At 42.8% G+C, this 55,634-nt stretch overlaps 1 protein-coding gene, 2 long non-coding RNA genes and 8 other non-coding genes across 15 annotated transcripts; 5 read left to right on the top strand and 6 right to left on the bottom strand.

Moving 5' to 3' along the window:
* Window positions 1–4,481: 4,481 nt before the first annotated feature.
* On the bottom strand, window positions 4,482–12,243 carry LOC139077446 (uncharacterized). Its single transcript, XR_011529987.1, has 2 exons — window positions 12,108–12,243; window positions 4,482–6,843 (listed from the first exon to the last, which is right to left on the bottom strand). It is a non-coding gene; the product is annotated as an uncharacterized lncRNA (long non-coding RNA).
* Window positions 6,917–6,989, top strand: TRNAM-CAU (transfer RNA methionine (anticodon CAU)). Its single transcript has one exon. It is a non-coding gene; the product is annotated as a tRNA-Met (tRNA).
* TRNAK-UUU (transfer RNA lysine (anticodon UUU)) lies at window positions 9,489–9,561 on the bottom strand. Its single transcript has one exon. It is a non-coding gene; the product is annotated as a tRNA-Lys (tRNA).
* Window positions 11,561–11,633, bottom strand: TRNAM-CAU (transfer RNA methionine (anticodon CAU)). The gene has a single exon. It is a non-coding gene; the product is annotated as a tRNA-Met (tRNA).
* Window positions 12,244–12,412: 169 nt separating the features above from the next.
* TRNAL-AAG (transfer RNA leucine (anticodon AAG)) lies at window positions 12,413–12,494 on the top strand. The gene has a single exon. It is a non-coding gene; the product is annotated as a tRNA-Leu (tRNA).
* A 3,572-nt stretch (window positions 12,495–16,066) lies between these two features.
* Window positions 16,067–16,138, top strand: TRNAQ-CUG (transfer RNA glutamine (anticodon CUG)). Its single transcript has one exon. It is a non-coding gene; the product is annotated as a tRNA-Gln (tRNA).
* Window positions 16,139–16,604: 466 nt separating this feature from the next.
* Window positions 16,605–16,710, bottom strand: TRNAL-CAA (transfer RNA leucine (anticodon CAA)). Its single transcript has 2 exons — window positions 16,673–16,710; window positions 16,605–16,650 (listed from the first exon to the last, which is right to left on the bottom strand). It is a non-coding gene; the product is annotated as a tRNA-Leu (tRNA).
* Window positions 16,711–29,826: 13,116 nt separating this feature from the next.
* Window positions 29,827–48,327, top strand: TRIM27 (tripartite motif containing 27). Of its 2 annotated transcripts, XM_070585157.1 has the most exons (9): window positions 29,842–30,610; window positions 30,850–30,918; window positions 31,804–31,899; window positions 34,907–35,137; window positions 41,417–41,439; window positions 43,326–43,441; window positions 43,570–43,602; window positions 44,567–44,593; window positions 46,662–48,327. In XM_070585157.1, exons 1-9 carry the CDS (start codon window positions 30,191–30,193, stop codon window positions 47,255–47,257), a joined length of 1,611 nt encoding a protein of 536 aa, XP_070441258.1. In that variant the 5' UTR covers window positions 29,842–30,190; the 3' UTR covers window positions 47,258–48,327. The 2 variants fall into 2 exon arrangements, with proteins under 2 accessions (XP_070441260.1, XP_070441258.1); XM_070585159.1 differs by lacking the exon at window positions 30,850–30,918 and having other exon boundaries at window positions 29,827–30,610.
* On the bottom strand, window positions 37,641–37,747 carry LOC139077556 (U6 spliceosomal RNA). Its single transcript, XR_011530178.1, has one exon. It is a non-coding gene; the product is annotated as a U6 spliceosomal RNA (small nuclear RNA).
* Window positions 41,060–54,622, bottom strand: LOC139077442 (uncharacterized). Of its 4 annotated transcripts, XR_011529983.1 has the most exons (5): window positions 53,324–54,622; window positions 53,061–53,108; window positions 50,204–50,441; window positions 42,547–42,683; window positions 41,060–41,353 (listed from the first exon to the last, which is right to left on the bottom strand). It is a non-coding gene; the product is annotated as an uncharacterized lncRNA (long non-coding RNA). The 4 variants fall into 4 exon arrangements; XR_011529982.1 differs by having other exon boundaries at window positions 41,060–42,683; XR_011529981.1 differs by lacking the exon at window positions 53,061–53,108 and having other exon boundaries at window positions 53,324–54,621.
* TRNAL-CAA (transfer RNA leucine (anticodon CAA)) lies at window positions 54,265–54,370 on the top strand. Its single transcript has 2 exons — window positions 54,265–54,302; window positions 54,325–54,370. It is a non-coding gene; the product is annotated as a tRNA-Leu (tRNA).
* Window positions 54,623–55,634: the final 1,012 nt, after the last annotated feature.

Raw genomic sequence — 55,634 nt, 5'->3', positions numbered from 1 at the left:
TCCTGGGACAGACCTCATACAACACTTGGAATTTCCTTAGTGTAGAGAACCAGAAAGGTGACTTTTGTTATGTTAATGAGGCAACTTTTGGAAAGCCCCCTAGGTCACCTAAGGATGGGACCTGGTTGCCAGAGGAACCAACCACATGATTAAAGGGTTGGAACTTTTGGTCCCACCCCAACCTCCCAGGGAAGGGAGAGGGGTTGGAGATGGAGTTCAATCACCAATGGCCTACGATTTAATCAATCATGCCTATATAATGAAGCCTCCATAAAAACCCAAAAAGGATAGGACTTGGAGAGCTTCCAGGTCTGTGAACATGTGGGGCTTTGAGAAGAGTGATGTACTCTGAAAGGACGTGGAGGCTTTGTGCTGTTTCCTCATACCTTGTCCTTTGCATCTTTTCCATCTGGCTATTCCTGAGTTATATCTTTGTATAATAAACTGGTAATCTAGTAAGTAAACTCTTTCTCTGAGTTCTGTGAGCCACTCTAGCAAATTAATCTAACCCAAAGAGGAGGGTCTTTCATTCAGAAGCACAGGTATCAACTTGGATTTTCAATTAACGTCTGAAGTGGAGGGCAGTCTTGTGGGACTGAGCCCTTCTCCTGTGGAATCTGATGCTATCTCTGGGTAGGTGAGTGTCAGAATTGAGTTGACTTGTAGGACACCCAACTGGTGTCAGAGAACTGCTTGGTGGTATGGGGGGTGGGAGGGAGGGGACGCATACATTGGAATTGAGTGTCAGAATTATAGAAGGCCATAGAAAGATTCTTTCCATGAAGCATCAGCAGGTGTGAAGCTGAAAAGGTGTGAGTGTCTGAGAAAATCACTAGTTCCTAGTTTTCAATTACACCTGATCAGAGAGAATCAAAAGTACATGGGCCAAGAGGAATAAGATGAAGATGAGGCTGCAAGGTAAAAGAGTTACCTTGTATGGTAGTTAGTCTCCAAAACTGACCACAAGGTAGCATGTCCCTCAGTAATCACACCCTTGCATAGCCCATTCCCACAGTGAATCTTGGCTGACCTAATAGAATTTCATCGAAGTGACACTGTGCCAGTTCCAAGCCTGAGTCATAAGAACCTCTGTAGCTTCTGACTTGGTTTCTTGGAATGCTCAGCCTTGGGAAGATTTCTCTCAGAACCCAGTCACTATAATGTGAGAAGTCCAAGCCATGGAAAGGCCATGGCTAGACACTCTGGACAACAGCCTCAAATGAGCTCCTAGCGTATCACAAACATCAACTGCTACTGCCAATCACATGAGTGAGCCATCTTGGACATTCCAGCCCAATCGAATCCTCAGAGAACTGGAGTTCTCGCTGACATCACATGGAGCAGAATTGCCCGGATGAGCCCAGTCAACCCAACAGAATCGAGAGGGATAATAAAATGGTTTTATTTATCTACTCTTCTGCTTTCCCTGCCACTTTTCAGAATTCTTGTGACTTGGATCATCTTTCCATCTCAAGGGCCTTAACCTTAACCACATCTGCAAAGTCCCTTTTACCACATAAGATAGCATTCACAGGTCCCAGAGATTAGTGAATATCTCTAGGGGACCCAAACCATGAGCCACTATGTTTTGGAATTCTTTGTTACATATTAGTAGATAATGAGAACACGTTGTGAGCTGTACCTTGACAATGCTAAGGACTTTGGACTTTACCTCAAAGGCTATGGGGAGACAGAGAAGTATCCTTCTGAACATAGAGGTCAGTGTAACTGGTATTTTTGCAAGCTTGTCCTGCCAGTACTGTGGAAGTGGGGCCGCAGCTAGCACACAGAGTGCCTTTGTGCAAATTATGTAATAATGACCACTTTGGTGAATGACTGACTAAAAAGCAACCCTTAGGGCTGATGAAGTACAGAAAATGGAAAGTGCTACCTCTCTCCAAGGACTCATGGCTTGGTTTTCAGAGCTCAGGTCATGCTTCAGCCCCATTCACCTTCTCCAAACATGTATTTTGCAGGGCACCTGTGTGTGACAGCTCTGCGTAGAGAAACAATGGGAAACAAGCAATGCTAGAAGTAAAGAAACTGGATTGTAGGCTGTTGCAGAAATAAAGGAAAGACACAGAGGGAGGAGCAGGAGGGGAAAGGTCTCAAGTAAAACAGTGGTAGAATCTGGCAGAGGAATGAAGGAGCCAGATTCAAGAAGTACTGAGGAGGTAGAATTCACAGGATTTGGTCAGTGGTAGAACGTTTGAAGTAAAACAGAGGAAGGGACTGAAAAGGATGCAAATGTGATGACGCCATTCTCCTGCCATCGGAGGAGGAGCAGGGCTTCTCCAAGATAATATTTTCCATACAGAGAAGCGAGATTTGAAAACCAGGGAGAAGACAATGACAATGACAGCCCTTGAGTCTGGTGCCTTAATGCAATTGTCCCTGCAGATGAAGAAATACCATTGCATGCTAGAATGTTTTGAAGTCAGCAAGACTGGATTTGGAGGTGAATGAAAGGAAAGCTACAGAGATGATGAAAATGCTTTGATGGGAATCATCTCCAAGAAAATTGACTCTGAATTTAGGGATCTCAGAAACTGAGGAGGCTGGAGATAGGAGAATGAGGAGAAAATGGAGGAGAAAAAAAGAAGGATAAGAATATAGTAACAGGAAAATATTTCAGGATAAAATCTAAGACAGTTTTCTAGTCAAAGAGAGAAAGAAAGATGAATATTTTTCTTAATTTGAGAACTGTGGTTTCTTCCTAGAATTAGAATATTGAAATTATAATTTCAAATATTTTTGTACCGGGATCCATAATGAGAAAGATAATTTACATCACAACCCTTACTTACTTGCAATGCACTCTGACATTTTACATTCTATTCTCTTTCATTAAAATCAAAATTCTAGTCATGACTCACTGAATTGATTTCATGACCCACAAAGGCATCACAACCTGAAATTTGAAAAACACACTACCCTTGACCTTAAAATTAAGCTAAACTGCAAGCACCAACCCAAGATGTAAATTTCAATTATATCTTATGCTAACCACCACTTCTTGTGTTTTTAGATCTTTTTTTCTTGCCCACTGGCAAATTATTTAATGCATCACCCTCCTCCTCAGGTCTTTACTTCCTTCTTTATACAGCATGTATTTTATGATTAATTACCAGTATTACTAGCCTGTATAACCTTCATCTCCTTTGCCCTGATCCCAACCCTTGGTCAAACCAAACACTGATACATACCTAAGGCTAGATTGACTTCAGGGGAGCCACGTTGCAACTTAGAATAACCTCTGACTAACTCACCAAAGCTGTGTATGTTTTGCCTTCCATGTAGCCTAGGAAATAAATAGCTACCCTCTGGGAAACAATCCTGGCTGACACATGTACCTCCCAATAGCAATAGATGATAACTTTGTTCTTTTGAGTTTCTTAGGAACATGGCAGCCTTCTCAGAGAAGAACACGTATGTTGGCATCCATCATCAATGACAACTGAAAGACCTGGTGTGGCGACCCCATCACCGATACCAGATGGTCAATGTTCCTGAGCCCCTCCTTCATAGCCCACTAGTCCCTGTATAACTACCTCGAGATTATGTGCTTGCTTACGATGGGTTTTTTGAGACATCAGCCTGCCATCTTCTGGTTATGCTGGCTAATCAAAATAAAAGCTTCCTTTCTTGATCTCTAAGTCATGATTAATTGGCTCATTTCTTGGCGAGCAGAGTGAGCCCATTGCTTGGTATCAACACCACCACTTTCTCCAAACATGAACATGAATGACTAAATGAATAGAGAATACTCTTAACTGTGTTCTTCTCTTTAACCCACTCCAAACAAAACTTTTATCCCCTCCACTCCACTGAAGCTCCCTTGTCAAGTCCCCAGGAACCTCCCTCTTGCAAAATCCAATGGTCACTTCTCAGTCTACAATTTGCTCAGCCTCTCAGCAGCATTTGGCCCAGTTGATATCCCCTCTTTATGGAAACTCATTCTTCACTGGCCTTCTGGAATACCATACCCCCTTGGTTTTCTTCTTTATTTCCTCCTCTTCCCAATCTCTAAATCTGGGAGTGTTCTAGGGCCCTAATCTGAGTCCTCATATGTTCTCTATATACTCCCCTTCCCTAAATGAGCTCACCTGATCACCTGACTTTAAATACCATCTATACCCTGATGATTCCCAAATGTAAACCATCAGACTTAATGCAAATCTCTGCATTAAGCGTATCCAACCAATGACCGACATGTCCACTGAACGTTTAAAAGGTGTCTCAAACTTAACAAGCTCAAGATCTCTTGATTTTCTCCCCACCCTCTAAACCTGCTCCTTCTCCAGTTCTCATCTTGAGAAAAGCACAGCAGTAATTTGAACTTGAGAAATAAAACTTGGATTCCAAATAAGTTATGCTTTTAGTAAAGAAATTGAGAAAGTCTTGTTTAATTTGACTATTTAGCTGTCCTTTCCCGGTAACCTTTCTTTTTTTCTTTCGCCATTCATTCTGAAGCAGTCTTATTTCTCAAAAAATTGAATCATTTATTTGGTGTATGAAGTTTGTCACACTCTACATAACATAACATCAGACAATGTTGGAGAAAGAGCATATAAATTTCTGTTTTACTGTAGTCCTTTTCTCCATTCCTATCCTCAAAGTATTTCCAAATTAGAGAAGGACATTCTTCTTATGCCACACTTTGAAAAGAAAATAAAATTTTACTTAGGTCAATATTTTAACATTGTTTTCTATGGCCAGCAACAATGACAGCCATCTTGTAGGTAGCCACATGCCTGAGGAGGCTACCTCCTTCCATTTCTGTAAAGTCAAAAATCTCACTAAACGCTTCTGCACACTTTGAAGACACTAAAAAGTGATGATAAAATTCAATAAACCATGAAAACTTCAATATCATGAGTACATAAACCACAATCTTTTTTAGCAATGTTGTGTATAGGGTGTGCAGGACATTTAGCAGACAAGATCTTTTCATTTTCTTTGGTAAGAAGTTTGTAGGCTAAATGGAATTTGCCAAAATTTACATTTGCACTATCTGCCAAATACATAGATAGTGAGCTAGGTTTACTTTGTATTTGAACAAGATATCAACAATTGGTTGATATTTCTGGTGGTTTCCTAAATCTTCATACAAATCAAGAAAACAACTTTCCAAAGCTGTGTTTCAAATTAAAGTACGTAAGAGCTAGGGGAAACATTGTTTTGTTGCCACAATTTGACACATGAATTTGATACATTGTAGAGAGCAAGGCTATCTGAGACAACAAGCTCCATACAGCAAGGGGCCAATACATGGTATTGAAATTTCCCCTTTTGCGTGCCCTCGGGTTGCAACCTCTGAATCAGGAAACAGAGTAACCAAAAAAATAACGCGTGTTCTTTTCTAGTATTACGCCCAATGCTTTCTCGACTGAAGGTCGGGGTCACTTTGAAAGACGACAACCTTTACTTAAGAAGTTCTTGCCTGTCTCACCCCGGACTTGAGAGATTCAGTCTCCCTATGCACTTTCACATCTTCTTTTCCACCAAGCCCAATTCCAAATCTTTTTCTAAGCATTGTGGAGTAGTCCCTGTTTGGGTTGTTTACCTCCTAATCCATTAGTATGTGTCCTTCCACCTGTCATTAAAATAACAGTCATTTAAACTTTTTCAGTAATGTCTAGGTTATGCTGGCGTTTACACAGTAGTAACGGTTCTCATTTTCATTGTCTAAACTCTTAGAGAATATGGTCATAATATTCACAATGTTAAAAGTTAAACTAGCACCGTTTCGATACAAAGCACAATCGTTAATCCGCAGTCAGAGCCGAACTGTTAACGCTCACGACCACAAAGCACTTCGCATGTTTAGGACACATCACTCAAGTGTGATGCAACACCGGATGGCCCGTTAGTGGGAGCCGATATCCTTTTCTACATAAATCATGGTTGTCATCATGAGAGGCCAGGGGAAAAACAGCGACTGCAACTACAGAAGTCGAAAATATATGCTGCATCCGTTTGACAAAATCAGTATTGCTTTCAGGCCCCCAGGGGCTGGGGGCGTAGGGGTAAAGCTGTCTGTCACATGGTTTTTTGTACTTTTCCCAACCTTCCGCGCCCATCGTTTACTCGCCGAAAACCGGGACTTTTTGCACCCCAGGAAGGGGTTTCCCGGGAGGTGGGACTTTCAGGGCTAAAACCAGGACATTCCCTGGGCGAAGCGAGACAGTAGGGAAACCAGGCTTTTCGCCTCTTCCTGTTCCTGTAACTACGGCTCTCACATACTAGCAGATTCCCAAGAGTTTGCACCAAGGATACTTTATTCTTTAAATCATCTGGTCCCCTATGTCCAAGAACCCCCTTTGGACTTCCTCCGGACGGAGGAGCGGTCAGGAAAGATTGCAGTCTGTTGAAAAACCAGTGGCACTTGGGCAGGTGTTTTCTTAAAACGAAGAGAGACGGTTTTATGAGAAATTTCTCTGTGAGGGAGCAAATGAGACAGAGCGGTGGCTGGAGACCGAGGAGCCGAATCAAGGGAAGTTTTTGTTGTTTAAGATAGTAGACACTTGAATGTGTTTAAATACTGATGAGAAAGATCCAGTATGGAAGGAGAGAGGCATAGTAAGAGAGGAAGCGGACCAGTTTCTTCTTGCATCGAGACAAAACGGATGCAAGACGGCGCGGGTAAGTGGGCACGATTCTGGGCATTAGGAATTTTTTCCTTCCGATGTGAGAGATAGGGATCATCAGTTCAGACTGAGGGGAGTGAACACAGCAGAATCAACAGCGGCTTTCTTCATCCGATTCTGGCTTTAGAAGCTGTTGCATTTTTAAGACGTTGCAGGAGAGCATTTCATTTTCAAAATTTTAAGTGAAATTAATCTGGAATGTAAACAAAGTTTAAGCAAAGTAAAATCCAGTGCTAAAAATATGTGATGAGAAATCCCCACCACCTGCCTCCTTAGCGCAGTAGGCAGCGCGTCAGTCTCATAATCTGAAGGTCCTGAGTTCGAACCTCAGAGGGGGCAGTCACGTTTTTCTGCCCACGCCAAAAATTCAACCCCGTTGTTCAGCTTTAATCTACCTCCTGGCCATTGGGCAGGATGCATGTTGTCCAAAAGATTTAAGTCTACACTTTCTTCCTCCTGATTGGTAGATATATAGATGTAGATATTCTTTGGTTCTTCTTTACACGTATTGACTTGTTCTCTTCATCTCTTTCCAATAGATGAACTCTTTTCTCCAAGTTCCTCTGATTTCTGTTCCTTCTTGGGACAGTATCCTACCGGTGCAACTTAATTTATTGAAAAAAATGAATGGACAGATAGAGGAAAACGTGGTATTCAATTTTCCCAGTAAGTCTTGCTGTTCCCTTTTCATGTATATATATATAATCTCCTTGTCTTGGCCTCCCTGTATAATCTGATCCTAATTGTTTTTCTGTCTGTACTGCACTGAATAGTGTTCCACAAAAAAACGCATGTCTGCTGGGAACCTCAGAATATGAGCTTATTTGCAGATGTAATTAGTTAAATTAAGATGGGGTCATACTGGATTAGGGTGGACCCTAAATCCAGTGACTAGTGTTCTTCTAAGAAGGCCATGTGAAGACATAGAGAAGCACACAGAGGAAAGAAGGCCACGTGAAAATGGAGGCAGAGACTGAAGTTACACTGTCACAAGTCAGGGAATACCAAAGATTGCTGGCAACCACCAGAAGCTGGGCAGAGACAATGAAGCACTCTTCCCCAGAGCCTTCAGAGGGAGCAGAGCCCTGTAAATACCTTGGTTTTGGACTTTTGGCCTCCAAAACTGTGAGAAAATTAATTTCTCTTGTTTTAAGCCACCCAGATTGTGGTAATTTGTTATGGCTGCTCCAGGAAACTAATACACCCATTCTCTCTCTCATTCACCAACCTCCCATCACATCGCCTCAACTGGTTTTATTTTCTTCATAGCACTTATTACTATATGAAGTTGCCTTACCCTTTTATCTGTTTAACACCGGTATTATCTATCCCCACCCACCCCTTAGATTGTAAATTCCATGAGAGTCATCACTGGTCTGTGTTTCCAGCACCTAGAACAGTCTCTGACAAACAACAAACACTTGTCGAATCAATCAATTAATTAATTAGCATGTTAAATGTTATTCTTTTCCTTCCATATTTCCAATCACTATCTTACTCTGGGCAATAGACATCTCAAATTTGGATTTTTGCAATAATCCTCTCAGGAAACACAACTACTGAAATTCATCCTGCAGACCATACCTCTCTGACACAGTTTGTGCTGGCAAAAGAGAGGGCAATACTTGGGGTGCTCCTGCAAAATGTCTGGACCACAGAGAGTCTGTATTTCAGGACAGCCCTCCCTACTGTTCATTCTAGTTCAGACTTAAGAAGGCATATAATAGAAAACATCTTAACAGTTTCTTCTGGATCATCAGCCTCTGATCCCAGGAGCCTGCATCTGCCACAGTTCAAGAGATGTGGTTAAGGATTTGGGAGAGACCAAAGAGCTGGATTGCCTGGCTTTTCAGCCAATTCCTTAGAAAATACTTGATCTTCGTTGGAGCCATCACTATTCAGAATCTATTCTCTCCTTTGTAGAATCAGAAACTATTTTTAAATTCACCCAGAGTTTTTCATGCTTGCAGGACTGACTCACAATAACCAAATGTCAGAGACATTTCAAGCCAGAGTCTGAACATATTGTAGCCATATTGGTGGTTGATCAACATATTCTCTCCTTTGTAAAATAAACTCTATAGTGGAAAGCAAATAACATTAGAAGTTTCCTCTGTGCACCTGTAATTGGACTAATGGAAGTCATAAAGTATTAATGTCTATATGATATCAAGCAATGATGGTGTGGTACATTCACCATCAAAAAGCTGTGCTAAGCTAAGCCAAGCAAAGCTGACTTAAACTTGTGTTGGCTTATGTGGTTGCCTCGGGGCAGAGGTGGAAACATGGATTTCTGATCATAGCATGCTATTTTCCTAAGCAAGATTACAAGACCATTGGTTAGATGAGAGTTCTTAGTTCTATTTGTTATCTTTGTTACCGTTATTGAACTTGGATGTCCAGAAAAGCCTCCTCGGCACTCATTTACAAATCAGCTCCTGAGTAGGTCACTTCTATTTCACTCAGGGAATTCTACAAATGGCCAACCACATCCTTTACAAAGGAAGGTAGTAGCTTCAATCTGACTTTGTTTTTTCAGTTAAATGGGATTAACAGGCAAAGAATATGGTTCGGGCACAAAACCATGTACTCTAAGGTACCCCTGAAATGTTAGTTATTTTCACAAAACTTGGGGCCATCTTAATGTAGAGGTCCTCTGCATTCACCTATCTTTCTGTAGTTTGCATGAGTCATTTACCCATTTGTGGGCTGAAATACTTGACCCTAAAGGTTTTTCAGTCCTTTATACAACCTATGTAATCTGTCCCTGTTCTGTATAAAGTGAGCTGTGTTTTGCAAATGTGGACTTCAGAGTAAGATTCTAAAAACTGGAATTGTCGCCCGAACAGGGACTTGAACCCTGGACCCTCAGATTAAAAGTCTGATGCTCTACCGACTGAGCTATCCGGGCCCTCTGAAGGGGGCTATTTCCTTGTATGGTCTAGCATTAAGATAAGTACATGAACAAAGTTCAGATGTCTTTCCTTTTTAATTCTGTCTGTGTTCCTTTTCCCCATTCGTATTTCTATCCTTGCCCCTTTAAATACGGCTCATGACTATTTCTTCCCCCTGCTCATGGAAAAAAAGTAACTCCCATCCTTGTCTAATGTAACCTAAACAATTAATTCTAAAACTTGCACATAACTAGAGTCATAATTACTTGGGCAGTCTTGTCCTTCATCTTCAAAATGTATGCTCTAGTCTCTCCCCAGACTTTAAGAATGGCTAGCACAAGAGAGAGTAACCCTAGGAATAAGAATAGTTGAAGCAGTGCACAGTGTGAGGGTTTCTGTGTGGAGTGCGGGAGATCCAAGCAGAGAGTGGAGCTCAGTAGAACCTTCTGGACTAAAGGGGTAAATCGGAATAGACAAAGCCATTGATTTTAATGAGGTCACTCAAAAATCTTTCAGGGAAGAAAACAGAGGATGGAGGAGGGAGCCCTGAGAAATCCTGATAGGTAAACAGAGAGAGGAAGAGGCATTCTCTGAGGAGATGGAGATGACCCAGTCAGAGGGGTAGGAGGACAGTGTGGAGAGAGTAATGCCTCAGCAGTTCGGGAAGAGAGTGATTCAGGAAGGGTGCGGCCAATAATGTCAAATGATATTGAGAGCTATCTTCTATATTTGGTTAAGAGTTCATTGTCTGTCATTTCCCACTAAAATATAGTAAACTCCATGAGAGCAGGAGCATTTTCTGTTGTGCATAGTGCTGTACCTCTAGCCCCTATGTATCAGTCAAAGTCTAGTTAAGAAATAACACTAGGTATTTCAACTGGAAACACTGTGGTAACCCAGAGATAATAACTATGGAAAATAGCTACCATCTTCTAGGGCTGGGGCAACAAAAGGGAAGAGGTTGTGACCTCTGAGGAAGGGCATAAAGAGAATAAAGGAATCAACAGCCGTCGTTGAAGCAATCCTGACTTGAATGGCAAAAATCAGAAAACCAGTTCCTCGCCTTCTGCCTTCTAGCTCCCTATGGTTCCTCTTATTGACAGAACCTAAGAGAAAGCAAAGGTTTAGGAAATGTAATGCACAGATGCCCAGCTCCAACATCACACAAGAGCATTCAAGGGTGGACATGAGGCTGAGAGAGAAAGGGTTAACAGGGAGGGATACAGCTTTGAACGGTGCTCAGCACATAGTAGGTGCTCAGTAAATATCTGTTGCCTACTTCCCACTCAACAAGCTGAGATGTTAAGAGCAGGGTATCAAATATCAATCTTGTTCATTTTTATTGGATAGGTGCTTATCTTGACTCTCTAAATATCACTTCTTCCTGTTTCTCTTTTTACTCCGTCCTGTATCTTGTAATTTGGATGACCTAGAGATCCAGTCAAGAGCCCTGGAAGCAGGAAATGCAATGAGACTGAGGGGGGAAAATTTTTTTTCTTTTTCATGTAGAATGTCATTGTTGATCTGGTGGTAAGCAGTTCCAGAAGAATGACAAAAGATAACCAATCAATAATTAATTTAAAAATGTATTGCACACCATCCTACACCTTCCACATCCCTGGTACAACCTTCCATCCCCTGCTCCCTCTCAGTCAGAAAGTTTCTTGACCCTGATGTTTTTGTAACAAAGACAATTGCCATGCATATCTGAAAGGCATTTGAAAAATCTCTTAGCTCCATCTACTACAATTGGTACAAAAAACACGAAGAATTTTGGAGTATTTAATTCTTAGAGAAAATCACTATTTTGTGTCTGAACTAATATTACATGGTTCCGTTAAACAGCAAATTAGCCGTTCAGTTTCATCAAAGCAATTTCCTCAGATTTTTTTAAAAGACATAGTGTACCCTTTCGACGGAAAAAAAAGTAGATGAAGAACAAAGATTTGTGAACTTGCAGCACGTCACTGTCTTGCCTCTTTTTGTTATTATGGGAGGGAAAAAGAAAAGATCTGCTGCCCCCTCTGAGGTTCGAACTCAGGACCTTCAGATTATGAGACTGACGCGCTGCCTACTGCGCTAAGGAGGCAACTGTCCCTCCCACCTCCATAAAATATGTAGCAACTTCACTGTAAGAAAGAATCATTTTTAAATTGTCTGAATTACAGTGTTTCAAAACAAGGCGAAACTGTGATTTCATTCGTGTCTAAAGCATGCGAGGTTCGGATAACAAAGCCACGCAGAACGAGCTAAGTGCCCACGACCAGCCCATCCCCGTGTCCCCTGCGGACTTTTCTGCGAAGACTTTAGGGGCTGTGAGGGCAAGTGAGTCGGGACTTGCGGAAGTTTTGCTCCGACACAACCGAGGCCCGCGGAGACGTGCCTCCTTCTGAAAGGCAAACAAGACTTAAGTAACAAGGACGGCCTCCCCCATGAGGTCCCGTCGAGGAGCTCGGTCCCCTTAGATGGATGAAGGAGGGTGGGGGAGAGGCCCTCAAGATTCTTTCCTTGTTTCTCCTTAGCAGCTCCCGGGCTCAAACCCAACGCGGGGACTTTCTCACACCTGAGGTCCAGGGGCTTACTCTCTGGAGTCCAGGAGAATGTGGAGCCCACAGCGTCCTGTGTTGGTGACAAACGGGACAGGAGCCTCCTTCCGCGCCACCTGCGGCGTCCCTGTTCAGGGTCAACCTGGAAGCCGTGAGAAAGCGGTGTCGGAGGTCAGGCGGGTCACGGGGTTCTGGGGCTGTGCTGGGAGTGGGGAGGGGAACGCTAGGGGGAGGGCGTGGAGCAGTGGGAAACGGGAAGAAAGGACTAGAAACTGGCGATGTTCAGCGGAGGGAAGTACATGAGAAAGACTACATCGCAGACGGTAGCGTGGCCGAGCGGTCTAAGGCGCTGGATTAAGGCTCCAGTCTCTTCGGGGGCGTGGGTTCGAATCCCACCGCTGCCAGGGTGAATTTTTTTTCTATTTTTCTTTTTTTAAACTTGCCTGCTTAGTCAAGTCGACCTTTTTCATGCCCAGTGTAGATACTTCTCACAAACTTCAAGTTGAGGCAGGCTCCTCTCCTCCTACCACTTCTGTTTTCCCAGAGGCCAGAGATAACACCCATATGTACTGTCCACAAAAGTGTCCACCACATGATAGGCCTTCAATTAACAAAAAGTTGAGCATCTACTGTGTGTGTGATATTTACTCCCTTCTTGTATTTTCACCATCCAGAAGTATCCAACATATAACAGACCTTTATTTAATTCATTCGTTTATTTTAAAAAATTATTCTGCACCTACTATGTGCCAGGGTACTTACTTAGACCCCGTAGATATAGCAATACTTAACTTATTACGTTATTCAATAAATGATGGACGAATGAATGGCTATGAGTCTTCCTGAATCTGCTTGCAACTGGAGACAGGTCCCGCCAGGCTGGTTTTTTTCTCGGCATCCCCGCAGCCTTCTCATTTCACATCTTGGACCCTCATTATGCTGATCTGAGCTGTGGCAACTCCTCTCAAAGCTCCTCACCTTGCCACTCAACTGTCCCTCAACTCGCATCAACTAGAGGTGCTCTCGCACCTCTGGGCACGTCTCTGTCTTCCCCTGGGCACTCTCTGTCTCTGCTCCAAGCAGTTAGCTCTGCCGTCAAGTCTTCTTATCCTCCAGGCCTCAGTTTCTAAGTTGCTTTCTCCTGGAAGCCTCTCTTGATCTCTCCCTCCAGAATTACAATTAGACACTAGGATATGGAGGGGAACAAGGCAGAGGGTTTCTGCGCTAGTGCCTAGTAGGAAAGATAAGCATTAGAGCATAATGGCCCCAAGATGACATTATTTCCACTGTAGAGAATGAGATTGAAGTATGAATGACATCTTAGATATATTGTTACGAAAATAAAGAATGTTACCCAATAGTACAACGTATAGAAGGACACACTTCAAATCGTTCCCAGTGACGACAGTGTCAGAGGATAGGAAAGGGGGAAGATTATAAATTTTACTTTAGACACTTCTGTTTGAGTTGTTACAATGAGTGGATATTTACTTCATAAGTTGAATGAATGAATTCACAAATTCATAAATGAATTTTTAAAAATCCCAATCTGATAAATACAGCAGAGGAGAAATGCAGTGTGCTAGGGAGTATGCAGCAGGCCTCAGCTCAGCCATCCCTTCCCCTGGCAGGCTGTCCTCATTGCTAGCTGTCCTTAATTGAGTATTCCTGCTGGTTAGCATTGGGTATGGTCTGTTATCATTCAATCCATGACTTATTTTAGCATTTACCATAACTTTTGGAAATTTCTGTGTAATTGTCTGCTTTTCCCCATGCATCATAAGCTTTGTGAGATGCAGAACCATATTTCTCTTGCTTCCCCACGTCACAAAAACTAAATCAATATTTGTCATAAGTTTCAATGAATAAATAAATATGTGAAAGAATATCTTTCTAATTTGTGAAGTGAGCATGGTATACAGAGCTGATAAGCCAGGAAGACTCTAACTGAGAGCTTCAGTTTTAGATAGGGTCACTTTCTGAAGCCCCATTTCTACAGGACACTCCAGCTGAACTTGGTTCTGGACTGCTGATTAGGCCACATTGACTTGCTTTTTCTGGGTTTAGGTCTGATACCAGGTGACTGCAAACCATCCTTGCTTAGATTCCCAGGGGACTGATTGCTTCTGGATCGTGGGGCCCAGACATTTCTCCCCCTAGTCATTCCCCTCAGCAGTCTTCATTTGTTTGCATTCACCTTGCAGTATGCGTGAACCAACCATGGGCGATTCCAAGGAAATAGTGCAGCCTTCTGAACTCGAGACTCAAGAATAAATACACCAACCCATGGCCATCTGGACTATTTTCCAGGTCTTTACCCACTATCCAGTCCTGGGAGATAAATGTTCTGAGGTTGAAAAAACAGTCATCTGTGCTCCTTCTCCCTTGCCTATCCTCAGAGAACAGTTTAAAGCCTATAGATGAATAGTGGGCTTTTGAGGTTCTGGTAGCATTTTAAAACCAATGGATATTTTTCTTTTTCTTTAAGAAATAGGTTTGTGGCTCATGGAATAAAAAGCATGCCACGTCTGCTGGGGAAGAAAGACTTGCTCCATTATACACCCCGATCTGAGATAGCTTAGACCATCTTTTAAGGCCAGGAGACTCATAAAGATAGAATGGAGAGTTTATGCTTGTGGAGGGAGTGGGTAGACACTTAGGAGTTCTTTATAGTCACGGGGCCAAAAGTCTTTGAATTTCACAGCTTCCCTCTCCGCCTCCCAAATGATATATTTACTTCAACTACTGAGCAGCTATTTTGTGACAGGTACCTTCTTGGTTGAAGATACAACAAAAGAATGAATGCCAAAAAATCACTCAGGGATTCCTTAGCAATTCAGCCTTGGGAGACTTCCGGAGGCACATTAAGAATAAATGGCCAATAATTCATATTTAGATCAGCTAAAGTAGAAATTTATATCTGAGTATTTCTTCCAGTCATGCTACGTATATGATCTCTTTGTTATATGTTGTTCTTAAAGTTACTAGGTAAATACTCATGTTATCTTAATAAAGTTAAGATTTAGAAAAATAAATGACTATGCTCAGCACTATGACATCCTCTCTTGGTCGTCCACACCCAAGGACACCTATTTGTGGAGCCATATGAACACTGGAATGTCCACCTGGGAACTGGGACCTGGAAAGGCCAAAAAAACAAAAGAAAACAAAACAAAAGATGCAACAGTCATCCCCTTTAGACTTGTCAGATTTAGCCTATGGATAGGAGGAAAAAGAAATGCTCAGAAAAGTCTCAGGCTGAACTCTCCCACTGGCTATTCGTTCACTCGTTAGCTCATTCATTCATTCGCTCTTACTTTCATCTATGCGTCCATACAACAAGCATTAATTAAGCTTCTACTGTGGACCAGACCTTGGGGTGTCAAAGAGAAATGACACCTGGTCCTGCACTTAAGGCATTTTGGAGTGGGAAGCCAGATTTTAACATTTCAAGCCCATGGTTACAGCTGAGCAGGAGGCACCAGGAAATTCCAAGATTGCTCTAGAGGTGTCTGCAGGTAATCTGGAATGACTAAGTAAAACTGTAGAAAGGAGATGCTATATTTTTCTTTTCTCCCTTTTGAACAGTGAGATTAAAATCGAATTTGCATTTTGCTTGGGTCGGAAACGAAAGCAAAATCAAAACCGCCAGAGGTAATAATATTCTTGGATCAGGACCCTACCCTGCCTCTGACATCGAAGGAAAGAAACTTGAGAAGATGCCACTGTGGAAACAATCAGTGAAAGCCCCTCCCACCCTTGAGTTTGACTTTTTCATCGCCCTGCGGCTGAAAAGTGCAGATTTTCCATCCAAAAAAATTGTCCCCGTAAATTTTTTAAAAAGTAGCTGAAAAGAGTTGTCGCTTAAATTGGCGTTTCATTTTCAATTGTATTCTATACATCTCCCTCATTAAAAACACACACACACAAGGAAAGAGATATCAGATGGACAGTGTGTCCAAGCACCACCAACAGGGGTTCCATGGTGTAATGGTTAGCACTCTGGACTCTGAATCCAGCGATCCGAGTTCAAATCTCGGTGGAACCTTTCCTATTCTCTTTCTTTTAACTTTACTTCCTATCACGCGGCAGAGTGAACCATGCTGCTTTCAATTCCAGCACTTCTATTTTTGGTGGGCTTGGGCAGTGAGGAAGGACAAGAGACTACTGTCCCCATAGCCCGTAACCCCAGGACCAGCCTGAAATCACCAAATCTGTGTCCATACATGTCTTTCTGTTCCCACAAGACTAATTTTTTTCCCAGGACGTCCCAGAGCTGATCAGCGTTCAGTAAATGCGCCTTTAATGAACAAACCAGAGTGCAGAGCAAAAGGTGATCTGTGTTAAGAAGCAACCAAAACGGGAAAGGAAGTGGACAGACCTCATTGAGAACCCATAGTTAAGACTGAAAAGGAAAACGTAGAGAGAAGTATGAAAAGAAAAAATGGCTGAGAAAGTGGTTAAGATTAAGTGGAAGGAGAAAGTGGTTGAGAATAAATGGAAGGAAAACGTCGTGTCAGAAGTGGGATTCGAACCCACGCCTCCATTCGGAGACCAGAACCCTCTATCCGAGGAAGCAGAGCTTGAGTCTGGCGCCTTAGACCACTCGGCCATCCTGACACCTGGCACAACCTCCTTTCCAAATGAATAAAATCTTCAATTGTGATGAAAGTGCACCCACTATAAACCACTGATTTATTTTTTTCTGGTTGAGAGTTTATCCAAGAATTAGAAATGTAAATCTTGATTGAACTCACGAGGCTTCCCTTTCGACTCGGGCTACAACTCGGTGTTTCTCTCCTCTCCTTTCCCCGCACGTGAGGATGCTAACAACCGGAAACCGGACTCCAGACTGGAGTAGAGAGAACCTCCTTTAACTCCCCTTACCCATGACAAGAAAGAACACGTAATGCAGGCTCTGTTCCTGAGAAGCTGACTAGCAAACCGACCAAATTGGTGGGAACTCCGTGGGGAAGTAGTGAGCGAGCCAGTGTAGACCTGGGCAGAAAACAAGCGAGTTAATAGAGACCAGAGATGGGCAAGGTGAGTGGAGTTTCGGGGCCTTGAGCGTGAAGACTGGCTGTTGATGTGAGTTGCAGGAGCTGACATGGTCAGGAGTTGAAAGAGGGAGAAGCGCGGGAGTGAAAAACAAGTGTGGCCCGAAGGGGATGTCGGCACTGAGCTCAAATCCCCAAATCCCTTCCCCGCCAGGCTCCCAGAACTTGACAAACAGGTTCATGCCCACTCCGTCTACTCTGGGCAGAAGGTTTAAGGTATGTCAGTGGAAATCGATCCCAGAGATAAAGAATTACAGACATTGACAGTTGAAGGCCCCCCAACCAAATGGCCAGATCTCCAAGCGACCCCCAAAGACTCTCCAGTCTACAAGCTTGGTCCACCCCCACAGAAACAGCTTCCAAAATCACGTTTTTAGTTCCTTGTTTTAAAAATGAACGACAGCCAAGAATCACCAGATATTTCTGAAAATGTTTCTACAATAAAGACGGACTGATACAGACAAAAGGCAGGAAAAGGAACTAAAACCAAACAAATACAAAGCAAGGCACTGGATTTTTTTTTAATTATAATTAAATCTTTAGTGAGGTAAGAGAAGATATTGCATTCCTAAAACAAGGAGAGAAGGGGGAGATCTTAAAATTAATAGTATAATGGCAGACTTTTTTAAAAAACAATTTCAAAATAAAGTAGAAATTTAGAAAGTATGGGGTGGAAATAGAAAATAGGAGAGAATCCGTAAGGTAATAAAAGAGTGTATAGCAGATGGTATGCCATCAAACTACTGGGGCTTCCAGGAAGAGAAAAGGAGCAAATGAAGGAAAGGAAATAAACACATAACACAAGATTATTTTCCAAACTGAAGACCTTAAATCTCCAGACAAAAAAAAATGGCCGACCAAATGCCCTGCATAATGTGTGACAAAAGCCCCACAACGAAGGACATCATCATGAAATATCAGAACCTTAGGATAAAGTGGAGGTCCTAAAAGTTTCCAGAGTGAAAACAAAAAGGTTATGTATAAAAGATTAGGAATCAGAATGGTGTCTTTCTTCTCAACAGCAACAGCAAAAGCTGGAAGGCAGTGAAGCAATGCCTCCTTCATCAATTGCATAAAGGAAAATAATGTCCACACTCGCTTTCTGAACTCAGCCAAACTCTCAATCAAGCGTGAGTGGACATTTTTCAGTCTTGCAAGATCTCAAAATTTTTTTACCTCCCATGCTCCCTCCAAGCTTCTGAGGAATTGTTCGACCAAACGAGGAATTACAACAAGGAAAAGGAAGATGTGAGATCCAGTAATAGGGGACCTAACACAAGAGAGTTGAAGACAAGTTCCAGGGGCCTGATGCCTAGAAAGCAATCGGTCGGTCCAGAGAGGAGTGAAGAAAGGAGGATTGCAAGAGAATGGAACTGACATATTGCTTCATGAGTTTGACAGCAAAATAGTGTCAGAAAGATGCTGTTGAATTAGGATTAAATATTTAGAAAGTAAGCAAAGACACGGGAGACAATTATTAATTCCAGGAAAAACAAAAGTAGTCAAAGAAGGAAAAGTAATTATGGAATATCATGTAGCTCAGCTGCAAAAAATATTATGAAGTCATAATGATGAAAACTCTGAATATTGATTTAACTAAAAATGAAATATATATAAATATAAATTATTATATTCAAGAATTTAATAAATATTTGTTGAATTACTCATGAATGAGTAAATATATGCACAGGAAGAAATTCATGAAGAACATATGCTTAAATATAAAGTATTCTTATGGATATATTCTTATAATAAAGTACCTTATTGATTAATGTATTTTGTGAATATATTCTTTTTTATGTCCCTCAATCTCTCCTCTCTCTCTGGGCTAAGGACAAAGTAAATCTTCCCTAAAATGCCATTATTAAGACAAAGTGAAAACAGATCAATTATAACCTCACTGAAATCTTTTTTTTTTTTTTAAAGATCGGCACCTGAGCTAAGATCTGTTGCCAACCTTTTTTTCCTTCTTCTCCCCAAAGGCTCCCCAGTATATAGTTGTATATACTAGTTTCTCTATGTGGGAGGCCACTTCAGCATGGCTTGACTAGTGGTGCTGGGTCTGCACCCAGGATCCAAATCACTGAACGCTGGGCCGCCAAAGCAGAGCACATGGACTTAACCACCCGGCCATGGCCTGGCCCCCTCACTGAAATCTTTAAAAGCTGCTAAGACCACCTCAACGTATATGAATTGATCTAAATTTTACAATTAGTTAAAAGAAACAAGTAAACTTGGTGAATTGGTTTTCCATTAGTGCATCTATTTTCTACCTTCAGGACAGAGTGGTAAGATGAGGTGAATAGACGTAAATGCATTTACGAATTTATCATGCAACTTTTCAATAAATGGTGCTGGACCAATCGGGACAGAAATAGGCCTAGACCCCTATCTCACAGCAGACGCAAATATGAATTGAAAATGGAGCATGCACCGAAATAAGAAAAGGAAACGAAAGCTTCTAGAAGAGGGAAAATATCTTAATAAGTTCAAGGTAGACAAAGATTACAAAAACAGGAAGTAGTAACCAAAAAGAAAAATGTTGATAAAGTGGAATTCATCAAAACTAAAAACTTCTGTTTATCAAAAAACACCCTTAAATAAGTTAAAAGGGAAGCATAAACTGGGAGATAATATTTGCAATATATACAGTGGACAAAGCTCTCATCTCAGAGATATAAAGCACCCCTACAAGTCAACAAAAAAAAGACAAATACTTTATTTTTTTAAGTAACAAAAGATGGGGCCAGCCCTGTGGCCCAGTGGTAAAGTTCTCGCGCTCCGCGTCGGCGGCCCAGGGTCTCCCGGGTTCGGATCCTGGGCGCGGACATGGCACCGCTCATTAGGTCACGCTAAGGTGGCGTCCCACATAGCACAACTAGAAGGACCCACAACTGAAAATACAACTATGTACCGGGGGGTTTTGGGAAAAAAAGGAAAAATAAAATCTTTTTATTTTTTTTTAAGATTTTATTTTTTTCCTTTTTTTCTCCCCAAAGCCTCCCGGTACATAGTCGTATATTCTTCATTGTGAGTCCCTCTAGTTGTGGCATGTGGGACGCTGCCTCAGCGTGGTTTGATGAGCAGTGCCATGTCCCCGACCAGGACTTGAACCAACGAAACACTGGGCCACCTGCAGCGGAGCGCACGAACTTAACCACTCGGCCACGGGGCCAGGCCCAAAAAATAAAATCTTAAAGGAAAAAAAAAAAAGAGAATGAGTCTTACAGACATAACGAGTATAAAAAACCCGGACACAAAAAAGTGCTTACTTTATGATTCTATTTATATGAAGCTCAAGAACAAGAGAAATTAATCAGAAATTTGGAATAATGATTTTTTATGGGTAACCTTTGGGGGTGGATGCTGACGGAGAAGAAGCATGAGAGAGCTTCCTGGGATGTTGAAAATGTTCTTCATTTCTATCTGGATACTGGCTACACTCATAACAATTCATTAAGCTATACACTGAAAACTTGTGCTCTTTGTGCATATTTTACCTCAGTAAGTTTAAAATTACAATATAAGACTATTTCTTATTCTGTGTCAATTAGATCTTACACAGTGTAAGCTCTGAAGATGTTACATGGAGGGAGAAATTGTTGTGACTTGGGAGGATAGAGAAAGTTTTATGAGAGGCTGATTCTGGAGGGAGTGGATCACCTACAAGGAAAGCAGAAGCATCTGCTTGTTCAGGTTTAGCCCAGAAAGGACAAAGAAGTGGTTCCAGAGCTCACAAAGGTGTTGTAATCTTCTTTAGGCCAGACAGACTCTGGGTCCCTTGATAACTTCTCTCTTCCAGTTCAGGATGCCACTTCTACCTGTACTGCTATTCTTTTTCATAGCATCCTATCTCTTGCTTCAAAGTACTTGTCTTAATTAGTAATCATATATTGATTCGTTTAATAATCTAATACCACTTCTTATCCTAATTATTCCATACTGGGTAACAAACTACCCCAAAACTTACAGTTTGTTGGGGGTTATTCTTCTGGTCCATGTGGCATTGACTAGTGACTCAGAATGTATCCATCTGGCAGATGGGCTGCTATTTATTCACATACCTGACGCATTTGTGAAGGGATGGCTGGAAGGATGAGCTCAGCTAAGTTCCTCTCTCTCTCTATAGAGTCCCGTGGTGGAGTACTCAGAAGCTGTTATGGACTGAATTGTGTTCCCTCAAAATTCATACGTTAAAGCTCTAACCCCCAATGTGACTATTTTTGCAGATAGGGCGTTTATGAAGGTAATTAAGCTTAAATGAGGTCACAAGGGTGGGGTCTTAATCCAATAGGACTGGTGTCCTTATTAGAAGAGGAAGAGATACCAGGGTGAGCACCCACAGAGTAAAGGGCATGAGAAGACAGAGAGATAAGGTGGCTGTCTGCAAGCTAAGGAGAGAGGCCTCAGGAGAAACCAACCCTGCTGACACCTTGATCTTGGACTTCCAGTTTCCAGAAAACAAACTGAGAAAATAAATTTCTGTTATTTAAGCCATTCAGTCTGTGATATTTTTGTTATGGAAACTCAAGCAGACTAATAGACACCTTCTGTGGTGGACAAAAATTCTAAGAGACCAAGGCAGAGGATGTCAGTCCTCTTACAGGCCAGGCCCAGGATTGGTGTAGAATCACTCTACCACACTGTATTGGTCAGAGCATTCATAGGTCAGCCCAGATTCAAGGGAGTAGAGTAGACCGTACTTCTCAATGATGCAATGTCATGAGCATACGGGGAGAGAAGAGACTGATGACAACCGTCTTGGAGATTGCTACCATCTTTGCCCCACCCAGCCCCAGTGGCCTGTAACCTCCCTAAGGGCAGGAATCTTGTCTAGGGGACTTACGTACGTATTCTCTGCTCATATCAAAGTGCCTGTATTCAACAAAATCCCCCAAACTCTTGCTGTTTGAAAGGATAGGTCAGATTAGCTTTTTCCCCAAGTCTCTAAAGATTTGATCCTTAGGAAATAGAATACAGTTAAATATTGGGAAGCGAATTGGCAATTCAAGAAGAAAATATTTAGGGGGCCAGCCCTGTGGCTGAGTGGTTAAGTTCGCGCACTCTGCTTCGCTGGCCCAGAGTTTCGCTGGTTCAGATCCTGGGCACGGATATGTCACTGCTCAACAGGCCATGCTGAGGCGGCATCCCACGTGCCACAACTAGAGGGATGCACAACTAAAAAAATACACAACTATGTACTGGGGGGCTTTGGGAAGAAAAAGGAAAAATAAAATCATTTAAAAAAATTAATAGTTGCTTTATGTACTTTGGTGCTCCTGTGTTAGGTGCATATATATTTATTAGTGTTATGCACTCTTCATGGAATGTCTCTTTTATCATTATATACTGCCCCTCTTTGTCTCTCATTGTCCTTTTTATCCTGAAGTATACTTTGTCTGATATAGGTATGGCAATGCCTGCTTTCTTTCATTCACCATTAGCTTAGAGTATCATCTTCCATCTCTTCACTCTAAGCCTGTGTTTTTCTTTAGAGCTGAGATGTGTTCCTGGAGGCAGCATATTGTTGGGTCCTGTTTTTAATCCATCCAGCCACTCTGTGTCTTTTGATTGGGAAATTCAATCTATTTACATTCAGAGTGATTATTGATATATGAGGGGTTAATGCTGCCACTTTATCACTTGTTTTCCAGTATTTCCCTTGTTTTTCATCCCATGTATTTCAGACTGCCAATTCTTCTCCCAGCCAGCAAAGCCTTGTGTTTTGCACTTGTTGGACTAATCACTGTGGACAGAGGAATGCTATGTGCTGCTTGGCTTACATTTGGTTTTACTATCCATCCTGAACCAGTTAACGTGGCAAGGGGACTGAGATAATGCTCATGGGTCTTTGCTAGTCAACACCCATCCCTGAAGTCAAAACTCTACAAACCTCATGGGTACCGTAGAGTGGATGATGGGCTCAGAATACACAACTCCTGCCCTTTCTTAAGGGTTTACAACTCCTACCCACCCCCCACCACCAGTGGCAGCAGGTGGAACCCGTGACCAGATACTATCACTTTGCAATGGCACAAATCCACCCCATCAAATAGTATGAAGAAAAATATTAATACTCCAGACCTGAAGGAAAAGACAAACACCAGGAATCAATCCAGGAATCAAACACAGAATTCTACAATCTAAATGACAGAGAATTCAAAATAGCTATCATAAAAAAAACCTCAATGACTTACAAGAGAACTCAGGCAGCTCAATTAAATCAGGAACAAAATTAATGAACAAAGGGAGTTCTTCACAAAAGAGATTGAAACTACAAAGAAAAGCCAATCAGAAATATTGCAGATGAAAAACACAATGAATGAGATAAAGAAAAATCGTGAGTCCTTAAATAACAGAGCTGATATTATGGAGGATAGAATTAGCAATTTAGAAGATAGGAGTACAGAAATGCTTCATATGGAGGAAGAGAGAGAACTAAGACTAAAAAGAAATGAAGAAATTCTCCAAGAAATATCCAACTTAGGAAAGGCAACATAGGATTATAGGTATCCCAGAGAGACACGAAAGGGAAAAAGGAGCAGAGAGCTTGCTCAAAGAAATAACAGCTGAGAACTTCCCAAACCTGGGGAAGGAACTGGAAATACAAGTAAAATAAGCCAATAGAACTCCTATGACATCAATGTAAAAAGACCTTCTCCAAGGCAGATATTAGTAAAACTGGCAAAAGTCAATGACAAGGAAAAATATTAAGGGCAACGAGGCAGAAGAAAATAACCTATAAAGGCACCCCTATTAGGCTTTTAGCAGATTTCTTAGCAGAAACCTTACACACTAGGAGAGAGTGGAATGATATATTCAAAATTCTGAAAGACAAAAACGTTCAGCCAAAATATTATATCCAGCAAAAATATACTTCAGATATGGTGGAAAAATAAAAACTTCCCCCAATAAACAAAACCTGAGGGAGGTCATTGCCACAAGACCCACCCTACAAAATATAGTCAAGAAGGCGCTCACACCCGAAAGAAAAAGAAAGAGGGGGTTGTATGTCCTAGGTGTGCCGGGAGCCGCCCACCAGTCAGCTAAGCCTCTACCCAAGGACAACGGTCCCGGAGAGAGAAGAGGGAACACACGGCGGACTCTCAGAAGATGGCAGTCGGCTGCTCCTGATCCTACTCATGCTACTAATCTCAGCAGTATTGCTCTTGCTGTTCTTTTTCTGTACATAGGGATATCTTGGGGAAAATCTCTCCACGCAGGGGAAAGAAGCTGATGTAACCTGGCCTTCTAGGGAGGGTTCAGGGGAACAGCAGCCTGAAGGGAAAAAACGTTCTGACCCCCTCCTGGAAAGACGGTAAGGGAATTTGGACAGCCCTCAAGGAGGAAGCCTTCTAATAATCAGCCTCAAAAGAGAACATTCCCTCCTGAGGTCCTTCTAGGAGGTAGATATTATCCTAGGCCTGTTAGGACAGGAGGTAAATGGCGGTACCCACCCAGAAGCAGAGGCATACAGAAACTACCCCTTCCTAAGACAACCCATAACCCTGATAAAGTTGCAAAGAAATATCATAATATATTGACACAGAGGAACTGGGATTGTGATGAGGATTGGGAACCCTATAAAATAGTTAATGGTAAAAGAGAAACCCCAAGCACTGTGCCTGTGTGGCTTTCGATCAGACGGAGCTGGGGGCCTGTGTGTATTTGGTCCCCTTACACTTTGCAATACTTCTGCTTTTGTTATTACAGGAATAAAGATAGAGGCTTAGGGCCATTCGACCCATGAGGAACTAAATCTAGATGTTACGCCCCGTTTTGCAATCAGTCTTAAACATCTAGACGCCTAGTAGACATATAGAAAAGGTCAATATCTACATTTAATAAAGGTTGCTTACTTCTCACAGACATACTGTGCTAATATTATAACAAGATATGTTTATGTACTTATTTTGTTTGCCAAAATTATGTACTGAGACAATTCCATGAAATCATAAATGCGTGACCTGGACCCTATGTAAGTGCTTGAATGCTTCGAATAAATCAGACTTGGAAACCTCACTTCCTGTCTCACCTTGTCTTCTTTCTTCACCGACTCCGTTCATCCCTCAGGAAACCTGGACTCGGCTGGAGCTGGACTCCAGCATAGGTGTAAGTCCTTCTAGTTCTTCTATGTGAGCTGCCACCACAGCATGGCAACTGATGGATCAGTGGTGTGGTTCTGCCACAGGGAAATGAACCCAGTCCACCAAAGTGGTGAGTGCCAAACTTTAACCACGAGGCCACCAGGGCTGGTTCTATGGATTCATTTTTTTTTCATTTAAATCTTTCATTGATCTGGAATATATTTTGGTGTAAGAAGTAAGATGGGATTTTTTTTTCTTCAAACGGCTAGCCAGTTGTTCCAGGACCACTTATTGAATGTGCAAAACCAACCTGCAGTTTCTCCTTCATCTTATCCTAAATTCTTATTCACATTTGGATCTACTTCTCAGTTCCTATTCTGGCCCATTGATGATCTATCAGCGTATTCTTACCTTAATTATTGTAGCCTTGTGTTTTTCCTAACTTTTCTTTTTTTTTTTTTTTTCGCTTGAGGAAGATTTGCCCTGAGCTAACATCTGTGCCAATCTTCCTCTATTTTGTATGTGGGTCTCTGCCACAGCATGGCCACCAACATGTGGTATAGGTCCGCACCTGGGAACTGAACCCTGGCTGCCAATGTCAAGCACACTGAACTTAATCACTAGGCCACATGCCTGGCTCCACCTAATTATTCTTTAGTTTTATTTTCCCAGACTAACTTTAGTACCACTTAGTAAAGGCAGATAAAAGAAGAGGAGAGAGAGGAAGCAGAAATAGCTTAGGCCTCATCAGGTCCTACTCAGTTTGGCTCCTGCAAGGAAAAACAATCCAAGGAGGGAGGGGTCAACAGTGTCAAATGCCTGAGAAAGATTAAGATGAAGACTGAAAAGTGTCCTCTGAATTTAGCCAATACTATTAGAAATCATTTATACCCTTAAGGCAGATGGGCTGAGTGAGGATGTGGGTAGGAATTTATTTTTAAATAAAACATTTTATTAATAAAAATTGTATTTTATCAGTTAGGTTTCTGTTGCACATGCAGACAATCCAAATAAGTGGCTTAAAGAAGACAATGACTTCAGTCTCTCTCACATACATGAAGTTTGGATGCACTCTGCAGTGAATAAGAACCCAGGATTCTTTACTTTTCAGTACACCATCTTAGTGCTGGCTTCCATCTTTAAGATTCCCTCATGCTCTAGGACAGCTGCTTGAGCTCCTATCATCATGTTCACATTCCAGCCTGGAAAAAGCGGAAAGGGGGAAGGTTAAAAAGGTGCACTTCCCAGCTGAGGAGGCTTCCTTTAAGAAGCTTTCTCAGAATTCCCCCTCAAAAGCTACCATGTAGATATCACTGGACACCCACAATCTCAGGACCATGTTGAAGTGTGAAAGAAGTGCTGGTTGAGTTGAGTGTTCATGGTCACATCCATTACCAGCCAGACAAGGTTTCATATTGTAGCATTGTCTTCATGAATTTACCAGAGTTTTGGCAGCAAAGGGGCCTGGGAAGTATCTTTTAGTTGGGCAGATTGCTACCTGGAATAAAATTTTAAGGAAGGGGTGGAAATTGGCTATAAAATAGTCAACAACAGTCCCTTCCACATTGTGCTAAGATTGAAAAGTTATTATTAAAATAAGTAGCTGTACCAGAAGTCCTGAACTGGAGGTCAGGAAGCCAATTTCATCTTGCAGAGAAGATGTTACAATTTTTGGTTAGTTTCCAGCACTTAAAAGTCAATAAATTTCACATAAAACTCCAGATTTCTGCCTTCTCTTTTGTTTGTGTGTGCTCATGGTGGCTTTATTTTTTTATTGCAATAACATTGGTTTATAACAGTACATAAAATTCAGGTGTACGTCATTATATTTTGACTACTACCTCGTGTTTGCCACCAAAAGTCTAGCTGTCATCTGTCACTATATATGCCTTCTCATGGAAATCTAAAACTTAGGCAATATGCTGGGTCTACATCTCAGTAGTCCTCTTCAGCTAGAGACAAGAAATAGCTGCGTCTCAGGAAGGACCTCTGTCCTCCCATTAGTCACTGTCTTCGTCTTTCCCTGTTGTGTCTCTGGTCTGGTCTACTCATAAGTTACCTTCTTGTCTCCAACAGGCATTTGTGTTTGCACCCCTGTCACTTTACAAATGAATAAATAATAACTGTTATAAAGAAGTGCATAAAATGTGACAGTGGAATCATCAAGTTAATTATTAGTCTAATAACTCAAAAATTCAGGTATTTAAGTACTTTCAATATGATTAGAGCTATGTGCAAGGTGTAATGGAAAGCATAGGAGGTCTGGAGAGGAGTCTATCTTCATGGAGTTACTTAAGTATCTGATCTCAGTTTCCTTATTTCTAAGGTATGTTGGACTATAGGAGAGCACAAATCACTTCCTATTCTATTTATGCCCTTATTTGGAACCTTGGTAGACAGGTTAAGGGTTCCATACAAGGGAAAGTCTCCAGAAAATAACCAAGTACCAGGATTGGAGGATCTATGTGAACATGGGAGGCTGACAGTGTAGGGGAGGAAGACATTTCCTCTTCCCAAATGTGGGTTCGTCTGACCGGAGAACGAATTAAATTCACATGAAACAGAATAGCAAGAGAAAATTAAACAAAGCTTTATGAGGAACCATGGCCCAGGGCCTTTCTTCCCAAAGGAAGAAAGGGCACCGAAGAAGTGGGGTGCACAGAGTGGTTATATACCCCCAAACAGGATATTTCACATGATTGAAATGTCCCTCCCACAATAGTCACAAGATTGCCCTGTTGGCACAGCACTTGATGGACACAGCAGGCAGTGGGTCTGCTATCTCGGTGGGCATAGCAGGAGGCAAGTCTATTGTCTGGAGCTGGGTGGTCACAGGTGAGCGCAGCAATCAGTTCCTAGCCTAAGGAAAGATGCTTAATCCTTAAAGAAATGCCAACGTTGGGAGGGGGAGGGAAGTCAGTTATAGGAGGTTACCAGACAAGCACAATAAAATGCAGATTTGAGTCCTTGCCTTTGGCATTGATTAAGAGTTTCTAGAGAGAAGGTCATCTCCTTTCTTCTTCCTGGTACAGAGAGGGAGGCACCTTTTACAGATAGAGATTTACCTTACAAATGTAAATGTGTCCTAACAAAGGGCAAGTTCCATTCCTCAGATCCTCCTTCCCTGTCCCAGTGTATCAAAAGCAATCAACCTCAAATAATCCTGATGCCAAAGAGACATATCTTGGGGTGGCCAATTCCAGTCCCCCACAACGGGAAAGGCGAGAGAGCCATGTGGCCTGTTTGTTTAGGTTAAGCTCTAAGGAAGGGGTACGATTCAGGAGTGAGCCTTGTGGAGGATTGTGGGGAGCACAGTCCGAGCCAGAGGCTGGGCTAGCAGCATTCTGAGATGACAGTGAACACGTCAGCCAGAAATGCTCAGACTGGACCCCATTCTCAAGGGTTTGGTCAATGTCCTGGAGGCAAAAAGGAAGCTTTGAAGATTTCTGAGTGAGAAGTGACAGAATGAAAGAAGCATTTGACAGAGGTTTTAAGGATGATTCTCTCCCTTAACAAGTTATGTAAATAGGTTAGAGGAGACTAGAAATAGGCAAACTAGTGGAACTGCTCGCATTCATCCAGTTACTAATTCATTTAATAAACATTCGCAAACTGACATTGTTTAAATAATTTAGATCAAATTGTATTAATGGAAATTAAAATGAACACAGGCAAGTTGAGAGAGAAAGCAAAGCAAGGCTGTCCAAATTCAATTAAATCTAGAGGATGAAGGGCAATACTGAGAAAACAGCAAAGGAAACTAGGAAACACCGAGGTAGGGATGAGGGAGCAAGGCAAAAGATTTGCAAATTTACTGGATAATAAAAAGAGCCCAAGACACCGGTAAGATTACCAATCTCCCTACACTTGGGGAGGGAGCAAGCATGTTTAGGTCCTATTCAGTACAACTCTATGCACTGGGTATTTTATTATTTAATGGATAATTTCCTTATGGTTAAAAAAGTAAAAGATGTAATGAAATCTCCCTCCTTGCTGGAGTATAATTATTCCCATTTCACCAGAGAGTAAACTGAGGCTCAGAATGGGAAACCAATTTGCTTCGGCACAGTAGGAAGTATCAAGTAGGGCTTGTCTCACTTAGTTTCTGTCCTACAGAAATGTTGCAGTCTGATAACAAAGCCTTTCTTTTTTGAAACAAAATTGCGACTGTCTGTAAATGGGGTTTAATAAAGCGCCTCACTGACCGGATGGGGCTCCGTCGGCCACCCCCATCCCTCCAGCCTCCTGGAGAGGCCAGATGTCTCCTCCCATAGCAACACAAAGCCACCTTTCTCTCGTCTGGCCAAGGCCTAGGCACCTGACAGGAAACCCAACAAAAGACTAGCGGTCCAGGGCCGCCGAAACTCGGCGGTGGGCTGGGAGCGCGCAGGCAGGGGCTACCCTGTCACCGCCGCGCCCCGCGGACACCGCCTGCCTCCTACACCGCTCCCGCGGCTCGTGCTCCGAGCATTCTGCCCAAGGGCGGATGACCGGGCCGCCACCGTCCTCCGGGGGAGGAAACACTAAGGGACCAGAAGCCAGTAAACCCGGCGGCGCGCGGGAGGCCCGGGCCAAGCCCCGCCCCCCGAGCCGCCCCTTCCGCTCGCGCCGGGGTGGGGTCTGCGCGGCCGCCGGGATCCGCTCGGCGGCGGCCACGTTGTCTTGCGCGCCCCGAGCGCCCGGCTCCGCGAGCCCGAGCGGCGGAGCCTCCTTCGCGCAGCCGCTGCGCTCGGCGGGGCCGCGGGGTCCCCACGCTCCCTCGGCCGGGCCCCGCTGCCCGGTTCGAGCGCGCGGGCGCGTCTGGGATCCGGGCCCGGGAGGCGCCGCCCTCCGTCAGCGCCGCTCGCCTCCCGGCGCCGCCCGGAAGCAGCGAACGGGAGGGAGCGCGGCAGAGTTGGGCTCCGCTCAGAGCTGGGCGTCGGGGCCCATGCCCGTGCGCCCCCGCGGGCCCGCGCCATGGCCTCTGGGAGCGTGGCCGAGTGCTTGCAGCAGGAGACCACCTGCCCCGTGTGCCTGCAGTACTTTGCCGAGCCCATGATGCTCGACTGCGGCCACAACATCTGTTGCGCTTGCCTCGCCCGCTGCTGGGGCGCGGCGGAGACCAACGTGTCGTGCCCGCAGTGCCGGGAGACCTTCCCGCAGCGGCACATGCGGCCCAACCGGCACCTGGCCAACGTGACCCAGCTGGTGAAGCAGTTGCGCACCGAGCGGCCGTCGGGGCCCGGAGGCGAGATGGGCGTGTGCGAGAAACACCGCGAGCCCCTGAAGCTGTACTGCGAGGAGGACCAGATGCCCATCTGCGTGGTGTGCGACCGCTCCCGCGAGCACCGCGGCCACAGCGTGCTGCCGCTCGAGGAGGCGGTGGAGGGCTTCAAGGTGAGGGCCGGGCGCGCGGGCCGGGGAGGGGCAGGAGCGCGAGTCGGACAAAGGGAAGAGCGAGCCAAAGGGGCTTCCTTTTTTCCGCCTAGAAAATGGCTGAGCCGGACGTGTGGTTCCCAGCCGTCATTTCCTCTCTGTCCGCTCCAGAGCCTCGGCACTCAGATTTGGGAGGAAAACCTGTAGCTGATGAGGAAGCCAGAAGTCTCCCCACCCCCACTCTCCTTATGTGCCCCTAGGTTTGCCGGCTCACGAGCACATTATGCATAAAGACGGCCCCTGGAGACCCCTTTGACTGTATAAAAGATGTGAGTAAAACCACGTACACATCGACAAGATACAGAGACTCTCTTACTCCTGTTGGCTCCTAGATCTCAGACAAAACACACTCGCACCGCAACTGTCTGTATACACATCAAGCAGATGCTCATCACCTAGTCTATAAGCATTTCCTCGGTACTTCCCTGTTCTCCATCCTGTTCTGGAAGCTCACGGAAAGAACAGAGCTCTTTCCTGTTTGAGTCATTTAACCGCTCTGAAACTCATAGGAGATAAAATAGTTATTGTGAAGATTAAGTGAAATAAAATGTGTGGAGCTCTTTGTGAACTGTTGGACCAACAGACTCGCCCAGCTAAGCAATAACGTGGAAACAAAGTATTCAATATGAAACAGTTGTAAGGCAACATTCAAAGAGTGCGTGATGTGGTGCTATTTAGATATTTGAGGGCTGCGGGAATATGTACATGTTTAAGTGTGAGTACATTCATGCCTAATTAGTAAACTTAACTTTTACCATGCTTTCTCATGTATTAGTTTACTCACACTGATGATAATCCTTGAGGAGTTGGGAAGGTGGTGTTTGCCCATGTCACATATGAGGAAAATAAGTCAGTTTTTCACTATGCCTCTGTGGAAGAGCTACAACTTAGCTTTAAGCTTCCTAGTCCAATCATCTTTCCACTAAGCCGCACAGTATCCTTCCAAGGGCAAGTAGGTGACCCACTGTTTAAGATACACACTAACTGCCAAAGGAGAGGTGTAGTGCCCCCTGTGCTCTGGTGATAACAGTGTGGTCCAGGGACAAGCTCTAACCACCGACTTGACATGTGAGTTGCATGTGTGATAAGCAGAATAGCCATGCTAATGTTAGGGTCTGCCTAATCTTGAACTGCTTAACTGTTTTTGTTCTCAGGAGCAAATCCATAACCAGCTGGACCACCTAAAACGAGTGAAAGACTTAAAGAAGAGGCGTCGGGCACAGGGGGAGCAGGCACGAGCTGAACTCTTGGTAAGGGTCATTGGAATTCACAGATTGCTGGTCACTCCTTCTTTATGAGGCTGTTACTTCCCTTAACCTTCTCCAGCCAGGTCACCTAGAACTTCTTGGGGCAGGTAGAACAACCCCATATGGCAGTTGGGAACTCACTTGGAGAACGAAGGGATTCCCACATTTTTGGGGAAAGGATAGAAGATCACGATTGGAACCCCTGGAGATCTGACCTATCAAAAATTTAACCTGCTAGCTTTGTGTAGATCAGAGCTGATATAGGTATAATTCTTGGATACAGTTAGCCTCCTTTGGTACCATTCTGCAGACAGTTGCTGACAGTGGCTTTGCATAAGTCCTGCTGTTGCTTCTCAGTGGAGTGTTAGCTTTCTTAACGACACTTGAGTTCTGAACTTTTTTTTTTGTCTTTTTTATTTTTCCTTTTTCTCTCAAAGCCCCCCATACATAGTTGTGTATTTTTAGTTGTGGGTCCTTCTAGTTGTGGCATGTGGGATGCCACCTCAGCATGGCCTGATGAGCGGTGCCATGTCCCTGCCCAGGACTCAAACTGGTGAAACCCTGGGCTGTCGAAGCAGAGCGTACAAACTTAACGACTTGGGGGCCGGCCTGGTGGTGCAACTGTTAAGTGTGCACATTTCACTTCGGTGGCCCAGGGTTTGCCAGTTCGGATCCTGGGTGCGGACATGGCACTGCTTGGCAAAAAGCCATGCTGTGGTAGGCATCCCACATATATAAAATAGAGGAAGATGGGCACGGATGTTAGCTCAGGGCCAGTCTTACTTAGCAAAAAGAGGAAGATTGGCAGCAGTTAGCTCAGGGCTAATCTTCCTCAAAAAAAAACAAAAAACTTAACCACTTGGCCATGGGGCCGGCCCCTAGTTCTGAACTTCTTGCTTTGTTCCCTTCCTCTAGTTTCCTAAGGCCTTAGCAAGTGGCTGATGTACTAATTTATGATAGGTACATTTGGGAGTTTTGTTTCAAAAAACCAAAAAGCGCAGAGGCTTTTATAACATAATACTTATATCTTCACCACCTAGGTTTTTAAGCATCATTTTTTGAACAATAAATAAAATACTACAAATTCCTACCCATTAGAGGTATTTGCATCTAAAAAGCAAACTCTTAGACTAGCATTGTCTTGTGAGAAATTTTCTCAGTTCTGGCCAGAGTGTAGTCAAGAACTTTGGGACGTGGAACTTATTCCCGTGATGCCCTCAGATCCCACCACTTGTTCTGCTCACACAACCTGCTGTGACGTCAGATCCCCTTGCTTGAAAATAGATCTGATGGATGGAGAATCTTCTCAGTGACCCTGAATGGACTCAGACCATTATGCACAACTGTATCCTCTGTGGGAAGATTGTCAAAGAAGGGAGACAGCCTTTCTCTCAGAATCAGGGCACCTGACATACTTCTTGGCTCTGACACTAGCCACTTGGATAGATAGAGAGGGTAATACAGCCTCTCTGGGCCTCGGTTTCCTCATCTGCGAAGTGGGTAGGTTGGACTAAATTTGTGGTTCTTCAGCAAGGCTAGCACCACTCTCTCCTCCCCTCCAATGGTGTGTGGGTGTTTCTTTGGTTGTCACTTGAGGAATCAATTGATTGGGGAGGGTGGGGCAGGGCTGCTGAATGTCCTGCAATGCAAGAAACAGTCCCATGCCAGGCAGAATTCTCCCTACCAGGGTGCCAGCAGCACCGCCATTGAGAAACACCAAATTAGTTGATGTTTAAGATCTCTTTCAGCTTTAATTTTCCATTTCTAAGATTATATTGTATCGTTTATACCTTTGAAAGACTTACCCAGCTGAGAAGTATGAGCTTATGAAAAGGATTTACAAATCAAGGTATGTGTGCATCACTATGTTGCACAGTAAACGCTTAAGAAGGGTGGTTAGAGGGATGGTTAGTTGGGGAAGGTTCTCAGGAGGAGATGAGTTTGGAACAAGTGTCAGCAAACTTTCTGTAAAGGACCAGATAGTAAATATTTGTGGTTTTTTGGCCCATATCATCTCTGTCACAATTACTCAACTCTGCTCTTGTAGCTCAAAAGCAGCGAGGAACAATGTGTAAATGATAGGTGTGGCTATGTCCCAATAAAGCTTTACTCCAAGGGAGTTTGCTGACCCTTTGTTTAGTACAAAGTGTTAATAGAATCCGGTCAGTGGGAGGTGGGGTACAGAAGGAAGGGGCAGACAAGCTTTGGCAAGCAAATCTGCTCCAAGAGGGAACCACGCCCAAAGCCAGTGGGATAGGGCAGTTGATGAACACCTTTGAAGGCCAGATAGAGGCTGTGGGTTACATGTGAATTGCCTAAGGGAACTGGTGAAAGTTATTACGCGAGGATTGCTGTAGAAATTCTGCTTAAGTGTTCCAGACCATCCTCCACAGAGCACATAGCTGACCTGACCGTGTCACTTCTGTGTGTGACAGTCTTTTGTTGCTCCCAGTTGCAATAAAGTCCTTGCCCATTAGCCTGCCAGGCAAGATCTGCTCTGATCTCTTCTTACCTTTTCTGGCCACTTCCCTCAGCACTCATGTGCTGCAGCCAAACAGAACCGTTTGTCTTGTCTCCCCACTCCTTTGCCCATGACATTTCTTCTGCTTGGAAAGCTGACCTGCTCTTTGAAGTCATGGTGAACTCCTGTTCATCCTGCAAGACTCTGAACATTGCTTCTGTGAAGGATGTACCAGCTTCTCCCTCTGCAGGCTGTCACCTTATCCTTAATTATCCATCCATGATTACATGTATCACATGAACCTCTCACTTTGACTGAGTTCTTTGAAGGCGGAGACCATGTCTTAATTATCGCTAGGGTAATTTAGTTCCTGGCCATTATATATCCAGTCACTAATGACTGGAAAAAATGAGTGAGTGGAAAAGGTGCTTGTTTGAGTACACTGGGGTGAAATGATGAAGTCTTTTGGTGGGTAGTCAGGGGAGGGGATGTGAAAGGCTCTAGAAGTGAGTCTCCTCGTTTCACTGCCCTTCCCTGTCATCTGCACAGAGCCTGACCCAGATGGAGAGGGAGAAGATTGTTTGGGAGTTTGAGCAGCTGTATCACTCCTTGAAGGAGCATGAGTATCGCCTCCTGGCCCGCCTGGAGGAGCTGGACTTGGCCATCTACAACAGCATCAATGGCGCCATCACCCAGTTCTCCTGCAACATCTCCCACCTCAGCAGCCTGATTGCCCAGCTAGAAGAGAAGCAGCAGCAGCCCACCAGGGAGCTCCTGCAGGTAAGGCTTAGAGTGCCCTGTCAGGATGCTTCTGCTAAAAAGCCTCCTTTCTCTCTTTGCCAGGAAGTGTCCAGGGCCCTACTCCCTTGTTAACTCTGTGGGAGAACCAGGGACTTGCCAAGCTCTCTATTTGGCAATTTGGAGGGAAAACATGTACACTAGAAGCTCTGGTTGACATGACTTGGATCAGTCAGTTGTGTTGACTCATGGAAAGGGCAAAGGGAAAACCTAATGTCCAGGCCTGTCCTGCACTGACAAATGGTGTGATCACAGGCAAGGCTCTTGACCTCTCTGGGCCTCATTTGCTCATTATGAAATGAGGAATTTGGCCCACATGCCATTTAAAGACGCTCTTCACTTCAGGATACTGTAGCTTTAACACATACATGTGCTTTACCATAGCCACGAAACAGCAAGCACTGAGCAGGAGCTGTCAGCCCAAGCAGTCCTGTGATTTCACCTTGCTAGTGCAGGTGGTTAAGCTGCAGTAGATCTCACCCGGCAAGACCACAGGGAATGAGCTACGGCCTGTCTGTCATTTGTTCATTCGGTGCATATGAATTGTGTGTTCTGGGTCAGGCACCATTCTAGGCACTGGGATTAAGTGGTGAATAAGCTCTCCTGAAATTTATCTCCTAATGTCAAGATCAGACAATAAAGAAGTGGACAAACAAGTATAAGTACCATTAAAAAAGGGAAGATGGGATAGGGCAAGAGTCAGCAAATTATGGCCCAACACCTTTTTCTGTGGGTCTTGTGAGCTAAGTATGGTTTTTACAGTTTTAAATGGTTAGGAAAAAATGTTAACATTCAGAAGAATGTTATTTCATGATACATGAAATTATATAAAATTCAAATTTCGTTGTCCATACATTTTTGTTGGAACATAGCCATGCTCATTCGTTATATATTACCTATCGTTACGTCTCCACTACGACAGCAGAGTTGAGTAGTTACAACAGCAACTGTATGGCCCATAACACTGAAAATATTTACTGTCTGGCCTTTTGAGAAAAAGTTTACCGACTCCTGCTTTAGACTAATGAGAAGAAGGCCTAGTTTTAAGCCTTAATGAACGCCAATATTTAATTGCCAAGGAGAGAAGGAAGAGCTTGCAAAAGGAACAGTTGACCAGAGAGGCAGAATGTGAGCAGGAAGGAAGAATGTTTCAGGAAGAAGGGAGTAGACAACAGAGTCTTATGCAGTTGCGATGAAATAATATGAGGGCTGATATCCATTTAGTTTAAAACATGGGCATCATTGATGACCTTAAGTAGAATGGCCACAGTGGAACAATTCAGGCAGAAGCCACGTTGGTGAGAGTTGTGACTGGGTAGGGTGAATGGAGATTTCAAGAGTAGATGACTATTTCAAGAAGTAAGTCTGTGGAGGAGATGTAAGAAAATCCTTGGAGATGAGGTAGCATTGTGGGCCTTCATGGGGAGGGGATGCTTAAAGAAACTGGCTAAACATATTTTATAAGACTATGTGGGAGGAGAGCCTGTGTTGTAAGGATCCAGGTGAGGAAAATCACTGAAGCTGTAAGAATGTTGAGCTAATCACTAACGTGCTGTTCCTGAGAAGGCAGAAGGAAAGGGAACTAAGGCATGTGTGCTGGAGTTACTTTTGGAAGATCCTCTGTTGTATGGGAAGAAAGGAGGGTGGGGGAAGGTAGATGCAGGCAGGTTGTGAGGTGTGGTAGCAAAACCTCGTGGCTTTTGTTCTCGTTTAAAGTTGGAAAGCAGGATCGTCTGCTGCCTTTGAGCAGGGGTTAGGGAAAATATGAGCTTTGAAGAACATGGGAAAGTTCTGACATTATTGTTTCAAAGAGTGTGGGAAAGCCAGTTGGTTCGTGAGACATCGTAGGAATGGTCAGTGAATGTCAGTTTACACTGGGACCGGTCTGCCCTGTTGTGTGACTTTCACATCTGCTTTGTTTTCTCAGGCCATGAGTGCTCTGGTGCAGGCACAGGGAAAACAGGTAGTTGGGCTCATCCAGGATTAGGGCTTTGCAAGATGGACTTGATGTTTTTGTTTCATTTCTTGTTTTTTTAATTGTGATAAAATATACATAACATACATTCACCATTTCAACCATTTCGAAGTGTGCAACTCAGTGCAACCATCATAGCTATGTAGTTCCAGAACACTTTCATCACCTCAAAAGGAGACTTCAGACCCATTAACAGTCACTCTTTATTCTTTTCTACCTGCTGGCAATCACTAATCTGCTATGTGTCTCTGGGTTTACCTGTTCTGGATATTTGATATAAGTGGACTTATACAATATGTGGCCTTTTTGTGTCTGGCTGCTTTCACTTGGCATACTTTTTTCAAGGTTTATCCTTGTTGTAGCACATATCAGAACTTCATTTTTTTACGGCTGAATAATACTCCATTGTGTGGATATATACCACATTTTGTTTATACATTCATGGGTTGATGGACATTTGGTTTGTTTCTACCTTTTGGCTATTTTGTAAATAGCGTGGCTAAGACCATTAACAATATGAAATGCTTCACCAATTGATGCATTATCTGTGTGCAGGGGCCGTGCTAAACATCCATACATGGTTCCAATTTGAGAATATCTGTTGCCAAAGTGAGTAGTAGAGGTTTTAAAACTTATTATTTGATTTTTTTTTTTTTTTTGAGGAAGATTAGCCCTGAGTTAACATCTGCCGCCAATCCTCCTCTTTTTGCTGAGGAAGGCTGGCCCTGAGCTAACATCTGTGCCCATCTTTCTCTACTTTGTATGTGGGATGCCTACCACAGCATGGCTTGACAAGCGGTGCATAGGTCCGTACCAAGGATCCAAACCCTGGCTCCCGAAGCGGAATCTGCGAACTTAACCACTGCACCACCAGGCTGGCCCCAAAACATTTTTTTTTAAGGTAGAAAGTATTTGCAAGAGTACGTTTGAGCAGGTGGACAATGAAATCAAAACTGGATGATGAGGAAAGTGGGGAAAGGAAGAGAGCTCATTGACTCCGTGGGGGAGAGGGTCTTGATCATTATCAAAGAGTGGTTATGGTGGAAGTCATTCGAAAAGCAAGCTGAATCTTACTTACTGGGGAAATATTGGAGGCATTCTCACTGAGATGAGGATCAGGCCACGATGCCCACTATTGTCTACCTCTGTTTACATTGTATTGGAGGTTTAACCAATTTAGTTAGATATGAGAAAACGATTACAAGCATAAGAGTTAGAAAAGAAGTTGATCTTATTTGGAGAAGATATGATACATAATTGTAAAATAAAGCATCAGTGATGAAAGTAATTAAAGAATTCAGCAAGGCAGTAGGATATAAGATTAGCATACAGAGATGAGCAGCCTTTGTTTGCACAGATAACAGCCACTGGAAGACATATTAGAAAAGAATACCTCATTTCCAGTTACAAAAAAAAAAAAAAAGAAGATAAAATGCCTAGGAAACTTAAATAAACTTATAAGAAATGTATGAAAGCCTGTGAGGAGACAATTATAAAACGCTTCTGAAAGATACAAAATAGGCTTGAGCTAAGAAAAAGACATCCCTTGTTCTTAGACATCTCAACATCGTCAGGGTGTCAGTTCTTCATAAGTTAATTTATAAACTTAAATGCAATCCCAATTAAAAATACAACACATTTTTTTTCTGGAGCCAGACAAATTGATAGTAAAGTTCAGATAGAAAAATAAGCACATAAGAATAGCTAGGCAACACTGAGAAAGAAGAGCTATGAGGTAGGAACTGGCCCTATTAGATGTTAAGACATATTACAAAGCTTGTATAATTAAAGCAGTTAAAGGAAAGAACACAACCACATTGTAACCAGTCAGAAGACCACTGTCAAATTCAAAGAACATATTGCAACAAATATCGCTAATAGAAATAATATATCAAGAACTTTTAAAAATTGAGAGGAGGGAAAAGACATTCTGTAGACAAATGATCAAAAGACATGAACACTGGGGCCAGCCTGGTGGTGCAGCGGTTGAATTTGCACATTTCTGCCTTGGTGGCCCAGGGTCTGCCGATTTGGATCCGGAGTGCAGACATGGCACCACTCATCAAGCTGTGCTGTGGCAGGCGTCCCACATATAAGGTGGAGGAAGATGGGCACAGATGTTAGCTCAGGGCCAGTCTGCTTCAGCAAAAAGAGGAGGATTGGCAGCAGATGTTAGCTCAGGGCTGATCTTCCTAAAAAAAAAAAAAAAGACATGAACAAACAAGTTGCAAAAGAAATATAAAATTGGACCATGAACTTGTGAAAAAAGTTCTATTGTACTTATCTTCTTTTAATAATAAGAGATGCAGGTTAAAAGCACACTAAAATATCCTCTAAGAAAATAGCAAAATTTTCCTAATTCAATGCACTGTTAGCAAAGATATGGAAGAGACAATCTTAGTGAGAATGCAAATCATTTGGCAGTATTTAACAAAACTACATATGCAGTTAGACTTTGACCAAGAATCCTTCTAGGAATTTACCTTGAAGATAATTCCTGAGTATGAAAATATGTACAAAAATAGCTATGCGCAAGGTTACTTGATGTTACAAATGTAACATTTGTTTATAATTGCAAAATATTGGAAACAACTCAACTTCCAAGCCTAGAAGATTAGTTAAATCAGTTATGCACGTGCACCCACATGGAATGGAATGCTATGCAACTGTAAAAAAGAATAAGGAAGATACTTATGAAAGGATATAGTGTGGTTTGCAGGATATATTGTTAAGTGAAAAAACCAAAGTGCAAAATATAAAGTATACTACTTTCTGTGTAAGAAAAGAGATAGTTGGAAAATACATGTATCTGCTTATTTTTCCAAAGGCAACACTGCAAGTATAAACCAGAAAATTACAATTCATTGAATAAGAATCCATGAGTCCGTACAAATAGTAAGTAAGAAGACAGAATTTGTCCTTCTAATAGAATGTTGACTAAGTAATATGGGAGGAATTTTGAAGTTAGAAAATAACCATTTAAGGAGCTGCCTCCATGGCTGAGTGGTTAAGTTTGCATGCTCTGCTTCGGCAGCCAAGGGTTTTGCCAGTTCAAATCCTGGGTGCAGACATGGCACTGCTCATCAAGCCATGCTGAGGTGGCATCCCACATGCCACAACTAGAAGGACCCACAACTAAAAAAAATAATAGACAACTATGTACTGGGGGGCTTTGGGAGAAAAAGGAAAAATAATTTAAAAAAATAAATAAGTAAAAATAACCATTTGGCAACCATTATTGTAAAAATTAATTCCGACAATAATTATCGATGGATGTGAAATCTAAGGGGGGAAGTTTGATAACAATTAGAATATTAACATAATTTCAAAGTATCACTTTTAGGCTAATTATTAATTATAAAAGGAAAAATAGTAGCTATATAGTGATCAAAATATCACCACTAAGTGGCAGGGGAATATCATGTACCTTTAGGAGGACACAACATAAACTAGTCAAAGATGATACAGCCTGAATTTAATCAGGAGGGCTTGAGGGGAATATCTGACAAACCCAAATGGAGGGACATTCTATAAAATAACTAGCCTGTATTAGGCCAATATCAGTGTCACGAAAGACAAATCAATGCTAAGGAACTGTGGCAGGTTAAAGATACATGTCATGATAACTAACTGCAATGAAGGATCCTGGATTACCTGAGGAGGGAGGGGACTAGCTGTAAAGAACATTATTAAGACAGTTGATTAAATTAGAATCTGGACTGTGGGTTAGATAAATGTATCAATGTTTAACTTCCTGAGTTTGATAACTGCACTGTAGTTATGTAAGAAAATGTACTTGTTCTTAGGAAACCCACACAGAAGTCTAAAGGGGTAAAGGAATATAATGTAAACAAGGATCTCTCATGATTCTGAAGATCAGTATGTTTATAATCATCTGGTAAGTCTGGGAAAAGAGTATACAGGAGCTCTTTGTACTAGCAGATTTTCTGTGTATTTGAAATTATTTCACAGTAAAAAGTCAAAGAAAGCAAGCTAGACAAATATGCAGTTGTGTTCCAACGGTGGGATGCTTGAGCTAGTAAAGTTGAAGTCACGAGATCCTTGACTAATAGTCCAGGAGGACATGGGAAGTGCTCATGTACCAAACAGTGTGCATCCCAGTTCCTCTGTCTGATTTTTAGCTCCTTGACTGTGAGTTGTGTTCCTTGTCTCCCTGGTTTCTCCCAGGAGGGCCAGCCCATAGGTGGGTTTTCTGCCAACTTCTGTGAAAGAAAACTGAAGTTATGAATGACTTCTCATGGTTATCCTTTTCCTCTCTCTTGTAGGACATCGGGGACACATTGAGCAGGTACAGTTTTCTCTCTCCTCAGTGTTAAATCAAGCACGGGAAGACTATTTCCCTCATACTTATAAATCCTGAAAGCAGCCCACAGCTTGAGATGGACATCTTAACAGATTGACACATATCTGCTTGTCCCTGAACTGAGTCACTAGTGTGCAAAGAGCTAGACAGACCACAGCTCTTCTCAGTAAAACTCAGGAGTTACTTAAAAGTGTGAGGATGAGGGGGTGGAGTAGGGGCCTCATTTGGGAGGATGCTGGTGATTTACGAGGACACTTCTATGGAGAAGGTGGAGACTTACAGGGACTTGGGCAAAGTGCAAGGGTATCTTAGGGTTATTGCTTCTAAAGCATTTCGGAATCCTTTCTCTCTTCTCTCTCTCTCTCTCTTTTTCTGTAATGGGGAAAGCATGGCCTAAGAGAAGTGTGACCAGCTTAGAGTTGTAGAATTAGCGATGAGTTACCTGGATCCTGGCTGTTCTCTTTATTTCTCTACTGTATCATCAGATAGAAAGTGAGGAAGAGTTCCCTGGGAGTTGGGACATGGCAGAGCAGGGAGAGCTCAGAGTGGGCAAGAAGCCAAGGCTAAGTTGTGTTTGCAGGGCAGATGGCAAAGGCAAACGGGATAAGCCTTGGGAACATGTTTGGTCCAGGAGTGCCCACCGGCGTTTGGTGGTGTTGGGTAGGCAACTAGCAAAGTTTGAGGGAGCTAAACTTTGAAGCTGATTAAAATCCTGAATGGTGAAAACCCGCTAGAGGAAATACAGCTTGACTATGTGGGAACATTTGAGGAGATGAGGGGGCCCTCTTACATGGGGTAGGTTGGCTAGGAGGGCTATGTGGATAGAACTGTGTTGACACAATTCTTGTGTTGAGCGCCCCTGGGAGGGAAATGAATTGGAGCTTGTGCTAGTCCCACCAGATGACCCCAGCAGTTGCTGCCTTTACTTGCTGCTTTTACTTTTTGACACTAGTCTGGTCTGACCTAACATCAGGAGATAGATCCTGCAGATCCTAGCATTTTGTGTCATTAAGGGTTGGGTTTGGCTATATGATATGGGAAACCCAAAACTTCATTGGCTTCAGGCTTAAACATAATAAAAATTTTTATCACCATATAAGAAATGTGTAAGTAGGTAGCCCAGGACTGGTATGGGGGCTCCAGTGGTCATCAGCCTCTCAGGTTTCTTTCCGTTCACTCTTCTGCCGTCTCTGAGATATGGTCCTCCTTCTTAGAGTCCAAGGTAGTTGCTAGAATGCCAACCAGCAACAAGGAGATAAGTCACATCACATTCTTTTTTAAGCAGATTTCCCAATTACTATGAGATACTTCTTTCTTCTCATTGGCCATAACTCAGTCACAGGGTCACATGTAGACTGGGCAGCCATGAACCCAGTAAAATTTGGAAGATGGGAGAAGGGGTGTTGGGTAGGCAACTAGCAATCTGTTTTTGCCATTGACTGCATGACAGGGGTAGGTAATTGGGTATTGTCCAGAGAGTACCTATCTGTCTGAAGATATCGTTCTCACCATTTTGGGAACCCGAGGATTCTGGGTCGTTGCCCACCATAAATATCAAGGACTTTGTCATGGAATCTTGCTTTCTGGCAAGGTCAGCCTTATAGTCAATTTAATTCAGTAAACCTTTTTAAGGACATACCATTTGGAAAGCCATGAGCTAGGTGCTGTGGGGGATATGAAAATGAGTAAGATGTCTCCTTTGTTCTAGTCTAGAGAATCCTAGTCCAGGAGGAGAATAGGGTAAAAGCTGTAGTGGCTGCTTTTAAAGACTGTCTACCTGTATTGGCCAGTTTAGCCCAGGCTTTGTCCTGGCCCCTGGAAGGTGGTAGAGTTGGGAGACAGATTCACTCATGTTTTTTTTTTAAACTTAGAGCTGAAAGAATCAGGATCCCTGAGCCCTGGATCACACCTCCAGATCTGCAAGAGAAGATCCACATTTTTGCCCAAAAGTGTCTGTTCTTGACCGAGAGTCTGAAGCAGTTCACAGGTAATGTGAAAAGAGGGATCCATGAGGGGAAATGGATTATACTCTGAATATCTGTGTATTGCCTGAGAGAATATATTTTCCAGGCAGATAGTGGGATGCAAACTGAATATCTTCTTTTCTCCCCTTAGAAAAAATGCAGTCAGATATGGAGAAAATCCAAGGTAAATTTATCTGCTTAATCGGTTTTTGATGTTGAGGTTTTCCTGGGAAGATGAACATCTGCATTAAAAGTGTGGGAAAATGGGAAAAGGGTGGTACCCCCTGGCCAGCCTTCCCTCATAGTTTATATCTTCCTTTTTGTTTTGTTCATTTTTTCAGTTAAGAGCCTCTTGTTTCAATTTGAAGTCTTTTTAACTAAAGGCACTCAGTTCTTAGTCTGATTATGGGGATAATCTCTGATAATTTTCTGTGGTATGTATGCTAAAACTGTATTTGCATTGTATTTTTTCAGATACATACTTTTCTTGGCATTTAGCAACATATTTAGGGGACACTCACGTGTCCTACACAAGCAGAACAAGTAGAGAGAAACTCCACTTAATGCCATGGATAATACCAGAAGTGTTAGTTCAGACATGAATTTCCTTGATCTGGCGCTCATTTATTTTCCTTCTCTTCTCCTGCCACTGAAAAGGCTCACTGAGAACATATCTGTGAAAATGCTCTGTCGACTGTAAAGTGCCTTTTAAGTGAATGGTCTTGTTTGCCCTAGCATGGTAGTGGGTGTCACTTGAGCCACCCAGTGCCTACAATAGAGGTGGCTTACAGAAGCCAAGAGTTGTGTATGATGTAGACTTGGAACCGTGTTTCCTCCTGCAGAGCCAGCTGGCCCACTGAAGGGTGGAATCCTTGATTTTGGCTCCATTTGATGTCATATGCTACCAATCTCAGACATGTGGTTATCCTTCTACCCAAAGTTCCCAATTCCTCTTCCCTTAAAGCTCTTGCCTGGATGATGGCATGATACACTGTATGAAGAAATCAGTGCATGGCTGATGACGGGTTCTGGGATGTCTAATGGAGATCTCTGTTTTATGATGACTCTAACTAAAGCTCCCTCAGTTAGGTATTTCCTGGAAATACTCATATGATTTCCATAACTTCTTTTCTCTTTTGTTCTTTCAGAATTGAGAGAGGCTCAATTATACTCAGGTAGGTGAGAAGAGACAAAAACGTATGGGAAAAGGTGTAAAAATCCTTATGAACTAGCTACCACTGTGAATGATTTTGGATATTGCCTAAATTTGAATCCTTTAGGTTACATGTGTAAAAATGATAAACAGCAACCAAAAAAAGCATTGGTTCTTTCTGTGTGTTTATAATATCTTTGCCTCTTAAAATGCCTCAGAGTTGGAGCCATGGACCTTTGAAATAGGAGGAAATCAAGCTCAGGTGCTGTGAAGGTTTATAGAGTGGAAACAGCAGTTCCCAAAAAGTACAACACTGTTAGTACACAGCTCTGCCGTGGGAGCAGTGTGTGGTTTTCAGAAAGAGTCATCCTTCCAAAAAGATTGATTGAACTCAAGTCTTTTGCTGAGTGCCAGGGAGAGTCAGGGAATCTTGTGTCATTGCATCTCTGTGCCTCAGGGCGAGGCCTGAAACTCCCCTTCTCCTTGACCCTCACCTTCACCTAAGGTTCAGAGACACTGGGTAAGTCTGTGATCCCAGAGGTACTTGAATCTGAGATGTGTACTTTCCATAGTCACATGACCACCTTCTGTTGCATGGAGTCCTCTTCGTGAAGAGAGAGATTCTACATACAACAGGTCTTTTTTTGTGTGTGTGTGAAGAAGATTCATCCTGAGCTAACATCCATTGCCAATCCTCCTCTTTTTTTTTTTGCTTGAGGAACATTAGCCCTGAGCTAACATCTGTGCCAATCTTCCTCTACTTTGTATGTGGGATGCCTCCACAGCATGACTGATGAGTGGAGTAGGTCTGCACCCGGGATCCGAACCTGCGAACCCGGGCCGCCGAAGCGGAGCGCACAGAACTTTAACCGCTAGGCCACGGGGCTGGCCCCACAACAGGTCTTCTTTCATTGGTGTCCACTGGCTGTAATCCATATTTAATTCTTTCAACAAATGCTAATTGAATATCTTGCTTATGTCCTCACTGTCTAACAGTGTACAGGGTAGTGTAGGGGGAAGAAAAGAGCATAAGACACTGTACTACCCTTGGAGTTTAGTGTCTGGTTGAAGGTATGAGATATAATCTTGATAAGAGAAAAAGATGGGCAACTGTTGTGACAGATTTTTGAACCAAGAACGGAGCATCACTTCTACCAGTTGCCTGTGGTGAACCTTTGGTGGGAGTCATTTAGCCTGCCTGAGCTTTGGGTTGGAGGGATAACGTTTGGGACTCTTCCTCATGAACAAGATGTGAAGAGCAAATGAGAGAATATATATCAGTGCTTTTAAAGCAGGAAAACACCACGTGATTGCTAGTTGCTGTAATACAAATACTGGAATACATGACATGGGTGATACACAGTTTTGGATTTAAGAGAGGGCTAGTGTAATGGCTTGGGCTAGTTAACAACTACTTTTTGAGGAAGATGTGGGTCTTGCACTGGACATTAGAAGAAGATGAATAGGGTTTGTTGTGTTGAGTAAAGATCCCATGGAATGGAGGATATAAAAGAGTGATTTGAATGGTGGTCAAATTGGTATATGTTCCCAAAGTCTATCTACAGTTCCTAAATCCTAAAACTCTGAATTTATGTGAGACTGTTTAGAGTCTTTATCCCATGTAACATATCCTGTGTGAACCAATTCATGTGTTTTCACCGCACATCTATTGATACTTGATTATAGAGTGCTGTGCTACACCCTGCCTGCCTAAATTCTATGATAGTCTGAATTCTGTGAAACTTCCAGCTCCTGAGGCTTTCAGATTAAGGGATTGGACACATGTAAGACAACCTCAAATTCAGTTTATAATGGATATTGTAGCATAAGATGTGAAAGAAAGCAAATAGAGGCAGAATTTCAGTACTTTCAATATATCCTGCCTAAAAAAGGTAACCAGCTAATCCAAACAGTAATTTTTGGAATGTCAATTTCAGGATGTATTTCATCATAAGATGAATGCAGCCCATATTGGGGAGCTCTTACTCTTGTTAAGGAGGTAGGAGAAAAGCTGGATGTTCTAGAGTGGGCTCTTCTGGCCCTTGGCTGACCCTCCTCTTTCCCTCCTCTTTCCCTCTTTGTCTTTGCAGTGGATGTGACTCTGGACCCAGACACGGCCTACCCCAGCCTGATCCTCTCTGATAATCTGCGCCAAGTGCGGTACAGTTACCTCCAGCAAGACCTGCCCGACAACCCTGAGCGGTTCAATCTGTTTCCCTGTGTCTTGGGCTCTCCATGCTTCATCGCTGGGAGACATTATTGGGAGGTAGAGGTGGGAGATAAAGCCAAGTGGACCATAGGTGTCTGTGAAGACTCGGTGTGCAGAAAAGGTGGAGTAACCTCAGCCCCCCAGAATGGATTCTGGGCAGTGTCCTTGTGGTATGGGAAAGAATACTGGGCTCTTACCTCCCCAATGACTGCCCTTCCCCTGCGGACCCCTCTCCAGCGGGTAGGGATTTTCTTGGACTATGATGCTGGCGAGGTCTCTTTCTACAACGTGACAGAGAGGTGTCACACCTTTACTTTCTCTCATGCTACCTTTTGTGGGCCTGTCCGGCCCTACTTCAGTCTGAGTTACTCGGGAGGGAAGAGCGCAGCTCCTCTGATCATCTGCCCCATGAGTGGGATTGATGGGTTTTCTGGCCATGTTGGGAATCATGGTCACTCCATGGAGACCTCCCCTTGAAGAGGTGAACTCAGGCCAAAAGGGCTGTTGGCCATTCTCCTACCCCAGGCATAAGGCATCTTGTTGCCTTGCCTGCCACTTCCTGTCCATCACAGCTGGATATCCTTACCACTTTCCATGCCACTACAGTGGAGACAGGATGTCCATGTTCTCTGCCATCCTCTCCCTTCCCATGAAAATTGTGAGATGTAATGAGAAGTATCAAGATTTACCCAGAAATAAAAACCAGATTCCACCTCCAGTGTTTTCACACTTTTTGGTGTTACACACATTACTGGAGGGGATAAGGAATATGGATAATCTTTGGATTTGGAGAGCCATTCAAGATACTTAACACCTTGGTTCAGCCTGGCTTCCTATGGTTCAGCCCCACATAGTCATCATGGGTATTTGCTGTCATTTCTGGACTGGGGCTTCTTTCTAAGAACCTAGAGTGGAACTACAAGGCCCTGTCAGCATGGCTCCCTTTATCCCAGTTTTTCCTTCTGGGAATAGTACCTCCCCCCTGATTCCCAATCTGCCATAGTTTTATTAACTCCATTAAAGAAGCCTATATGTGTTTTGATTAGTTACAGTTATTTTCCAATAATGGTGGGAAATGGCCCCACCTCTGTTATGAGATAATGTTCTAATCAATGTGCTCTTTGCTGAGGGCTTTGTCAGCTCCCTTCATTCTAATGAAAGGTGTATCTTGGTGCTGGATGCATACCATCCAGGATAATTTTCTGCCCAACACCATCCCTTGTCCCTAGATACGCTCCCACTCCATTTGTGGACTGACAGTCAGTCATACACCATCCCTGGAAGGATTCTGGGGCAGAATTCCAGGGATTCATTGACTTTTTGCCTCCTTTAATCCATCTTATTTGAGGATGAGGGAATTGACCTTCCTAATGCGTGTACCATCAAGGGGCAGTTCCATTCCCATGGCCTTTGGATCACTAGGCATTCTGAAGTCAGAAGGCTAAGGCAGATTACTTTGAGCAAGCTCTTGTGATGGTTCTTAGTCCTGCTTCTCTTTGGGTACATGCCCCTCTGTTTGAAAATAAAGTGAGTATGGATGTTGTTTACATTGTTGTTGTTTTCCGGGTCTTAGTAGGTTTGGGTTCATAGATGTTGGAGGAGAGGGGAAATGGTTAATGGTGTTTGATTTCCTCATGGGTCGAGAATCCCATTCTGGCCAATATTTTACTTCCAACTGGACAATAAGACTACTTTCTCGATACCATGTCACTACTTTCTAATGGGGCCAAGAAAGTAGTGTTGGACGTCCACAGCCTATAGCTCTGTATTGATTAATCCTGTAACTTTATTAGGAAAGTGTTCTCTCAAGTCCTTTTTCTAACTGGCAGTGGGGTAATGCAGCAATGCTCGGCATAGATCAGAGGGCCCAGAGCTTGCTTCCCAACCCAGAATCACCAGCCTAAGCCCTTGGTTGTACAGAGGTTGCCACGTGCTGAGAAATGAAAATCAGGCTGTGAGAACAGCTCCATTCCCAGGGATTTGGATCTTTTCTGCTTCTGGACATGGCCTTAGAAGATGAGATTTTATGATCTATACTTAGTCCTGTACCTGGCATTGAGGTTCTGTGGTGAAAATCATGAATTGGTGATATCGTGTCCGAATTAATTCATTTATTTATTAGGTTTTAAGGGGAATAATATAACCAGGAGCTATAGAGAGGGACTTCCCTGAGGCTAGGTTAGCTTTTGCTGGATACTCTTAGATATAAATACATGTGATGACATACATATATTACGTAAAATAGTACTAACACAGACATAGAGCAGTGCTTGGCACATAGTATGAAGTGCTTTATGCACAATAGCTTATTTAATTTAATGTTCATAGCACCCTACAAAGTGGGTACTAGTGCCCTTGCTTTACAGATGAGAGAACCAAAGCACAGAAGGTAAATGATTTATCCAAAGTGCACAGCTTGGAAGCAGCAGAGCCATGATTCAAACTGAGGTGGAACACCTGACCACGTATACCATATCCTGCCCCAAAATGTACATGGCTTATGATTTCCCATATGGCAAGGCAGAGCAGAGACTGGAAGTCTTGGAATGCCAGTCCATTGACCTGGGATACCTACCTTTAACTATCTAGTCTAGACTTAAGGATCTGCAACTAGAAAATTGGGTGAAGAAACCCAATCAAAGTCACATTGCAGTTTCACTTAACTTAGCCCATTGGGGCAAGGAGAATAAGGGCCCACAAAGAGAGCACCTTGCTTGTACAGTCCAAGAAAATGTGCCCCTGGGATGGACAGTTGGTCCTTGTTGCTGGAGTGATGGAGCTGTCTCCAGGCTTAGAGGGTCTCACACTGGGTCTACTTTATCCCCAGGAGACCCAGTGCTTTAGGAACAAGCAGCCTCTGGATGCTTTTTTTTGTGTGAGAAAGATTGTCCCTGAACTAACATCTGTGCCAATCCTCTATTTTATGTACAATGCCGCCACAGCATGGCTTGACGAGTGGTGCTAGGTCTGCGCCCAGGATCCGAACCTACGAGCCCCTGGCCATAGAAGCAGAGCACGTGAACTTAACCACTATGCCACCAGGCTGGTCCCCCATCTTAATGCATTTTTATTAACAGCAGCAGCAGCTGGAGCAATGATAAGCAACCTTGTTGGAATCAACAAAGTGACTTCCAATTTGAATGGGGATGTACTACATGGTGAATTTTACTAACAATGCTGAGTGAAAAAAGTCTCAGAAGACTATATACCTTATGATACCCTTTTCATAATATGAACAAAAGGATCATGGTTACCAGTGGGATGTGGGGAAGGATGGGATAGAGGAGGAGGGCATAGGTTGATACGTGTTATTGGTTATCTTCTGGTTCTTGTGGGTGGTGGGTTCATATATATTTAAATTTTTGAAAACCTGCCATTTTGGATGAGTTACATGAACTTGTAAACAATGCTAAATTTACTCACCTGCAGAAAGGTAAGCAACATTTGAATTCATCAAATCAGGATTTGAACCCCTTAAAGCAGACATGGGACACAGTAGCATTCCTTTGGCTCCTCTGGTTCTTTCCTCAGAATATCTGCAGTTCTTAACTACGTATTGAGGCTTCAACAACTCCTCATTCTCCAGTTCTTTTGCTGCTGTTTTTTCCTGAAACTGGCCTGACCGGCAAAGAAGAACATCTTCCCCAAGAGTAGACAAGGACTGGAAGAGACAGGTTCAAAAAATAAAAAGAAAGTGAACATGGCCTCTGCCCTCCTGGATGTACAATTGAGAAGATAGAGAATACTCATGATAAATAACTGCCTAACACTTAAAGGCACTATGAAATTAAGAGCAAATAGTTGGCATACAGTAAATGAGCCATTTGTTAATGCCTTAGGTTATCTGTGATCCCAGCCAAAGAGTATAGATGGAAATCACACATCTCCCAGCAAAATAAAAAACAAAACTCAAAAAGTTCTTAGTGTACTGGTGGTGGGCGGGTTGCCTCTTCTTCACAAATGAAAGACAATGATTCTTTGAAATATACAATTAACTAGTGTTGGTGCCCCAGCTGAACTTGGCTCCTGAGGTGAATTGAGAGAATGTAGCTTCTGTCCTTGGAAAAGTTCATAAAGTCAAATAAGAGGTGAAAAAACATAACATGAAAAAGAAGTAGAGAGCAGAAAAGACGATTTGTGGGTAAGTGAAACAGTGCTGTGGGAGACCTCCGTGTGTACCACGGTGGTGTGACAGGAAGCTGAAATCCTAGGTCTTCATTTCTTCCTTAGTGCCCTTTTTCTTGAAGCTGAAAGGCTGGGAACCACTCACTCAGGCCTGCAATAAATTTTGACTTGTGTAATTAAATCACTAAACCTTTGCACCTCCTTTAACCCAGGAATTCCTCCTGTGTAAGGTGTCTGCAAAGAATAATGAGAAAGGCCAACCAAACCAGTGTAGATTATTGTAGGGGAACAGGCTTTGCTAGGATCTTAATGAAGGAGCTTCGATTTCAAAGGGTGTAACCAATACTTCACTGTGACAGTATTGCCCCAGATACATTCCTTTTTCCTTATTGGAGAGAAAGTTTAAATTTCTCAGATCTGAATTTGCTTAATTTTGCATTTGAAGTTTGAAATGAAACCAAGGCATTTGAAGGTAACCTTTTTGAAGTACACTCATATCTCTTTCCCAGATTTCTCATTCAGAGGGCATACATAATTTGCCTGGATAATAGTATGGGATATGATGGCCAAACCCAGTTTGGGGTTTGTGATACACAAGAAGAATATAATAGAAAAAGAGAAGATATTAACTTCTAGTGTAGAGAGATTTCACGGTTTTCAACCTATGCTTTTTTTTAAGAACTGGAAAGAGATATACCAAAATAGTAACACATGCTTTTGATGAGATTATGAGTGATTTTCCCCCTCTGTAGTGAACTCTTCACTATGGAAACCTCTAAGCACACACAAAAATGACAGAAATACACAGTGAACCCTCTCATACCATCTCCCAACAACTATCAGTGGTCAATCCCACTTCAAATATAGCCTCATCTCAATTTTCCACCCCTACCCCTGTATTCTAAAGTAAATCTTGGACTTGAAATCAGAGAATCAGATGTTTTAATGAGCTTCACATGAACCAGTCAAGAGATTCAAGGTTGATAATTAAATCCTGTTTTTTAAATTGGGATAGACCACCAGTGTCAGCTTGTTTTCTTTTTAGCCTCCACTCTTAAATTTTTGGACCTTTAAAAATCCCTTTTGTAGAAGATGTTTTCATAAAAGTGTAGAATGGCCTCTGGGGAGTCCTATTGTACAATAAATATTGTAAGTAAATAGTAAAAATATTTACATATTTAATTATACATAACCTTTTGGAGAAAGGAGTTCAATCCATTTAAAACAAAATAAAGATGCCAGGAATTTAGCATGCCATAAAGGAAGAAAGAGACATAAACGGGACAAAACATCCCAAGGACACTAAATGTGGGCCACAGTTTGGTTTTCAAAGATTGATCTGGGAACTTGGTTAACTTCATAGCTCATAGTTTCTATGAGATGGAAATTGACTAAATGTTTAAGGGACTTAGTGGGATTCTTGTTAGTCAAGGATAGGCCTGGGTTCTTGGTAAATAGAAACTATCACAAGGGGTTCTCTTTTATTTAATGTTTTCAAATCAATGAGGAAAGATAAACACTGCAATAAAAACTTGGTAAGCAATTTACTGAGGAAGAAAGACAAAAATCCTTTAAACATGAATGTTGATCCTCACTCATAAAGCTGTATAACAATACCTTACCATTTTTCACCCATTAAAATGTTTTGTTGTTGAGGTTTAATCGTATTCTATTGGTTAGGTTTGTGATATCTAAATTGTTTTAAATTTTTTGGTAGGCAGTTGGACAGTATATATCAAGAGCTGAATAAACTTTGATCTAGTGATCCCACTTACCGAAATTTAAGGAAATAATTACGGATATTTGAAAATATTTACACAAGGATGTTCTTTAGAGCATTGCTCATGAAAATGAAAAATTAGAAATAATCTAATGTTCAACAACACTTGTTTGATATGGGATATCTGCAGTACTTTACAATTAGGGGAAAAAATAAATTTTGAAGAGGTTACAATTGTCATGTCAGGAATCACTTCTGAAACTTTCTTCAAATAGAACTATAGTATATGACAGAAAATATAGCAAATCTCATATCTTGGAGGGAAGGAAATTAGGAAACCATTGTTCCCTGTACTTCTCACTCCCCGTTTTCTCTTTAACTATCAAAAGTAAGCTATGAAACCAAGGAAGTCTGGAAATCTAAGCTAGGGCATACCGAAACAAATTGTTTCTCTTCATGCAGAAAAGAGCTCTAACCTTTGCCCTAGAGAAAGAAAAAAGAAAACCTTTGTGTGTTAATAAGTACAGAAAATAACCTATCTGGACAAAATCTATTTAAAATTTACAAGTGTATGTTTCTACTCTCTAAACTTAGCCCAAAATCCAACAGTTGAAACGAGTCAAATACATTTATTGAGCTCCTACCATGCATGCCGGGTGCCGCCCTGGGCCTACAAAGGTTATTTTAGCACAGTTTACCTGACCCCTGAAAGCTCTCAGTCTCGTTGGAGGAATAAGTTCTTATTGTTTAGTCTCAAGTCTTCATTGTAATATGTGACCTCGGGCCTTGCAGACCACAACTCAGATTACTTTGCGCAAAGCTGAGAAAGCTGTAAAGATGCAGCTCGTCCCCCTGATTCTCACCCCGCCATCTCCCTTAAAAATAACTGCCAGTCATGCCCGCCCCGGCAATGGACGCCACGGAGACTTTTAATTTGGAACGTCTGAGCGAGACTGGGAAGGTGGGGAGGCCAGCGGGTCCCTCCAGGGGGTTCTCTGGACCCGGGACGGGTCAGACCCCCGGAGCAGACACTGGCTTGTCCCGCCCGCCCCGGCGGGAGCCGTCGACCCTACACGGACTTCCCCAGGCTGTCCCCAGCTGTTGCTTTCGGAGCCCAAAAGAAACTGCCCAAGGAGTGGCAAGGCAGTTCTGGGGACGAAAAGGAACCTAAATAGAGATCGAGGGGGCCATGCCACTGAATCGGGGTCTTTTTTTAGATTCGTTGTTGTTCCTCACTATCTCCAAAAGAAAGAAACCCCAGAGCGAGGCTAACCACACTCAAGATTTCGATGAGGATTAGAGGCTGGAGGACCGACGGAGCGACCCAGGCAAAACGATATTCTTTCTTTCCTTTCCTTCCTTCCCGAAATATGGGCCGTCTGGGCCCAGGAAGTGTTTGCACTCCCTTCGCGAGATGGGGATGACAGTTGTAAGGTCCCCGAGAGAAGTGTGTCCAGTTTTATGCATAAACATTTTTTCTCCGCCCGCGAAATTCTTCCTCTTCAATCCACAGGCGCCTTTTTCCCTCTCCGGCCGTTACCCGGCAACACTGACATCAACACTTCCTCGAGCGTACGTCACAGAGCCGCTGCTTCTGGGTATCTATTTTACCGAAAAAATCACCCGCTTCTCGCAGGGTGTCAGGATGGCCGAGTGGTCTAAGGCGCCAGACTCAAGCTTCGCTTCCCCGCGCTGGGGATTCTGGTCTCCGAATGGAGGCGTGGGTTCGAATCCCACTTCTGACACATCCTTTTTTTTTTTCTCCCCTAATTTCCAAAACAAATACTGTACCCACCTGAACAGTACGCATAAACAATTTACCAACTCATGATGCTAAAAACTGACTTTTAAAATTTTCTCACAGGGACTGCTGTCGAAAAGATTAAAAGCGGAAGCATCGCGATATTTCTTCGAAGCCTCACGATTTGAGGCAAAGACACTTAAGAGCCGAGATTACTAGAGGCTAATGACGCTGAGGCATCGGGAGATAACCTCGAAACCGCAAAATTGTGCACCTGGGTAGTTCCCGCTCCTGTGGTGCTTGAGGAGAATGCGGGCGGTGGCCGGGTGCCTTCTCTGCTCCTTCACTCGGGTCACTCGCTTTGTCCCGGACCCGGGCCCTCCCTGAATGCTTCCGGTATTACTGTCCCACCAATCCCGCTCCCCGGCTGGCCCACGGCAGTGCCGTCTCTAAATAAACCCTGCACAGATCCTCTGCCCTCTTCTGCGTTTTCAAAAGTCATGGGACTAGTTCTCGAACACTTCCTTTGTAAATTATGCACATTCGCACTCACGTTGGCATCTGATAATTATTGTTTTGTCTCCTCTGTCAAAATTGAGTACCATTTTAACTCCTGAATAAAATATGAAAGCTATACTTTCCTCCTCCAAATGTAACCACCATCAATATTTTATCGTATTTCTTACAATTCTACTTTCTCTGAACTTGCATATATGTATTTATAAGTAAGTATTTTATTTTTTACAGTAATGTGGTCATACCACACACGTTCTCTGACGCATTTTTTACTTAACATATCTTGGGCTCTTTCCATGTGAACACAATCTTTTTCCTGACAATGGAAATATCGCAAATCATTCCACAGGATAGATATATCCTGCTCCATTTATCCACTTTTTTTTTTTTTTTGCTGAACATTTAGGATATTTCTAATTATCGGTCATCCAACAAGTATTTAATGAGTGCTTATTATTTGTCAGGCGATGCAGTCCTGGGGCTGTGGCATAAAAATATGAAATAGAATAGGATAGGAGAAAAAATTAGATTTAATTTAAAAAATAAGAAAATAAAATAAATTTCGGCCCTCGTGTTGCTTATATTCCAGTTCAATGACTTTGGTTCTGCCTTAGAAACACCACATTCCGAAATTTCCCTTTCTCTCAGGAGAAGAATATAAATCTTGGATCTTGAGACACAGTGTTTAATGCCAGCCATTGAAGATTCATGTCTGCATGACCATATATTTCTCTGTCAGTATAACTACTCAC

This window comes from Equus przewalskii, chromosome 19 (genome assembly GCF_037783145.1).
Source record: "Equus przewalskii isolate Varuska chromosome 19, EquPr2, whole genome shotgun sequence".
Lineage (NCBI taxonomy): Eukaryota > Metazoa > Chordata > Mammalia > Perissodactyla > Equidae > Equus > Equus przewalskii.
The sequence above is the reverse complement of the archived record's forward strand: the minus strand, read 5'-3'. Positions and strand labels throughout refer to the sequence as shown.

What these genes read in the sequence shown, in the direction of transcription:
- TRIM27 (XM_070585157.1), top strand. Translation starts at nt 30,191, where the DNA reads ATGGCCTCTGGGAGCGTGGCCGAGTGCTTGCAGCAGGAGACCACCTGC. An exon ending in AGGCACGAGCTGAACTCTTG is followed by an intron (nt 31,900 to 34,906) that starts GTAAGGGTCATT and finishes TCATCTGCACAG; the next exon opens with AGCCTGACCCAGATGGAGAG. An exon ending in CCACCAGGGAGCTCCTGCAG is followed by an intron (nt 35,138 to 41,416) that starts GTAAGGCTTAGA and finishes TCTCTCTTGTAG; the next exon opens with GACATCGGGGACACATTGAG.